At 33.6% G+C, this 54,873-nt stretch overlaps 5 protein-coding genes and 1 pseudogene across 5 annotated transcripts; 4 read left to right on the plus strand and 2 right to left on the minus strand.

The window, feature by feature from the left end:
• Window positions 1-2,675: 2,675 nt before the first annotated feature.
• Window positions 2,676-18,728, plus strand: LOC111896229 (uncharacterized). The gene is made up of 9 exons (XM_052769395.1): window positions 2,676-3,226; window positions 9,370-9,464; window positions 16,048-16,123; window positions 16,301-16,396; window positions 16,639-16,715; window positions 16,890-16,969; window positions 17,088-17,137; window positions 17,386-17,453; window positions 17,621-18,728. The coding sequence occupies exons 3-8, from the start codon at window positions 16,048-16,050 to the stop codon at window positions 17,415-17,417; spliced, it is 411 nt and encodes a 136-aa protein (XP_052625355.1). The 5' UTR covers window positions 2,676-3,226; window positions 9,370-9,464; the 3' UTR covers window positions 17,418-17,453; window positions 17,621-18,728.
• LOC111896238 (uncharacterized) lies at window positions 4,142-7,318 on the minus strand. The gene is made up of 4 exons (XM_023892248.3): window positions 6,862-7,318; window positions 6,736-6,770; window positions 4,748-6,629; window positions 4,142-4,667 (listed from the first exon to the last, which is right to left on the minus strand). The coding sequence occupies exons 3-4, from the start codon at window positions 6,348-6,350 to the stop codon at window positions 4,414-4,416; spliced, it is 1,857 nt and encodes a 618-aa protein (XP_023748016.2). The 5' UTR covers window positions 6,351-6,629; window positions 6,736-6,770; window positions 6,862-7,318; the 3' UTR covers window positions 4,142-4,413.
• Window positions 18,729-27,627: 8,899 nt separating the features above from the next.
• LOC111896240 (uncharacterized) lies at window positions 27,628-30,105 on the plus strand. Its single transcript, XM_023892249.1, has 7 exons — window positions 27,628-27,694; window positions 27,766-27,938; window positions 28,044-28,284; window positions 28,389-28,510; window positions 28,595-29,055; window positions 29,166-29,493; window positions 29,578-30,105. Exons 1-7 carry the CDS (start codon window positions 27,628-27,630, stop codon window positions 30,103-30,105), a joined length of 1,920 nt encoding a protein of 639 aa, XP_023748017.1.
• A 63-nt stretch (window positions 30,106-30,168) lies between these two features.
• On the plus strand, window positions 30,169-30,804 carry LOC111896241 (uncharacterized). The gene has a single exon (XM_023892250.1). The coding sequence runs from the start codon at window positions 30,169-30,171 to the stop codon at window positions 30,802-30,804; it is 636 nt and encodes a 211-aa protein (XP_023748018.1).
• Window positions 30,805-30,852: 48 nt separating this feature from the next.
• On the plus strand, window positions 30,853-31,528 carry LOC111896242 (uncharacterized). Its single transcript, XM_042900664.1, has 2 exons — window positions 30,853-31,410; window positions 31,502-31,528. The coding sequence occupies exons 1-2, from the start codon at window positions 30,853-30,855 to the stop codon at window positions 31,526-31,528; spliced, it is 585 nt and encodes a 194-aa protein (XP_042756598.1).
• A 2,595-nt stretch (window positions 31,529-34,123) lies between these two features.
• On the minus strand, window positions 34,124-34,218 carry LOC111896252 (U6 spliceosomal RNA; annotated as a pseudogene).
• Window positions 34,219-54,873: the final 20,655 nt, after the last annotated feature.

Here is a 54,873-nt window from a genome sequence, read left to right on the forward strand (position 1 = left end):
ATAATTAGAAAAATATATAGATCATATTATTATCGATCATTTTAAGTTATGGATCATAGTCATCATCCAAAAAAACATTCATATTATATTTTCAGTTCATATAAATCGTGTCATATATTTTTTAGATCAAAGACCTTTTGAATGATAAATGTTCTTTATCCATCCATTATAATGGACAAAACTTACATAAAATATCATTATACTTCCAGTATTTTGATGCGAATGATCAACTATAATCTAAGCATGTAAAAACTATGTATTGTACTTTTCTCTAGTTATGCATTGTAAAATTTATACACATTTTATTCCATTTTACTCGGTCTTCAAATATAATTGTTATGAACCAAAACTTGTTATGATCCAGAAGTTGTTATGATTCAAAATTTGTTATGATCCAATCATGTTATGAACCGATACTAATGTGAAAAAACTGACATGATTTAAAGTTATATGATTCAAATTTAATATCGTTTTAATTGGTACGATTCAAAATAATATGATTCAAAGAAAGTAATCATTTTATGTGTATTCAAGTTTATTTCATAACATACAAAAAAGGAGGATACAAAAAAAAGTATGTAACAAATTAATAAGTGATTATCCAAAACCTGTCAGAAAAACCAAAACTTGTTTATGAACAATGACTTATGTGAGAATTTTAACTTGATTAAAAAGGATATTCTTCAAAACGTATGATCCAAATCGGATGATTCAAAATTGATATGACTAAAAATGATAGCTACGATCTAAGATTATATGATACAAAATGATATGTCTTTAATAATATAAATAAAGTTATAAAAAGTTGTTTTCAAAAGTCTGTTGTATGATTCAAAATAATATGATCCTAAATGTTATGATCTAAAGTGTTATGATACAACATGCTATGATTAAAAACCTTACGATCCAAATTATATGAATAAAAATGTTAAGATATAAAATACTATGATTTCAATTTTTCATTCAAGTTATAAACAGTTGTTTCTAAAAGTCTGTTATATGACTAAAAAATGTTATGATCCAAATTATTATGATACAAAAAAGTTATGACATAAAATTACATCACAATCCAACTTTGTATCGACAATCTGAACCACTCTTGTTTTGATTAATATTACAACTAGATTTTGTCCATAATATTACAACATAAAACAGTTGGAGAAGTACATATATGAAAAGAAAAGGTAACAAAAAATAAAAATAGATAAATATCACAAAACTATCAAGATTACACAATATCACTAGCTAGACATGTAAAGGTCGGTAGAAGCTTGAGCGAGGTGAAGCATATTTGAGAGTAATGGAAGAAACCAATGAGTTGTAAAGTCAACCACAAAGATTAATCATAAATGAAGTTACAGAAAAAAAAACTTTTAAAAGGAATCCACTATAAGAAACCACAGTTGATTTGTAATTTTTTCTTGAAATTTATGTGACGGAAATCCTAAAGCTACATCTATATATCGCACTAAGAATCAAATCAACTACAACACCCCATCTACAATACCCATTTTTAATAAAGATCCAACAACACCAATACTCAAAACTCTTACATGATAAAAACACCAAAAGCTTGAGGGGTTAGTCAAAGCCTCCACACAAGTTGAGTCAATAAAACAGTAAAACAAAGTCAACATCCTCCATAAAATAGGTCTTTATTCAGCAAATCTAAGAAAAAATAATTACAAAATAATGTTTCTTTAGATTCAACTTAATGTCACTACCTGGTGGCTGAGAAATAAATAAAATCCAATTGATTTCTAGTGTAAATTTTAAAAATTTAACATGGATATCGATATACCATATACATATTTGGAATATTAAAAGTAGTAGCCAAAGGGAGTGAAAAGAAAAAGAGTGTAGAGAGACGATTGATCAAACCTCTTGAAAAGGAGTGTCTTCACCTTTGATATGACTTTGTTTCAAAATTTATGCTTTTGTCTTCACATTTCTTGGCACAAAACAAATCAACATTTGTTCAAATTGTTGCACATAACTACTTTAATTCTCTCATAATAATCCCCAACTTTCATTTGTTTACATGAGATGATGAACTCTCTTAGGCATTTCATCGAGCACCTGTTAGGCATCAATAAACATTGGTTAACAACCAATTTTATAATTTAATTCTTTCCCACTAAATCTTCTCACACACACATATGGCTTCAAATATTAACGAATCTAACTTTAAATCATCTTTTTCAACAAAAAATTGAGAAACCATCTTTCAATTTCATAAACGAATTCATTATGATCGAAGCTGATTTTGTGTAAATTTGAAACGGAGGGTGATGATTAATTGTAAAATGTCTTTATAGTGGTCGAATCTAACCTGATTTTGCACGATTTGAATCAAACTTTGAAGATTCCAATAGAAACGATCACAATTAAATGTCTTCAAGATTTTCTTTGTGTTTGATTGATGAATGAAGAAGACAATGATGCATAGTTAAGCTATCTTTGTTAGCTTAGTATGTTATGTAACCTGGTTTAGCCAAGCCCAGCCCATTCATTTTTTTTAACCCAATACATTTTTTATTTGACGATTGTATGAGAATTGTCCCTCGCAGCACTCAACGTTTTTTGAGTCTTAATCGGATTCAGACCCTTTATATTGAAAATTATCACCTTAATATTAATTAAAACAAAGGGAACATCATATTATGTATAAAAAATGCTCCACTTTTCTTACAGTTGACTCTTTCAATAATTTCATTGAATGCTATTCTCTGTTTTTCATTCAAGTTTTCTATTGCTCTCAAATCAGCCTCAGATACAATTATACTTTTTCTGCTCTAATATCTCTTGTTTCATCCTGTAAATCATTGTACGAAAAATCATGGGGTAGCACATCAAATTCATGAAGCTGCCTTCCAATTGATTGAAGGAAGAAATCAACCTGTTGTAGCGCATGCTTTCTCGCCTCTCTATGTGTGTATTTGTTGGAATTTACAAGATCTTCCAACATCATGTCTTCAAAAGATGACCACAGTTGGTGGGGATTATTTGGACACGTGTAAACAAGGATGGTTGCAAATAGTCTTCGTAACTCATATGGCATATGGAAAATGGATGCCTCCTGCAAACACAACTGTTGACTATTGTCATCAATCAAATATCCACAGAGCAACGCCGATTCACGAAACGTGGCAACTTTGAGTCCATTAAAAAATTTCAAATCATCATATGATTTAGGACAACGGATTTTTGACAACAGAATCCTAAGGTAATATCTTTCACCTTCGCTCGGATGTGCAATAACTATTCGGCCTATTGACCTCTCTGATTGTCTGGGTGACCACATTTTCTTGGCACCTTTCCATGTAAAATGATCTGGATACTGCACATATGTCAAATTCAGTTTTTGTGCATATCTATCTGTAGCATTGTTAAAAAAAAACTCAGTAAGCATTGTTTTTTTGCGATCAGGATTTTTTGTTATATCACTCAATCGTTGTCTTTTATTGAAAGTTATCGGTTGATAATTTTCCAAATGAAGAGCCAAATGGATAACCGCTGGTTTAATATCACCTAAAAGAAATCTGTATATTCTCCATGCTCCTTCGGGAGCAGAAATCCACCTACCTGATTGAAATTGTTGGATTTCATCGATACACTCAGAATTGTAATTAGAAGTAACAGCAAAACTTATTTTATCACATCCCTTACATATATATTTATATATATATTTTACAGCTTTTATTGTAGAGCATATTTCTATATTAACATGACAATCAAATTTACACAACAAATAAGCATTGTAAGGAACAACCCATCTATTATCAAGTTTAGCACCCCTAACTATGACACTAACTCCATTATTACGTCTACGATATGTAGGATATGCATCATTAGTCTGAGTTGTCTCATGACAAAATTCTTTTGGATATGAGTTCTTGCAAGTTCCATTTTTCATACAAACATTTTTTAGATTTAGGTCACCACATGGACCATGAAGCATGTGTTTCACAACCATCTTATGTAGATGAGGATTGGAATGTTCATCTGGTAATTCAGCACAAACAATCTCATCATACTCCTTAGGTTCGTACATCTTAAAATCATGTTCAAGTATGAGCAAAAAGTGTGCATGTGGCAAACCTCTCTTCTGGAATTCTATGACATAAGTATAGGCAGCTACTTTTCCAAAGATATTTTTCTTTAAAATTTCATTCTTGAACAACTCGAGTTTTGCGTGGAAAACCCTGACAACCAAATCAGCTCTGTTATGTGTCTCTTCATGAGTCATCATGTGTTGTCTAATCTCGGGCCAATTAGGATTACATGTTAAGGTCAAAAAAAGGTCCGGTTTACCAAATTTCTGGACTAACGCCATAGCATCTATATATTTCCGTCTCATATTTCTTGGTCCACCAATAAACGTTGCTGGTAGAACGACACGTCTACCAATAGCTAAGCTTCACTTTCACCACTTGCCATAGCGTCTACAATTCCTTGTAAAAACTCTTGTCGTATATCAGCTTGTTGTGTCCTAAAAAAAGCTAATCTTTGCGTCTCTAATTTAACATAGCTATCAACTATGTATTGTTGTAACAGCCGACCAAATTGCAGCAAGTAGGACTTATCATGCCTACGAATTTGAAGTTTGTAAGCATAATATTCCTTAACCGAAACGTACTTTGAACTTTCAGAATTCTTGGCCAAAACTGTGAAAAAAAATAATAAATAAAAAAACATAATGATGATAGATAGAAGCAACAAGAAAAAAGTGAAAATGAATATTTACCATTTTCTTCCATATCCAAAAGGTATTCAGCACTGGTAGCAGTTACAGGTGAGATAAGCTTTTCTACTGTGGAAACAACATTCCTTCCATTTCCCCTTTCAACGTCTTTCTTTTTGGGAATATGTTGATGCCAACCAAGCTCTCCAAATGGGAACATCAAAGGATATTGCAAAGGATCGTAACAACCATAGTAATATTGAACACTCCTGGAGCATTCACTGTGTAACTTAACTTCAATGCTTCTCCGACCGTGTTCTCCGTTCTCTTGACCTTCAATCCAAATAGCAGCTACTTGAGAAACTTCTGGTTTGTTAAAAACCCTTTGATCCTGTCCCGGAATAGTCTTAAGAATAATCTTACATTCATCTAAGTTTGGAACATCCCTTAAATTTCTAAAAAAACGAGCATACGGATTATCTTTCAGATATTCAACACATTTCGCAATCAAGTCTATACATAAGCGCGGAGAATCCGACAAACGATTTTCCAACTCATTATCAGTGTCATGAAAGTACAATTGTAAATTTTTGGAATCATTTTCCTTAGGCGACAAGTCGTTTATAAAATGATAAACCTGACCTTGAACTCTAAAAGTGTAAATTCCTTTATTTCTTTTACTGAGTTCATTATCTGCTGTAACCCCAAAAGAAGTAAAAGCAAAGTGGTTGTTGTATGTTCTAATATATGTCCTAAATGAGATAGCTTCTTTTGATGTTGAAGTCAATAGATCTTGCATCAAAAGTGGGAGCTCATTATTTGACAAAACAACACGACCATCTAGACAACAAAAATTAGCTGTTTCTGAATAAAATTTGACAGCATCACAATAACGACAACGGCGGACGTCAGGAAGGACATCAGAAGCAAAGGGGACTTGTTGTAACAAATGTTTGCCTATCCTATTATTAAGCTGTCTTCTCATATAACCCGTCTTACCTACATTAATTGATTTTTTTAATGCTTTATCATTAGCCAAACAACTCGGTGGCAAAAAAACTCTTTTTTTAGTTGTCTTTTTCTTCCATCTGTCAATGGCTGCTCTCCTGTACTGCTTCTTGTCCATTAAAACATTCGGAAGTAGATCCAAAGGTGGACCCGAAATAGCTGACGTCTCAGCTGAAGCAGTTGTATTTCGTTTTGCTTTCTCATAAGCCAAACAACTCGGTGTACGTTTACTTTTCTTTTTCTTCCATCGTTCAATAGCTTCTTTCTTGTATTGGTTCTTGTCAATTAAAACATCAGAAAATACTTTTGAGGTCTCACCCGAAATAGAAATGGCAAACTTTGATGCACTTGTATGATTATTTCTGTTTAACTTCCATCTTATAATAGTTTCTCTCCTATACTGCCTCTTGTCAAGAAAATGAGAACATATTATAGGACATTTACCTCTCTTTTCCCTCCATCTTATAATGGTTTCTCTTCTATACTGCTTCCGGTGGTATACATCTCCTATGACAATATTTTTATTTTCAGTTTTATCATTCATTACTTCTTTTTTTGAGTTGAGCATAATTATGGCTTTATGCTTCTTATCTCCATATCTATCAGTTGAACCTAGAGGGCCTCGTTTTCTACCCGAAATAACAGAACGATCCCCCATATTAATTTTAAAAGCTGGAAAAAAGCTAAAACCGAAGAGCTAATTGGGGTAAGAAGATGCAGCAACACAAAAATTGAAACAGGAAGTATATTTTTTTTCTGTTTTCCTTTTATGAAATGCAATAAAATAAAAATCTAATTTTTGGAACAATTAACAATATTTTTTAGAGACAGAAAACACAAAAAGTATATCAGAAAACAAACCAAGAGGATCTTTGTTGATGATGAATATACGGGGGAGTCCTTATTACAGAGAGGTTTCAGATTATAGATTTCTTTCCTGAATAAAAAAAAGCAATAGAAACGCTTATAGTCAGATGATTTCTCATTAAAAACGAAAATTTGGAATGACGGAATAGTTTATTAGGACGAATAAATGAAATCACCAGTTGAAATTTCAAAACCCTTATGACTTCAGGACCTGAGAATCAGAAACAGAAAATAAACCACCATTAAAATAAAGATTTATCCACGAAGTCACCTGGCTGAATGAAAAACAAATCAAACAATACCCTTTAAAGCTGCTTGTAAAACCAATGATAGAGGCAGATGGATTATCAGTTATCGAAACGTAAATTAGAATGTGGGGTGCAAACAATATTGGGTTGTTGGGTAGAGAGAGGTGACGAACGTAGTAGTGTAGTGAGAAAGTAAGGAAGCGTCTTGGAGGTGAATGGAAGCGTGTAGGTGAAGAGACGACTTTTCAAACGGTGGCACATTAATTCACGTTCCTCGTTTTGCTTAATTTTTAAAGCATGGGTTTTATTTGAGGGGAATTCCTTCGGGAAGAAGCTTTGGGAGTTGGAACAAGAGGGTCTAAATGAGGGATAACATACCTTTAAATTAAATAAAATAAAAAATAAAATAAATTAAATAAATAAAAAGGACCTGGTTTATTTGTGGAGGAGTTTTTCATCAAAAAGAGATGATAGAGATAAGGGGATTCCAAAAAAAAAATAATAATAAAAAAAAAAAGATTCCTTCCGGAAGAAGCGTCGGAAGAATTGAGTCTAGATCCAAAAACTAAGAATCCATAATGCCTTTTTGTTGAGTGGGAAAATGTAAAATCACAAAATTCATTGAAAAATCCTCAAAATTCAAAGATAATTCCTAAGCTTCCCAGCAAAGTCACTTACCTCAAATTCTAGGTAATGGGGTTTACTTTTATATATATATATATATATATATATATATATATATATATATATATATATATATATATATATATATATATATATATATATATATATATATATATATATATATATATATATATAAGGGGGGGTGATAATTCCACGGTTCTTTTCTAGAGATCGATAGAAAAACAAGGATATGGGTTCGCGTGAGTAGGCAACAAAAACTATTTATTCTAGTTCTATTGTTAGCTGTGGGGTTGGATATAAGAGAAACTCTAGAGAATGTTTGTTATCCTGAATTATTTTTTGTCTTTTCTGAATGATAAAAAAACAAATAGGGTCAAAAGAAAATGTTATTTTGGAGTTTTATCAACAATTTGCTTGTGTAGAGGGAGATCGGGTATTTTCTGAATCCTTCTCTAAGGATTTACAAAAAAAATTCTTTCAACAAAGATGTGAATTGGGAGGGATTGGTCGACGAAATATGAATCAGAGACCGAACCTTGATATACCCCAAAACAATACATTTTTGTTACTGCGCCCCTCACCAACGCCGTCTCTCCCTATCGGTCGAACTTTTCCATCCGGGAAACTGCTTCCCGCCCAAAAGAACAACTCACTAGCTACCCAGACTAGTGGGGGGACTATCTGGAGACATACTGAAAACCATGCCTTTTGAACCAAACGCAACGACAGTCTTCCAAATCAATCTATCAGTGAAGGCTGAATTTAGGATTTGACAATTATTGATGGAATTTCTTCTTTCTTTCTTGAAGTGACAGAATTCTTTATTTATTTCAGGAATTTCTTTCGGATATGACATAATTGATATCGCCCTAATTGATGGCATTCCTCTCTGCGACTGGCACTCAAGGAACCACGAGGCACTCCATTCATCCACGGATTTTATAAACAAATTGACAATGATGCCCTTCTTTATATTTAGAGCGTAATTATGGTCTATATTGATACACTATATCTATTTTAATTCTTTTGCAATAAATCAAGTATTTAATCAGTTAACCCTTTATCCCACCAGATCCGCCCCCACCATTTGATACCCTTTCCTTCACATTTCATCTTTACCCACGCCGGAGACCTGCAACCCAAGTGCATCTTCTTACTCCTTGCCTCCTTCGTCTTTTGTGGTCCTCAAAAAACCTCCCCTTTTTGCCCAATAAAAAAATACAAGTATCGTCGGAACTTCTACAGAAACACCCATCTCTGGTTGATTCCATTCGGGGATGAAGCTCTCTCCAAAAGGCCCTCCCACCACCGCCCATCCGCTGGTTTCAAGAAACCCTCCCATCTGGCCGACGGAAAGCACTAGATCTGAAGCCTTACTCGGCCGATAGAAAGCACTAGATCGGAACTCTTTTGCAAATCGAATCTTGAAACCTTTAAACCCCATGGACCAACAAATCGTATTTCGAAAGGTGGTTGTCGATTTTGCAGGTGGCGGCAGAGGGAGCGGTTTCCGGCGAGGGTTTGGGTGTGAGTTTAAGGTCTCTAACTTGGGCGTACGAAAGATGAAGGAGAAGGTATCCGGTGAGGGGGAAGAGTAGCAAAGATTAAAAAAGTGGGTCAATTTACTATTTTATTTATTACAAAAGGATTAAACATGATATTAAATACTAATATCTACCATAATTACACTTAAATACTAATAAAGGGCACATTCGTCTATTCTTTATATAATTCGTGGACGAATCAAAATTGGCAGTGGATATATCACTTCCCTATATACAAAGCTTTATCATATTTATGGATTATTTTTTTTTTTAAACCACAACCCTTATTTGGTAAGACATGTAAAAGATACGGTGGATAACCTATTAACTCATGTTCAAATCTTGACACTACTCAACCCTTATGGCCATGAAGGTTCATCTGCAGTGACTCCAAGGCATGAGACATAGTCTCATGTTCGCAGCGGAGGATTAGTCGGTGCGCGAAAGCTAGTCAGGAAACTCCTGCCGGTAAGTTCCCTTTAAAAAAACTTTTTAAAAAAAATAATATATCAATTACAAGTATTATGCTTCTTATTTATTAAATTTTCGAAGACATATATTTGCATCAAATTCATTTTGTAAAGTGTGAACAAGATAATGTACGTTTAGTTTTTTTTTTTTTTTTTTTGTAAAATAATATTATTTGTCAACTTTTAATAAAAAAGTATTATATGTTAATATGTAAGTAATTTCGTTATCTAAAATAAAAATTAGTTTATATGTAGCTTAACCTATCAATAATTTGAAAATCGTAGCGACCGTTTTATCGGTTCGATGTTTAATTAGTAAAATTAGTCCATAATAATTAGAAGATGTTGTAATTAAATCATTAACTAAATATAAAATTATATAATATAAACAATCTCCAAAAATAAAATACAAATACAAATATGAAAAATTAAAAATCTAAGAAACAAAAAGGTATGTATAACATTTTCGAACACGAACTTATATATGTACTTAATTAGTTACAGAAAAATAATTAATAAAATTAAAAAGAAAAAAATAGTTATGACTTATAAAACGTTATTGCGATTTAACGTTATAAGATCATATGGCTTGTTCAGGCCAATTCAGGCTAAATATTTCTACCATAGTAAGATTTTTTACATGTTGAATTAATTGGTTTTGAACCGTTTCGATTAAATATTACTTATAGTTTATTACGGTTTTTCAGCATTCCCGTTTTAACTGATCGGTTGGTCTGTTTTGGTTTTTAAAATCTTGTATACTATAGAATCGTAAATAATAACTTGATGTTATATAATGATACTATATAACAACCAATTATTAATCTTATTATTAACATTTAGTGTTATTTAAGTAAATGGAAATTAGTTTGATGAATATTGAATAATACATAAAAACGAATAGTATATATATATATATATATATATATATATATATATATATATATATATATATATATATATATATATATATATATATATATATATATATATATATATATATATATATATATATATATATATATATAACCTTACTATTTCTAAAAATAGATTTAAGACGTCCAAACCTTTCAGCTCAATGTACAAACATTTATCAACAAATTACAAAATACAATGCATTAAGTACAAATGTAAAATTAATATTGAAACATTCAAACATACATCCTTATCTTACCCAATATAGATGATTTAAATTTTAAAAAAAATCATATTCTTTGACTAGAATGAGTCAACATGGTACAATCCTTAAAACATAATATACAACAAGTTTATGCAATCAGATCTTATCCGTGAATCAGTCAACAAATGTTAAACCAACCTTTTCTCAATTTCAGCTTTTAAATTGATCAAAATCAAATGAATCGGTTAGATCAAATCTGACTTCTTGAATGAGTTGAATTGGGCATTATTGTTTCAAATGAATCTTATCGCCCTTGTTATTAAGGTGTTATTGTTTTGACCTGGCTCATTCCTTATCTCGTTGTTTCCCCATATCTCGGCAGATTATCTTCATAGGTCATATAAAATTGAAGACACATCCAAATCAGTGCCTCTCCATCTTTGATTATCACCTAAACCTCTACCTTCGAGCAATAAGAAGTCATTTTTGCGTTTGGTTCATCAGGTCTATTTATTTACCGATTTAGTATTTTTTTTGTTTAGGGGAAACTAATTTCTGAAAGAAAGTTAATCGCACCCGTCGCTTGGCGCAGGTAAACGGCTAGTATATATATATATATATATATATATATATATATATATATATATATATATATATATATATATATATATATAGTCAAGATCAAATAAGAAGGAAATTTTTGGTAGGAAGGTAAGAAGTTTTTTTTCTACATATTTTTTTCGCGAACAAACAAAATGAATTATTAGATGATTCATTTGTAAGATGATTCACAAAAAAAAATTCTCAAAAAAACATCTCGATGATTCATTTATACAATGATTTTGTTGTTATTTACTAAAATTGTCACAAAAGTGAATTTTTTCTTAATTTACTTAAAAATGAATCATAAAGATGTTTTTTTGGGAATTTTTTCTTGTGAATCATCTAGTGATTCATTTCTTTTGTTTGTCAAAAAAATATGTAGAAAAAAAACTTCTTACCTTCCTACCAAAAAAAATTTCTTACCGGATCTATATCCTCTATATATATATATATATATATATATATATATATATATATATATATATATATATATATATATATATATATATATATTAACTATATTATTAAACACATTGCCCATGTTTTGAAAATTAAGAGGTATATATTTTATAACACCATGTACAATATATTAAGCTTACAATGCACGTATCATTATAACGTACGGTCGTAGCTTCTCGTGGAAAACCCTAATACCCTCCGGACACTAACAGCCATCGTTTCTTCCAAAAGCTTCTTCCAAATCTATTCCGTCTACCTCCTCACTTTCTTCAACCTCCGATAGGCTTCCATTACCACCACCCTCCTATAGTCGCGCTATCGCCACCCTGCTGACGTTGTCGTTACCTTCAGTCGTCATCTGCAGCCCCGCTTCTACCTAGAAACCCTAACTCTATCTCGCTGCCACCATTGGACACTATTAACTGCAGGCCCTAACCCTAGAGTGTCCTCTCCATCGCCATCGCCACCAGACATCGCACACCATAAACAAGAAAAAGCCCAAAATCATACCTCAGGAAATGCTTACCAAGGCAGTCTTTCTATTTCTGTTTCTGTTCCATTTCATGCATCCTCTTCTTTCATAGTTACTGCCATATCTAATGAAACTTGTTTTTTTTTTTGTTTGTTGCTTTTACACGAATATTATGTTTGAGTCTCAAGTTGGTGAGGATGACACAGTCCGAGATTGGGATAATCTTTTGGGTAAATCCCATGCATTGATATATTGATTAAATCAAATGATGGTCAACCTAGCTTGGGGGATAGACTGTTTGAATTCTATAATATGAATAAAGGGACAGAATCAAAGAATTTGGAGAAGGATGGGATTTCTGTTGGTTATTTTCATAACCAAAACATAAAACACGGAAGCATAATTTTGGATCTTTAATCTCGAATCTAATTAAAAGAAAACTTAAACATGAAAGAATGATTACATACCTTTTCCATTGAGATTTTCGGATCTAGAGACTAGGAAGAGCTTTCTAGTTGATCTCAAGAACTCTCTCTAAAATCCCTCAGCAATGAACCATACGAATTTCTTAGTGTATTTTCGTGTTTTTTTTTTAATTTGTTCCTCATCACATATATTTATAGATGGAGATAAACTCTAATGAGAGAGATGGAAGGGATCTTGAGGATCTTGAGTCAAACCGGGAACTCAACCCACAAGGTAAGTAAATATTCTATAAATCGGTCCATCAACAATTTATACTTTTACCATAATAACTGGATTTAATAATATATCGTACATATTTATGAAGTGGTCCCATAATTATCCAACAATCTCCCACTGGACCACGAATATATAAATGTACGTATAACTGTATAAGCACTTTAATGAATGTTATTATAACATTGGTACCCTTAAACAATCTTGTCCACTAATCATAATAGTATAGGATCAAAGCGGCCTTCGTTACAATTTACGTAACTAAACCTATCAATGGTCACATATACATATATAACTAACGACATAGATTAAACATGATGTGTGGTTTTAAAATCTAAATAGATTTACAACGAGTTCCTCTTGATATTGAAGTGAGATCAAACTTCAAATAAGTGCAACTAATAATGGAGTTGACCAAATTCTTAATTCTGTACAGAAAAACATAATTAATCTTAAACAAAACATAAAGCACCATAAAACTCCCACTAAAACCAAATATCACACCAACGTGTGTAGTATGCTCATGAAAGACCTAGGGAGGTAATCCCTTTATGAGCGGATCCGCTTTCATGGAATTTGTTCATATGTGCTATATATATTTCCATTTGCATTATTGTGTTAACAGAATGAAACTTGATGTCAATATGCTTTGACTTAATATAACTTCTGTTATTGGAATATAACCTGGCTGACTTATTATCACAACTTTAGTGTTCTTTTAATACCAATAATGTGTAGCATCATGACAAATTTCCGCAACCATGTTCCATGCTACAAATTATGCTGCCATTATGGAAGAAACTACCTAAGTCTATTCCATGAAATGGCTCATCATGCTAAAATGTAAAAGTATCCTGATATGGATCAGTAACCATTTTGGCATCTAATAAATCATATTCTTAATAAAAATGATCTCCAAAACATCTGAATTTCCTATAGTTGAGCATATGGCCTTTTGTTATATATAGATATATCAAAATCTATTTGGTTGCTTTCTTATGATCCAAACTTGAGTTGCGTAGATATCTGCCCAAGACCAGAAAGATAAATTTACTCCCACTTAATTTGTGATACACAAAATCATCTACTGTATTTACCCCAAAACCAAAAGAGATAATAAATTGATGAAAAATGTGGTACCACGCATAGGATATCCAAAGTTGAGGTTGTTGAGTTTGTGTATTCAAAATAGGAGATTGAAAAACATTGTCGATCACTGATTCATAATTTGCATACTATCAAAAGCAATAATAGGAATCAAGATTGATTCATCCTTAAGGACAATGTTTTAACCTTGTTTCTCCCCCAAACTCAACATCCTCAAAGAATGTTGCTCTATCCAAAATGAATGGTCAATATCCACGCAATTGAGAACTAACATAATGTCCTCATTGCATTCCTTAAAGTTAATCTCATTGAGTAAGAATCATAATTGTGATCAATGTTAACAGGTATAATACCATAATTCAAATTTCTGTTTTGAGAATATAGGTAAATCTACTTTTATGCTCATTAATCCATAAACCGTAATCAATAATTTCAATTTATGACATTTTTACAAGGTATCAACACAACATTAATATCAAGTCTTTGGACAGTAATACTAACTTGCAAGAGATATCTTTATTTTAGAGATAAACATTGATAATAAATCATGTCAATTAACAAGCCCCTCTTTGGATTGACTTATTAATCATATGAAACCAAAAAATCGTCACATGTTTATCACCACATATGTGTTTATTTGACCAAATATTAGTCTACCTTTGGGTCGACTAATACCCGCATTAATAAACACATAAACTATAAAATTTTGATAATAAGAATTGACAATATATCATGCCAATTAACAAGTCCCTCTTTGGATTGACTAATTAATGACATGTAACCTAAAAGTTGTCACATATTTATCATCAAACATGTGTTTATCCGGCCAAATATTAACCTATCTTTGGATCGATTAATATCCGCATTAACAAACACATAAACAAAATATATTTAAATTTATCGTAAATTAATTTTCACAAAAGTGATCACTTTGGTGATATATTGTGTTAGTTAATTTACTATGAAAATAATATCATAATTGAATTTATAGACAACCAAAATTCTTCAAATCTTTTCTCGATAATAGTTTAAAAAAATAGTATATACTTGTTTAAAAATAAACAAGATAACACAACATAAATAAATTTAAGAATCCTCAGATAAGAATTTTATAAAGACCAAATTTGCTAATCCCATTATACAAGCCGATTAATATGAAAATTGAAAATTTGACAATTTTCTTGAAAATAAATACTTGATTCTTTAATATTAAATATTAAATCAATATCAACCCTTCCAAATAATTGTTAATTTGGATTAAAATTAATCAAAAACAATTATTTGTAGAAACGATAATAATTGCTAATCCCATTGATAATAAGCTATGATGTGTGATATTTTAACAGCTTTGGATACCTCAATATTATAATAACACCCAAAATTAAAGGTGAGTATAAAAAAAAGGTTCATAATCACCGTATGTACATGCATTAGTTTTAAAGAATCATAACATAAATGGGTGTTTATTAAATTAAGAAGTCGTCTAAATCCGAAAGGCACATTTTAAGTTCATAATGCATTTATGGACATTGTCAAAACAATTACTTCACAAACATTAACCGGTCCTTGTGTTAAAACTAAATAGAAAAACATTAACCGGACCTTGTGTTAAAAGTAAATGGAAAATACGAAGGATAGTTCTTGATCACTTATTGCCGTGATTTTTCAGTACATATAACAGAAAAATGGCTATATAATACACACCAATCACAATCTCATATCACCGAGTCAAGCAAGAAATGCTGATAAAAGAAAGAAGAGTAAACATATACATCCAAATATGTTTTAGTTGAATGATCAAAAGAACTAAAACCGTCCCAAAATTTCTGATAACAGATTCGAGTAGGCTTTGATACCAATTGTTGGTTATTTTCATAACCAAAACATAAAACACGGAAGCATAATTTTGGATCTTTAATCTCGAATCTAATTAAAAGAAAACTTAAACATGAAAGAGTGATTACATACCTTTTCCATTGAGATTTTCGGATCTAGAGACTAGGAAGAATTTTCTAGTTGATCTCAAGAACTCTCTCTAAAATCCCTCAGCAATGAACCATACGAATTTCTTAGTGTATTTTCGTGTTTTTTTTATTTGTTCCTCATCACATATATTTATAGATGAAGATAAACTCTAATGTGAGAGATGGAAGGGATCTTGAGGATCTTGAGTCAAACCGGGAACTCAACCCACAAGGTAAGTAAATATTCTATAAATCGGTCCATCAACAATTTATACTTTTACGATAATAACTGGATTTAATAATATATCGTACATATTTATGAAGTGGTCCCATAATTATCCAACAATTTCTTCCTTCGACCTCTTCTAGCTGCGACTGAGGACTTCAAATGTTGCATGTTTCTTTGTTAGAAATGTTTGTTCCTGATGTTGACTTAAAGCTACTAGAGGAGCTTGAATCAATGGGTTTCTCAAAGGAAAGATCAACTCGGGCACTTCATTTCTCTGGTGAGTGGGCTGAAGTCTTTGATTCAAGGTTTCTTTCCAGACTATTTCTATCCATGCTTCTGTACTATTTAACTAAAGTTGCTATACGTAATGGAATTGGAATTTTGCTATATAGCAGCTGTCTAAACTTAAGTGGTTTTCAGTTCTTTGTATTTTATAAGAATTCATTCAGCTTAGTATTGTCTGATTAGTTTTTAGCCTAGCTTTTACATATTGCTTTTATCTAACACATTTGTATTTAGGTAACTCAAGTCTTGAGGCTGCAGCAAATTGGATTGTTGAACATGAAGAAGATGCAGACATAGATCAAATGCCTTTGGTACTCTTACTCTCTTTCTCTCATACTCATTTAACATTTCTTATTCCAAGAAATCTGTTTATTAATACTTAACATGTATCTGTTTAAAATTCTTTTGCCTTTATAGTATCAAATGGGAAAATAATTTATCAAGCTTACTTTTTTTTACTAAGTTTTATGTTACTCTTTGCTAAGGTGTCTGCGAAGAGTAAATCAGAACCTTCCAAGCCTTCTCTTACACCAGAAGAAAGAAAAGCAAAAGCACAAGAACCGAAGTATAATTTTTTTATTCTTCTTTCTTTATCCGTTTATTAAAAATTTTGAAAATGTTTTTTATTTTTTTTATTTTACTTCTTTAGTTAACTCATATTTTGGTCTTTGCTTATGTTTAAGGGAGCGAGCACGCAAAAAGAAAGATGAGAATGGAAAGAGAACGAGAGAAGGTAATTATTTCTTTTTCTTGAAAGATAAATAATCTCAAAACTTAATTTCAGTTTTGTAGAATTGTGTTAAATTATACCATTTGTACTCTTGGTTCTTAAAGTGGCCTTCAGTTTGTGAAACTCTTAACATAATTTCATCCAATATTCCAAGTAGAATGTGTAATATGTTCTTCTCTTTTAAGTTTTAATAAAGTAGAAGGGTATTTACGTCATTTTGTATCATGTACTTAACATAAAATTATCTTTAGGAGCGGATACGAATTGGGAAGGAACTACTTGAAGCAAAACGCATGGAGGAAGAAAATGAAAGAAAACGGTAACTTTATTTATTTATTTATTTATTTTGTATTTTGTACCTTCTGCACCTGTAGTTGAGGAAAAGAATGTATTATTTTTATATATTATAAATTTTAACATTTAATAAAAATTAATATTTTTCCTTCACAATTTGAATATTGTTTTTTTTTTTTTTATTTATTATAGAGTTCACTGCCCATTAGGCCTGCTACAAAATCTGAGCAAATGAGAGAGTGTTTAAGATCTCTTAAGCAAAGCAATAAGGTAAAGAAATTGTTGAAAATGTGCATTTATTTTGTTACAATCTCATATTTATTTTAAAGAAAATTGTGAAGGGTATATTATGTAAATGTTGTGTTCTGGAAGGATGAAAGTTGTATGCAGGTTATAAAGTTTAAAACACGCGGGTTGAATATGGGTCGTATATAGATCGGATTATATTTGTGGATACAATCCGAGATATAAATAGAGGAGTGAAGGTTCTGGAGATTAATTCACAGAAGTTGTTAGGTCTAGATATTTTCTCTCAGTCTTATCTCTCAAGGGTTCTTCGTTGTTAGTTTGATATATATCTGATTCATTGTATTTTGAGTGAGAGAGGAGGTTGTGTAATCAGTTCTGTTTTTCTCTCATCTTTTGATCATTAGAAATAGTTTAGATTGAGTGACAATCTGAGTGTTTTTTGTAGTGAGTTTTGAGTTGTAAGTATATTGAAAACCACCTGTTTCTTGATCTTAATATGATATGAGAAATGGTGATGTTGGGAAGTTTGTTTTGTGAGTTTTTTAACATGGTATCAGAGCGTAAGGCTCGTCTTCGTTGATCCTGACGGTCGCTTCTTGTTCTTGCTCGTCTTTTCGTGTTTCTACTTTGGACGATCTGTGAAAGGTATACTTTCTTTTTTTGTTTTTTTTTTGCGATTAAATAAGTTCAGTCTAGGGTTTTTGTTTTATTCCCCTAAATCTAGAGTCTATTTGTTGAGATCTTGGTACTGCGAGTTGTTTGTTTAATCTTTCAGGGATACTGCGATTCGAGATCTGACTAAGCGTTCCTGTGAAGTTGACTAAAACTCTCCAACGTTGTCGATCAATCCCTATTAATCTGAAATAATCCTCTTGGGTTCAGATTTCATCACTGATAAACCCTTGTAGGAAACGGATTTAGGGAGTCGACGTTGTCCATCCTCCTTTTTGCCTAGTGCACTGTGAGGGTTTCTCGTTCCCTTCTCTCTATTTTCTAGCTGTAGATCTGGAATTCTTTGATGTTTTGAGTACATCTGTTATTTGTTCTTTACTTCTCGAAGCTGATTTGTTTTTTTTTTTCACACTGTGTTGATTGTCTTGGGCCCCGACATACTGTGGTGACCATCTGGACTTTAAGTCAACACTAGTGTTGTTTTTTTTGTGATCTGTTTTGCTATTTGGGTTCTTGATTGTTACTTGTGATGGCTGGTGAAACGTCTGATGGGAGTGGTGTTCCTAAGGAAACTCCTGTAGATTTTGATGATCCTTTATATGTCCATCCTTCTGATAATAATGTAACGTCTATTATAACTGTTAAGCTGACTGGTAATGAGAATTATCGATTGTGGCTTAGTGCTATGTCTAGAGGTCTTAAAGCTAGAAATAAATTGGGCTTTGTGGATGGTACTATTACTCTTGAAAGTACTGATAAATCTAAAGCCACTAAATGGGAACGTGTAAATGCTGTTGTCTGTAATTGGATTCTAGGGTCAATCTCTGAAACTATATATACTAGTCATGTGTATTCAGATAATGCTAAAGATATCTGGGATGAATTGTTTGAAACCTACAATAAATTTGATGGATCGGTAATCTTTAATATTCATCAGCAGATCAACACATTAAAGCAAAATGGTTCTTCTCTTTCTGACTATTTTAGTAAATTAGATTCTTTGTGGAAGGAGTTTGATGGGTTAACTAGTTTAATTGAATGTGTATGTGAGGCAGCTACAAAACTTAATGATCATTCAAAATTGATGAAATTAATGCAATTCCTTAGTGGACTTGATGATGTTTATAATCAAGTCAAGAGTCACATTCTTTTGATGGAACCTTTACCTAATGTTAAATCTGCCTTCTCTATTCTTTCTAGAGAAGAGTCTCTTCAAAAGAATGGGTCTCTTGGGTCTACTATTTCTTCAAAACCTCAAGTTTCTGTGTTTAATAGCAAAGTTAATGATTTTAAAAGAGGACATAATCAAGTTAGGTTTAAGAACCAAGGATTACAATGCAAGCATTGCAATCTTAAAGGTCACACTATAGAAAGATGTTATAAACTAATTGGCTATCCAAAGGATTTCAAATTTAAAAATGAAAGTAATAATCAAAACAAGTCTGGTGTTGTCAATTCTTCTTCTGTTAGTGCTAATAATAGCAAGTCTGTTTCTTCTAAGTCTGGTCTTGGGAGTGATGCTCATTTTCTTACTAGTGAGCAATATTCTAAGTTTTTGCGTCTCATTAGTGAGAAACCTGCTTGTGATGATGTGCCTGCTACTGCAAATATGGCAGGTATGTCTATGTTTAAATGTTGTAATTCTTTTGCTAGTTCAAATGATTTTCAAAGCTGGATTGTTGATTCAGGAGCTAATCAACATATGATAGCTTCTGAGTCACAACTTAAAGATGCTATAGATGTGTCTAAACTGAATTTGTCTGTTAAACATCCTAATGGTTCTTCAGCTTCTATTAATAAAATAGGGAATCTTCAATTATCCTCACATCTTACCTTATTTGATGTCTTTGCTGTTCCTGATTTCAATGTTAATCTTTTATCTGTCCATAAACTTTGTAAAGACAGTGGCTGTGAGGTTGTTTTTTCTGAACATACTTGTAAAATCCAGGATTCACTATCAAAGAAGATGGTGGAGAATGGTAGAGAGTCTGGGGGATTATACTATCTTGATTGTGTTCCCTCAGGTATTTCAACAAATAGTGTGTCTAAATGTTATGTTTCTAAACTAACTTGGCATAGTAGACTTGGTCATCCAGCAGACCAAGCTTTAATATCTTTAAAGGGTATTTTAAAACTTGGAAATGAATCTCTTCCTCCTTGTGATGTTTGTCATAAATCTAAACAAACTAGAGAACCTTTTTCACAAAGTCAACATACATCAACCAAGTTAGGTGAATTGGTTCACTTAGATGTCTGGGGTCCTTATAAGCTTGCTTCTGTTGAAGGGTTTAAGTATTTTCTGACTATTGTGGATGATTTTACTAGGGCCACTTGGGTATTTCTTTTAAAATCTAAAATTGAGGTTTTTGATTGTTTTAAATCCTTTGTTAATATTCTTTTAAATCAATTTAATGTTAATGTTAAAATAGTACGTTCAGACAATGGTACTGAGTTTGTTAATAATCAAATGAAGTTCTTTTGTTTTGAAAAGGGCATAATTCATCAAACATCATGTGCTTATACTCCACAACAAAATGGAGTTGTGGAGAGAAAGCATAGGCATATCCTTAATGTTGCTCGATCTCTTTTTTTTCAATCAGGAGTTCCTGTCAAGTATTGGGGAGATGCTGTTTTGACTTCTGTTTTTTTAATAAATAGAATGCCTACTTCTGTTTTAAATGGTCAATCACCTTATGAATTGGTTTTTCAGAGAACTCCTAATTTTGAATATTTAAGGGTTTTTGGTTGTTTATGTTTTGCTGTTAAACCAAATGTTTCTGATAAATTGTCTGAACGTGCTGAAAAATGTATTCTTTTAGGTTATTGTTCTGATAAAAAGGCATATAAACTCCTTAGTTTGGATACTAATTCTTCTTTTGTATCCAGGGATGTGAAGTTTTATGAGTCTGTTTTTCCATACAAGTTGAAATCAACTTCTGTTGATAAAGTTTCGAATATTTTTGGCCCTAGTGATCTCTTTTCCTGTGATGAATTTGAGAATAATAAATATATAAATGATTATATTAATCTTGATGAGCTGAGAGTAGAGTCTCAGTTGGATGGTGCTGATGCAGCCATTGGTATGGATGATGTTGATTCTAGTAATTTTGTCAACCCTGGTGGCGAGGCAGTTGTGCCTCCTACTGATTCATCTGTTCCTTCTTCTTCGAGTGTATCTGAGGAAAGTAGTCAATCAGTCTTAATCCCTTCTTTGGATCAGTCTATAGGTGTCTCTAGATCTAGGCGTGAGTCTCATATGCCTGTTAAGTTCTCTGATTATATTGTAGAAGGTAAGTATAAATATGGTGTTGAAAGAACTATTAACTATTCTTTTCTTGATTCTGAAACTAAGTGTTTTATTTCTAATCTTGATAAAACTGTTGAACCAAAAAGTTATAATGAAGCTTTTTCTGATCCTAATTGGATTAAAGCTATGAATGATGAAATGGAAGCACTTCATCGAAATAATACATGGGAAATAACTGATTTACCTAAAAATAGGAAACCAATTGGATGTAAATGGGTTTATAAGATTAAATACAAGTCAAATGGTGAAATAGATAGATATAAAGCACGTTTAGTTGCTAAAGGTTATAATCAAAGAGAGGGTATTGATTTTGAGGAGACTTTTTCTCCTGTTGCAAAAATTGTAACAGTTCGTATTGTTATTTCTCTCTCTGTTCACTATTCTTGGCCTTTGTATCAGTTGGATATTAATAATGCCTTTTTATATGGAGATCTTACTGAAGATGTTTATATGTCACTTCCACCTGGTTATTACTCTAGTAATGATACTAGAGTATGTAAGCTTACTAAGTCTTTATATGGACTAAAGCAGGCTCCTAGGAAATGGAATGAAAAGCTTTGTGCATCATTGTTTATGTTTGGTTTTAAACAGAGTATAAGTGATTATTCGTTGTTTATTAAGAAAATTGAAGGTTCAATAACTGTTTTGCTAGTATATGTTGATGATATTATTTTAACTGGAAATAGTGAAGTAGAGTTAAAGAAGGTAAAGAATTTTATGAGTAGTCAGTTTTTAATTAAAGATCTTGGAACACTTAAATATTTTTTAGGAATTGAAGTAGTTAAGTTTGATAGTGGTTTATGTTTAAATCAAAGAAAATATTGTCTTGAGTTGTTGCATGAATATGGTATGCTTGGCTGTAAACCTGTGACCACACCTTTGGAAACAAATTTTGTTATAAATTCTGATAATCATGATGGGAAAAATGAATTGTTGGAAAATAAAACTGAATTTCAGAAACTAATAGGTAAACTTATCTATCTTACAGTTACTAGACCTGATATTTCTTATGCAGTCCAGGTCCTTAGTCAGTATATGCATAGTCCTAGAAAGTTACATTTGAATATTGCTTTTAGATTGTTAAGGTATTTGAAAAATAGTCCTGGAAAGGGAATTGCTTTAACCAAATCAAGTGTGTTGGAATTGAAAGGTTTTGTGGATGCAGATTGGGCTAAATGTTTAGCCACAAGAAGATCTGTATCTGGGTATATGGTATATCTTAATAATTGTCTTATTTCTTGGAAAAGTAAAAAACAATCTACTGTTTCAAGATCCTCTACTGAGTCGGAATATAGGGCTCTTGGCTCTATCACATGTGAGATAATTTGGATTTTAAAAGTTCTGTTTGAACTAGAGGTTAAAAATTTTATTCCTGCTTCTGTTTTTTGTGATAATAGTTCCACAATTAAATTAGCTCTTAATCCTGTGTTTCATGAAAGAACAAAACATTTTGAAATAGATCTACATTTTGTTAGAGAAAAAATTTCTAGTGGTGTTTTAAAACTTGTGAAAATTGGTTCAGATGAACAAAATGCTGATATATTAACAAAATCTTTAAGTGTAAAACAACATGAATTTTTTTTAATAAAATGGGTCTTATTGATATTTTCAGAAAATAAATATTTCGATTGAGGGGGGATGTTGAAAATGTGCATTTATTTTGTTACAATCTCATATTTATTTTAAAGAAATTTGTGAAGGGTATATTATGTAAATGTTGTGTTCTGGAAGGATGAAAGTTGTATGCAGGTTATAAAGTTTAAAACACGCGGGTTGAATATGGGTCGGATATAGATCGGATTATATTTGTGGATACAATCCGAGATATAAATAAAGGAGTGAAGGTTCTAGAGATTAATTCACAGAAGTTGTTAGGTCTAGATATTTTCTCCCAGTCTTATCTCTCAAGGGTTCTTCGTTGTTAGTTTGATATATATCTGATTCATTGTATTTTGAGTGAGAGAGGAGGTTGTGTAATCAGTTCTGTTTTTCTCTCATCTTTTGATCATTAGAAATAGTTTAGATTGAGTGACAATCTGAGTGTTTTTTGTAGTGAGTTTTGAGTTGTAAGTATATTGAAAACCACCTGTTTCTTGATCTTAATATGATATGAGAAATGGTGATGTTGGGAAGTTTGTTTTGTGAGTTTTTTAACAGAGATAATGAAAATATATAAAATTGGGTTTTGAGGTTATGCTAATTTTATATTTAATTTAACTGTTTGATGTATACTAGGATGCGAGGCAAAAGTGAAGACAACATTCAACACTCTGTTGACTTACATCAAGAATGCTGCAACTAAGCCAGATGAAGAGAAATTCCGCAAGATCAGACTTACCAATGCTGCCTTTCAGGTCTCACAACTTTTATATAAAAAAAATCCACTTTTAAAAACATTATAATAAAGAAATTGGTATTTTATTTTACATTTAACAGGATAGAGTGGGGAAATTGGAAGGTGGGATTAAGTTTCTTGAGCTGTGTGCAGTTCTTCGGCACCGAGCCTTATGCTTGTGAACGATCAGAATTACCAAAATACCCTCCAAGCAAAGAAATAGATGTCAAATTGAGGGATGAGGAAGCTAGAAGGTTGTTATGTTGTATTTTCTTTAAACTTTTTTTTTCATATTCTATTTGATGAGGCAATATTGACCTATTAACTTATAAATTAGTCGATTTGGGTTAATATCCAACAGGTAATATTTAGTTAAATCCATACAAACGCCCAAATCGCTTTATCAGATATCTTTACTATTGAAAATTAAAATGATAAAAATAACTATTCAAAATCCAAAAGTACAAGAATCTTATTAGTTTTTGTTAATTAATTTATTCAATATAATATGTTGTTATTTGTAATTGTTACATTGGGTTTTTTTTTCATATTAGGACATTATACTTTGAATCTTCAAAGTAAAATACGGTAATTAATTTTGGTATGATTTTTGACAGTTAGTATTTATGATATGATTTAAAATATTTTTGGTATGACTTTTGACAGTTAGTAATATCCGAAAATACATCATATGATACATTATTCCGTCTATAAATCTTATATATTATGTTCTTAAGTTTTACTTTCACAGCACAATTCACCAACAAGGAAACGGAACTAGAAGATTACTCCATTGCATTGCATTACATTTCGTTACACGAATTCAGGTTTCTTTACTTCTTCTATCTGTTTGAAATGATAAAATTCTTATGTCTCAAATACATTTCTTCATTTTCTACTTTACTAGATCGAATTTGGTGTAACCATGTAAAGATTGTTTTTTTAAAAACTGCATCCAGGATGAGGTTTAGATTTTGTTGTTTGCATCATGTTTGTTTGTTTGATTATCAATTCAATATATTGTTATGGTAGTTAAAAATTAGACTGTTATAATTTAAGTTGTTTGAAAATTTAAAGTTTAATTATTGATAAATGATACAGTATTCACAAGATTCATTACGATTCATGAAATTACATATATTGTTTTATGAAGAAACAAAATTAGGTAATTGAAGAGAGTATATTAAATTATTTAAACAACAGATATGAAGAGATTATCTTAAATTCTTAACCATTCAACATTAAATCATAGGATTTAATTCAAAAAGATGTTAAAACAATGAATATCCAAATTATTTAATATTAAATCCAATTAGTTATCTAAAAATAATTGGTGAGATGACATAATGATATGACATTGATTAATTAAAATATATATATATATATATATATATATATATATATATATATATATATATATATATATATATATAATAGTATTTTTTTTATCAAATTATCTTATCATCTTGTTAAATTATGTTTTAGCGATGTTTTTAATTAATTCAATATTATATGCTATATATTTATTTAGATTTTAGAGCGATAGAGCAAAAAACATGATATCGGTCTCGACTCTGAAAACATATTGGGTCTTATTAAAAATAAGTGGATGTTACTATGAATTGGACTTTATTTTAATGTCTTCAGAATTCATATAACATTCTCATGGCCCAAAAGTATAAACAATATTGGGCCTTATTAAAAATTAGCGGTCCTTTTTCTCTCGGTTTATTTGCGAACAGAATTCAGAGTTTCAGAGTTCAGACTCCTATCTTTTTTAGTATTTAAAGCAGTTTTATCCAACAGTCTTCAAAATTTGTTTTTGACTTTTTGTAACATCCATTATTTACTTAAATATTTGTTATCAAATAAATCTTATTAATATTTGTTATTAATATATGCTTTAGGTTTTCTGTAATATTTAATAAATAAATCATATAATAAAACTCTTATTGCTTGGATATTTCAAATTTATGATACATATGTTATTATACTTTGGGCATCTCAAATCGACATAGTTTTTAATATAAATAATGATGTAAATCAATTCTACATCAATCACATCTGACTTTCGTTTTGTAGAATCATGAATGGTCAAATTTACGTTGATGCATTTTCATTGCTACTAAACTACCATTTGTGGTATGTTTTGACACTCGTTCGTGTTGATATCATTTGAAGGGACTCAAGAGCAAACAAACTCTTCATGGTTCTCATTGATCAAAATGTATGTTTAAAAAACTATTTATATTTTATTTTCATTTTCATAATTTATCATAAGTATTTTGTTTATAAAAATATTACATTTTCTATTAGAGAGAGAAATTATTAGCAGTTGTTCAACAACAAATGATGCGTTTTATTTATGGGGGGAATCTATTGGGTGGTGTGTTTTCTTTAAACCATTTCCAAATCAAACCAACCTATGCTGAGTATCCAAGGTATCAAGAATACAGTTTATTACATGGCGATTTGATGATTAAGATCAGCAATAACACACGGTTTAATCGTTTGGCCGATGCTATCATATCATGGTTTCTGGTTTTTCCATTGGTTCCCTCAATAAAAGTTTAGTAGAGGATTGGACAGAGAGAAAAATGATGATCGGTAAATTTAATAACTTATATATATATATATATATATATATATATATATATATATATATATATATATATATATATAGCATTCTAAAGTTTTTAAAATAATAACAAGTTGTCCTTTTAATTATCGCTATTTTTAGATATTGTTGGAAAAATCCTCAAAGGGAAGCAAAACTATTCCCGTTACTATGGTGTACTGACGTTAACTTCGTTCACTTTATATCTCCAAGATGGACCGTAAGTGTTTATTATTATTATTATTATTATTATTATTATTATTATTATTATTATTATTACACTAAAACAAAATTAGGTGACTTTGGAAATATTTGATTATAAATAGGGGGAGTATAATTAAGATGAAACTATATATAACCGACCGAACACACCATCAGATTGTGAAGACTGTCTATGCGATAAAGAGAGTATATAATATTTGTTTCTCGGGTGAAATTGGTTCATTTGGATTCAAGTAAGTTTTTTCTAGAAAATTATAATATTTGTAGTGATATTAAAATAACTAAATCAATACATTTTAATAGTTTTTATCTTATTTTCAGTGAACATTTTGATATCAACCAAACTAAGCAACGTGGAGTTCCAACCGAGGATGCCAGAAGCATTTAACATCATAAATATGTCTAGAAGAATTTTTAATTCCGTGTGAGACATTTGGTGGTGTTTTTTTTCAAGTTTTGACAACTTTTATGAGTGCGTTGCTTTTATAGTTGATCTACATTAATGTTAGACATATTATGGTGAATTTTTTCATGTGTGGTTTATTTTTCTTGTGTTGACTTATGAATTGATAAATAATAATTTTTGGATATCTATGGAAATTTTCATGTGTGGTTTATTTTTCTATTGTGAATTTGGATTACAATTTTTTAGTATAGTTGGTTATTTATTAAGGGTTGTGTTGCTTTCTGAAACACACACATACATGACTACTAAATCACTTGGTCTACATTACAAAATGCTACATTCTTGATGATATAATATGTGCTTATTCTTAACATTTCCATTATAGTGTTCAATGAGGACCGTAGATAAGGGAAACGAAAACTGTGATGATTCCCAAAACCCGATAGATATAGAAAAAGGTATGTCATTTATATAAGTATATATTTGCATTTATAATATATGACTATTTATCCAAATAATATATTTGTAGAAAATCGAAAAAGATACAATAGAAACTATTATGCACGTATTCTAGCTTCGAATCCGTACGTTATAACATTTAAACGGCTTTCTGATCTAGGACCGCTTGATAATTATAGAGTGACTTTGAATGCATCGGTGGAACTTGACCGAAGGGTGTACAATAAGTCGACCACATCTGAGGTATGAATATTAACATTTATCTTTATTCATTTTAAAATTAAAGGTGTCATATTTATTAATATACATATCATATTAATCACCATATTGAACTACACCTTTGCATAGGTTGCTGGTATTTGGGTTGAAGGAAATGACAACATCATTGCATATAAAAGAAGTATTATTGTCTATGGGAGGTCTAACTATAGTACCGAAATTCAACCTCACTTTGGTTGTTATGATCCTTTGTCGTATCCTTTATTCTTTCCCAATGGTGAGTCTCGATGGCATCCTAAAATACCAAGATATGGGGTTGCCATGGATGAGATTCATAGTGACAATGAAGACAATGATGAAGGTTCAGAAGGTACGCCTTTAACATTCTTTTACATATTTAAAACATGTAACAGATATTGCCTTAAATATTTGGATATTAAATTTATATTTTTCACATAAATTATGATATCACAGGATCTACTTCAAAAAAAGACAGAAATACTATAAGTATGCGGGAGTACTATTATTACAAGTTCCATATATGGTCGAATGATAATGTGATTTTGATGGGAGGGAGATTGTTCCAGCAGTTTGCAGTAGATACCTATATAAAGATTGAGACTACACGTTTTGTTTTTGTTGAAAAGAACCAAACCAAAATTTGATCCGATTTATACCAGGGCGTTGTTGATTGCTTCAATGCTGGTGAGGTTCAACCAAGTAGGGTTGGACAGAGAGTTGTGTTACCTGCAAGTTTCATTGGAGGTCCATGTGACATGCGTCGAAGATTTCTGGATGCCATGACTTTAGTTCAAGATGATGGGAGGCCTGATATATTTCTTACCATGACGTACAACCCAAAATGGAAAGAAATCGATGATGAGTTATTGCCTGGACAGTCAGCTCAAGATCGACCGGACCTTGTTGCAAGAGTTTTTCATGCTAAGTTAGAGGATCTCAAGGTACAGTTATTCCAGAGACATATAATTGGTGTGGTGGGGTCATATGTGTATGTGATAGAGTTTCAAAAGTGTGGATTGCCACATGCACATTTCCTCTTAATAATGACACATGGATATAAGATGAATAATCCAGGCGATTATGACAAACTTGTGTGTGCGGAAATTCCCGACCCAATAAGGTTTCCTGAAATGCATGATCTTGTCAAAATTCACATGATGCACGGTCCTTGTGGTAGCTTACAAGAAAAAGTCCATGTATGCAGGGTGTGCCAAAAATATGTCGTTTCAGATATTCTAGGCAATTCAATGAAAAGACATCACAAGGAGAGGACTCATATCCATTATATAGAAGGAGAAATAATGGAATTGAGGTGACTATAAGAAATACAACATTGGATAACAAATGGGTGGCTCCATACAACCCAAAGTTGTTAATGATGTTTAATTGTCATATCAACGTTGAGGTTTGTTCGAGTATAAAGTCTGTGAAGTACCTCTTCAAATATGTTTATAAGGGCCATGACAAACAAGTTATCCATATTGATAAAGACCAAGAAAATGTTGTTATTAATGAGATACGAAAGTTTCAAGACGCACATTATGTGTCCCCTCCTGAGGTATTATGGTGAGTTTTTAGCTTTCATCTTTCAAAAATTCACCCTTGTGTGTTGGCCTTGCAAATACATCTCCCGAATCAACAGTTGGTTAGGTTCAAAGACGGTGACAGAATGGAAGACATTGTTGATAGGGAGAAAGAAAAAAATTCAATGTTGACGGCATTTTTCAAGAAGAATAAAGAAGATTCCAATGCGAGAAAATATTTGTATAAGGATTTTCCCAAACATTTTACATGGAATCGGAGCAACCATTGTTGGAGGACCAGGGAACATAAATCAATGATTGGTCGACTTGTTTATGCTAATCTAGCTGAAGGAGAGAGATACTACCTACGCTTGCTTTTATGTCATATTACTGGGCCTACCCGCTTTGAAGATTTGTATACAGCCAATGGTGTATTACATCCTACATTTCGAAAAGCAGCTCTTGAAAGAGGTTTAATAGAGACCGATGATAATTTATCACAGTGTCTTGTAGAGGCTTCCTTATTTCAATTTCCCAGCGCACTTAGAAGGTTATTTACGACGATGCTGATTTTTTGTGAACCAAGAAATGTTTGCAAGTTATGGGACGACCACTATGATTCTCTTTCTGAAGATTATAGGAAATAATATGGATGTGCCGAACGAGTGAAAAATATGGTCCTCATCGACATTAGAGTCTTCCTAGAATCTATGAGTAAAAAGCTTAGTGATTATGACCTTCCAAATGTCAGTGCACACATCGATTTACAATCAAGAGGCCATCGTGAGGTGCAAGAAGAATACTCTATAAATGTGGAATATGAAGACTTACATGCGCGAGACTCTCTCAATCCAGACCAGAAGTTTGCATATGATGAGATAATGAGGCATGTGGATCAAAATATTTCGGGTGTGTTCTTCATAGATGGTCCCGGTGGAACTGGAAAGACATTTTTGTACAAAGCTTTGTTGGCCAATATTCGTGCCCGTGGTCTTATTGCACTTGCAACTGCCACGTCAGGTGTTACGGCTAACAACATGCCAGGAGGGAGAACAGATCATTCACGATTTGGAATTCCCCTCAATCTTGATAATAACTCGATGTGCAAGATCACTAAACAAAGCGGGAAGGCTCAGATACTTCGCAAGGCAAAGGTAATCATATGGGACGAAGTAGCAATGGCTAAGAGGCAGGCAGTAGAAGCAGTTGATCGGACAATGCAAGACATCACATATGAGAAGCTCCCTTTCAGTGGAAAGATAATGGTTATGGGAGGTGACTTTAGACAAGTGTTTCCGGTCGTGAGACGCGGCACTCGAGCACAAATTGTTGACTCTAGCTTATGAATCTCACCTCTATGGGCTTCAGTTAAAAGACTTCGATTAAATATCAACATGAGAGCGATAAATGACCCACGGTTTTTTGATTTTCTATTACGAGTTGGTGATGGAAAGGAGGAAACATTGGACGAGTCCTATATTCGTATACCAGATAACATGTCCATTCCATACACTGATAAAACTAAATCAGTGGACGCTCTGATTGATGCAATATTTCCTTCTTTGCAATTCAACGGCGCCGATTCAAAATTTATCATTTCAAGGGCGATATTGTCAACTAAAAATGAAAGTGTTGATGAGATTAATAATAAGTTGATCGAACGATTTTCTGGCGAGCAAAAAGTTTACTATAGTTTTGATGAAGCAGAAGATGACAAAAATAACTTATATCCGATGGAATATTTGAACTCGCTAAATGTTAGTGGTGTACCCCCTCATTATCTTCGGTTAAAAACTGGGTGCCCTGTAATACTTTTGCGAAATATCGATCCTTCAAATGGGTTATGTAATGGCACCAGATTGATATGTCGAACTTTCCAACGAAATGTCATTGATGCAGAGATAGTTGTTGGCCAACATGCTGGAAAAAGAGTGTTTTTACCAAGAATTCCTGTATGTCCGTCTGACGATGAGATTTTCCCATTCAAACTTAAGAGAAATCAGTTTCCAATTCAGCTTAGTTTCTCTATGACAATCAACAAAGCTCAAGGACAACCAATTCCAAATGTAGGTGTTTATCTACCAGAATCGGTATTCTCACATGGCCAGCTTTATGTGGCGTTGTCCAGAGGAAGATCACGTGTCAATACCAAGGTATTAGTAAAGCCGGAAAAAACGTTTGATAATGATGGAATCTACACATCAAACGTTGTGTACAAAGAAGTGTTATGTGATTAACAAGGTACAATCAACAACTTATTATTTTACAATTTCTTCAAATATGTATCTTAGATGCTTATTTGATGTTTAATGCAGGGCTAGCAGATGAAGCAACATGATTGCAGATTGGTGTAGTTTATATATTGGACATGTTATAAATGTACAAAACTACATGGTTGTAGATTGTTGTTATTTATATATTGTAAAATCAAGTATGAACTATTAGATGAATTATTTGAGATGTAGACTCAACTTTTGTCGTATTGTATGACTATGCACCTAGCAAGAAACCATCTGTTGAAATGAACTATTCGACACAAAATAGTCTACCAAATGGCCGCAATGAATAGCTCACGTCTAAAGGAAACTAATCATCACATTAAAAGTCCCAATATATATATATATATATATATATATATATATATATATATATATACACACACACACACACACTAAAAGTCCCAATATTTTCATCAATTTGACAATAAAATTCTAAACTTTATTTTTTTGACAGTAAAGTCCAAATTACCGGCAATTTTTGACACATTTACCCTTTTTTTTCGGTTAGCCGGTAATTAGGACTTTTTTGTCAAAAAAAATAAAGTTTAGGACTTTCTTGTCAAATCGATGAAAAATATTAGGACTTTAGTGTGTATATATATATATATATATATATATATATATATATATATATATATATATATATATATATATATATATATATATATATATATATATATATATAAACTATTTAAAAACAATTAATTACTTTTTACATATTACTTTAAAAGACAAAGAGTCACATCATTGCATTTTACAATCAAAATCACCTACGCTTCCATGGTATATGTCGTATGCATCCTGTAGAATGTATCTTTTAGCCATATTTTTTCCTAGTTTGGCTTAATATGTTATATGTCCCTCATCCCATGTATTTAAGACAAAATTCGACACTTTTTTGCATTGTTCTAATTATTCATGAGTCGATATAAAGGGTTCTACAAAAGTAATATCACAGATTTAAAACTTTTTTTTTAAATACAAGTTGATTGAAAGTGGAATGCCTAAGTTAAAAACATAAAGGGCAAATATGTATGTACATGAATTCAGGGGGATCTAGTAGGTGTCCCAGATGCACTACTCAATTTCGTCTCCCAAATATAAATATTTTTCAAAAAAATTGTATTATTATGATTTTTGCAACTACCAAAATAATTGAGCAACTAGTATGGTTGTGAGTTATGCTCCATAAACAATACAATTTTAAAAAATGCCCAATCTTTATTTTGTGTGGAAGAGAGGACAAGGTCACAAGGGCACAACTGCACCAGGAAGAAGAGAAAAAAACAGAAGTGGAAAAGCTTGATCGAATGGGTGGAGTTCAGAAAAGCAAGCAATTGCCATTTGGGTGAAAATGTAGATTCCGAGTATCAATGCCTTTAAAGGAGGATACAAGCCTTGAAAGAGGGGATGATCAATGCTTTTGACTACCCAACATTGCCTATTACACAAAATATATACTGAATCATTTCATATATAAATTCCATTCTAATACTCAGATTATCTCAACAAGTGTTTATTAAAATATTAGAACAAAAAGTGAGGGATATTCATATGAAAGTGATTTATGTTATTTATTTAACCGGTAAAAGGACTATTTCTAAACGGTAATAACAACCATATTGGTTTAATATGCACAAAAAAAATCTTAGTGACTTAATACGGACAAGCTGGAAACCTTATTACCCTCCTAAGTCATTATCCCTAATTATTTAGAAAATATGCTTACTAATCAATGTGACTGATTTGTTTGACTGAAAATAGTTGCTTCCATTTAAAGTTATCTCACAACCCTTCCAGAACTTCTAAGTCCAAAAACTCATATGATTGATGATCTTCATTATATAAATATGCAACATTTTATCAATAACTTCTTTTTTGTCATTTAAATGTTTACATGAACACATCCATATGTACAAAAACAAAATCTCACTTTGATACCTCCCATCAATGTCTACATTTGATAACGAATGAAAATGTAAAACCAACAGGGACTTGTAGAGGATGTCTATTATCAATTATTTTATAAAAAGCAAAACCACAACATGAACTAAGAAACTGAAGTTGCAAAATGAATAAAAAAAATCAGCACATAAACAAATACATACATACTATATACAACACATAAACGGAAGTTTATAAAGCATGAAACTTAATGACAGGAAAAGTAAAAAACTTAAGGGATACTTTATAGAAAGAAAGATCACCCTTACTTGCCACAAATGGTTGAAGACATCAACAAGAAGATCAATCTGACCATAGAATCCACATGTTGTCTGAGCATGACTTCAGTAGATGAACTACTGAAACGTAAGAATCGCAATTGAACTCTATTAGCATTTGGAAAGGGAATTAGGGTTCCAGAGAAGACGACGAAGGGTTAAAAAAATTTTTGGACCATTTCTCGATTTGTGTGTGTCATCCTGGCCACGCTAATCTTCTCTATATCGTTCCAATTTTATCGGATGTCCCCAAAGGGACGACTATAGGTGAAGAGCTTCGCCATATAGAGGAGTAGCATGTTATATGAGATGACGCGAGTTCTAAACGAAGTAGTTTACTGTTGATGGTCATATATTCTCAATGTCTTTAAAATTAGGGTTAATGACTTAGGAGGGTAATAAGGTTTCCAGTTTGTCCGTATTATGTCACTAAGGTTTTTTTTGTGCGTATTAGACCAATATGGTTGTTATTACTGTTTAGAAATAGTCCTTTTTACCCGTTAAAACCGGTAAAAGGACTATTTCTAAGCAGTAATAACAACCATATTGGTCTAATACACACAAAAAAACCTTAGTGACCTAATACGGATAAACTGAAAACCTTATTACCCTCCTAAGTCATTATCCATTTATTTATTCATTTAAAAAGAATAAAGAATCATGATAAGTGTCTAAAGTCGAAACAATTTTTTTTCAATGAATAAATAAAAGACAAATGGAAATATTACCTCCGAATTTATATTCCTACAATGCATGTATTATACAATTATAGAAATATGCATACGTGTAGATGTCAAATTTAAATAAGTCGAGAGCTACTAGTTTGTTGTTTTTAATGCACGCACACCTTTAAAAAGATTTACATTATTATATTTGATCGATTTTTTTTTTGTCTCATTATTGTTGTAAATTTATGTGCCTGTCATTGCATCAATTGCCATATTTTTCAAGATAATCTTTAAAACATAACATATAATGTACCATATGCATTAACTATTGTACATTGTTTTCGTATGTAGACACTCTTAATCAAGTTATTCGGGTTAACCAAAATATGAATAAAAGCAAAGAATTTTACCTGAAACCTTCTAGGTTTGTCGGATTAACCCGAATAACCTAAATTTTCTTTTAGACCCTATGAAACCCGACCCAATTTATCTAATTCGGGTTTGGGTTTTTCTAGCACCCCTATTTCCATAATTTCAGAATAACCTCCCTTATCGATACTCTTGAGCAATCACTTTTAGTTGTAAAGTAATCTTGTATGCCTTCTATTAAGTTTGACTCACTTTTCATGTTCTCTTTTATATTTAAGTATATATAACCCAAATATGCTATCCACTAGCTTGAAACAAGGCAACACTAAAAACAATCATTACTGTTTCCTTCATTGATCGTCTCTCAAATCTCAATGTAGTAACATCACTAGAATACTATTTGTTCGTTAATTTAAAATAATCCCAAAAAATATTAGACAAGTCCACCATAAGAAAGTAGATTAAGAATGTCATATTGTTTTCAACATTTAAAACGTCTTTTAAAATATTTTCATATTACTTTATTTCGTCTAGATCCACATTTGAAATATTATAATTTTTCACTTCTTAAAAAAAAGTCTACCCTAAGAATCTCCAATTAAATCACCTTAATCGGTAAAGAAGTCATACTTAAAGTCTACTCCTACTAACTATCATACTATGATCAAAAGACTTTCAAAATTAAGTTATCATAGACTAAAAAAATATTATAAAACATGATTAGTATATACCATGTAATATCATAAAGCACATAATTATATATAACTACAAACAGACTCGAGATCATTTTAATCCGTAAATAATTATACGCACCTTAATTAGACGTTCGCAAAGCTCTTAACTTATTAATTAATTAATTTAAATTTCCACTTAATTAATTATCTTAGATAATGAGTATAACTGTCAACAACATGAAATGTCAATTTGATGGCATGTTCATCAATCATGCATGCGTCCAAATCCTCAAGTTTATTTTTTCTTTCACTCTGCCACTATATGTATTTATATGCATAATATACATTTTGATAACTAAAGCGGCACACCTATCTACATCTCTACACATAAAAGAATGTATATGTACGTGAAATTCAACAAACCCACTCACAAAATCTCTGGCTAGTTGCTAACACTCACTCGAATATTGTTGACATCGATACATCATAGGTTTCTGTTTAGTGTAAAACATATAGGGTTATTAATTTTGTTGGCCTCGACAACCACCACACGTCACCACTCGAATTTATAGTGTAATTTTTTGTTTCCTATTCAGGTACACCCATTAAAAAAATATGTGCAACTACAGCCATAATTCCTACATCCACCTTTACTTCACGCTTTGGAGTATCCTGTAACATAACCAAAAGCTTAAGAGTTTGGTTGATATCTATAAACAAGATGATAAAAAATAGAATAAGATGATATCTATAAACAAGATGATATCTATAACCAAAAGCTTCGGAGTATCCTGTAACATAACCAAAAGCTTAAGAGTTTGGTTGATATCTATAAACAAGATGATAAAAAATAGAATAAGATGATATCTATAACCAAAAGCTTCGGAGTATCCTGTAACATAACCAAAAGCTTAAGAGTTTGGTTGATATCTATAAACAAGATGATAAAAAATAGAATAAGATGATATCTATAAACAAGATGATATATATAACCAAAAGCTTCGGAGTATCCTGTAACATAACCAAAAGCTTAAGAGTTTGGTTGATATCTATAAACAAGATGATAAAAAATAGAATAAGATGATATCTATAACCAAAAGCTTCGGAGTATCCTGTAACATAACCAAAAGCTTAAGAGTTTGGTTGATATCTATAAACAAGATAAATAGAATATGATATCTATAAACAAGATGATATCTATAACCAAAAGCTTCCGAGTATCCTGTAACATAACCAAAAGCTTAAGAGTTTGGTTGATATCTATAAACAAGATGATAAAAAATAGAATAAGATGATATCTATAACCAAAAGCTTCGGAGTATCCTGTAACATAACCAAAAGCTTAAGAGTTTGGTTGATATCTATAAACAAGATGATAAAAAATAGAATAAGATGATATCTATAAACAAGATGATATATATAACCAAAAGCTTCGGAGTATCCTGTAACATAACCAAAAGCTTAAGAGTTTGGTTGATATCTATAAACAAGATGATAAAAAATAGAATAAGATGATATCTATAACCAAAAGCTTCGGAGTATCCTGTAACATAACCAAAAGCTTAAGAGTTTGGTTGATATCTATAAACAAGATAAATAGAATATGATATCTATAAACAAGATGATATCTATAACCAAAAGCTTCCGAGTATCCTGTAATATAACCAAAAGCTTAAGAGTTTGGTTGATATCTATAAACAAGATGATAAAAAATAGAATAAGATGATATCTATAACCAAAAGCTTCGGAGTATCCTGTAACATAACCAAAAGCTTAAGAGTTTGGTTGATATCTATAAACAAGATGATAAAAAATAGAATAAGATGATATCTATAAACAAGATGATATCTATAACTAAAAGCTTCGGAGTATCCTGTAACATAACCAAAAGCTTAAGAGTTTGGTTGATATCTATAAACAAGATGATAAAAAATAGAATAAGATGATATCTATAACCAAAAGCTTCGGAATATCCTGTAACATAACCAAAAGCTTAAGAGTTTGGTTGATATCTATAAACAAGATGATAAAAAATAGAATAAGATGATATCTATAAACAAGATGATATCTATAACCAAAAGCTTCGGAGTATCCTGTAACATAACCAAAAGCTTAAGAGTTTGGTTGATATCTATAAACAAGATGATAAAAAATAGAATAAGATGATATCTATAACCAAAAGCTTCGGAGTATCCTGTAACATAACCAAAAGCTTAAGAGTTTGGTTGATATCTATAAACAAGATAAATAGAATATGATATCTATAAACAAGATGATATCTATAACCAAAAGCTTCCGAGTATCCTGTAACATAACCAAAAGCTTAAGAGTTTGGTTGATATCTATAAACAAGATGATAAAAAATAGAATAAGATGATATCTATAACCAAAAGCTTCGGAGTATCCTGTAACATAACCAAAAGCTTAAGAGTTTGGTTGATATCTATAAACAAGATGATAAAAAATAGAATAAGATGATATCTATAACCAAAAGCTTCGGAGTATCCTGTAACATAACCAAAAGCTTAAGAGTTTGGTTGATATCTATAAACAAGATAAATAGAATATGATATCTATAAACAAGATGATATCTATAACCAAAAGCTTCGGAGTATCCTGTAACATAACCAAAAGCTTAAGAGTTTGGTTGATATCTATAAACAAGATGATAAAAAATAGAATAAGATGATATCTATAACCAAAAGCTTCGGAGTATCCTGTAACATAACCAAAAGCTTAAGAGTTTGGTTGATATCTATAAACAAGATGATAAAAAATAGAATAAGATGATATCTATAAACAAGATGATATCTATAACCAAAAGCTTCGGAGTATCCTGTAACATAACCAAAAGCTTAAGAGTTTGGTTGATATCTATAAACAAGATGATAAAAAATAGAATAAGATGATATCTATAACCAAAAGCTTCGGAGTATCCTGTAACATAACCAAAAGCTTAAGAGTTTGGTTGATATCTATAAACAAGATAAATAGAATATGATATCTATAAACAAGATGATATCTATAACCAAAAGCTTCCGAGTATCCTGTAACATAACCAAAAACTTAAGAGTTTGGTTGATATCTATAAACAAGATGATAAAAAATAGAATAAGATGATATCTATAACCAAAAGCTTCGGAGTATCCTGTAACATAACCAAAAGCTTAAGAGTTTGGTTGATATCTATAAACAAGATGATAAAAAATAGAATAAGATGATATCTATAAACAAGATGATATCTATAACCAAAAGCTTCGGAGTATCCTGTAACATAACCAAAAGCTTAAGAGTTCATTTGATATCTATAAACAAGATGATAAAAAATAGAATAAGTGTCGAGTAGAAATACCAAAGTCGGCGCCACCCATTCCTCGTATATGACGATACGCATTCTATATAGATAAGGGACCATGCCCGGTTTTCTCCTTCAAAAAGAAGTCACTTCCAACTTCCAAGTTCCAAGTTAATTTGGCCATCTTCACTTAGGCCATTCTTGTGCCTTTCGTAAGGTTCCTCTTTTAGGAATTACCCTCCCTAAAATTTGGATCAAAATGACCGCGGTTCAAATATGTTTGTACGCTGGAATCAGGTACTTGTTTTTAAAAAATAATATTTTTGTTTTTTAAACAAGAACATTTCAACCTTTTAAATTTTTTATGTACATATATAAGAAGAAAAATCTAATTCATCTTTTACATATCCAACAATATTATGTGCTAACAGAAATATTTAGCACGTGATGTTCACACCGTTTATCCAATTGATATTATTAGGTTTATGTACTCAAGTTTTATAAGATGTTAAGGGATTTTTTTAAATCTTCTGTTCTCTTCTTGTTCACGTAACATATTAGTGGGAAAAATAGTTAATCTCGCTCTAAAATTTAAATTGCAGAAGACTATCTAAGTTGAGAGATTGCTTTAATACCAAAAATACAATCACAGGGGCTGCTTTGTGTTTACACCTTGTGCATGAAGTAATCACTATAGACGAAAAAATGATTACGAGGGAATAGGTAGTAAAAACAACAATATAATATGATATTACTTTGTGTACTGATGCAGATATGAACCCACTAACCAAAACGGGAACATAAATAAAACGTGAAAACAGTTGAATAAAAGTACAATGGTATTTAGTGACACTATGGTTGATGATCTGACTCTATATGTTGGATAATAATACTTGCATCAAGCACTAAATTTTCACATTCGTGTTCGCATCTAGTACCGGCAACACAATAAACATATAATCATGTTAAAAGTTATGAAAAAGAAGGGTATAATGGTAATTCCATCAAAAGAACCATCAACTATTTTCACATAGGATTGGCAATGGTTAAAATCTTAGAATAAATAGTCACATATAAAAATATTAGAATAAAAAGTAACATATACAATTATAAATGCAAAAAATATAGTAGGAGGGAATTCAATAGTATATGTTACTGTTTATTCTAAGATTTTAACCATTGCCAATCATATGTGAAAATAGTTGATGGTTCATATGATGGAATGACTATTCTACCTGTCTTTTCATAGCTTTTAAAATGATTATATGCTTATTGTGTTGTTAGTACTAGAACAAGAATTTGAAAATTTGGTGCTTGATGCAAGTAGCATTATCCAACATATGGAGTCTAATCATCAACCATATTGTCATTAAATACCATTAAAGAACCAAAATCTTGTTGAGTGTGGAGTATGGAGAATAATTTATGGCCATGGCTTGACAGGCTTTTAAAGATGATGCTTAACCGTTTCATTAAGAAGTAATATATTTCCTTTTTTCCCATTTTTGTATGTATAAGTTCATGGCTTTGCTTGCATAACTTGTTAAAGATGTTTACATGATTACAAGTTTTAAAATCTTGCAGTAAGGAAAGAGACATGCTAATTCACACTTAACCTTGAATGTAACTATATAAGGGGTTAAATGTTAGAATTTCGAGGTATTTAAAGATTGTTTGGATTCACTAAAAGTCGGGATTGCACTATCAAATTGAAGTATTTTCATGGTACTCTCGAAATCTCAATAGGATAAAATTCATTGATTTTCAAGAATAGAGATTGTGTAATTTATGATCTTGATGTACCCAGATTAAAGACCAAAACGGTATATCCCTTGTCTGAAAACTGACAGAAGAAACTGCCATAAGGCAGTTTCAAAACTGCCACAAAAATGGTTCCAACCCATGAGTGTCAACATCAGAGCTAAAATTGACAATGTCAAAACCTGGTCAAAATTCTTAAATTTGGATTTTTATGCATTTTCTATAAAGTAAAATTGTCAACATCGACCTTAGCTAGGGGCTCTACCTTTTGGACCCCACTACCATGGGTTGCCATCCCCGTACCCCCGCAGTTCAGGGGTTTTATCCCTACATAATAGTGTACTTTAAATCATGAATAAACTCAAACAAGTGTGCCTTCCGCAGCACCCTTACTCTTTTAAGATTCATCAAGATTGCATTGGTTAACAAATTATTCCAATTACACTTAAATAATATTAGTGATACGAATTACCAACACTAAATCTCATATTTCCTTTTAGATGTTCCATAACTGTAAAGTCTAATTGTGTTGTGATATGTCGAAGCTTAGGTAGTTGTCTTAGTAGCGACTTTGTTGTAAACATCGAAAGTCTACATGACTTCGATGGGTATGTATTTTACTAGGAACTTTTATACATTCTCTTTAAATGTTGAAGTCCTAGTATATTTTTTTGTATCCATGAGTATCCTATAAATAGGGTAGGTACTTTAGTGAGTTGTAACTATTGCATCCTTATGCATAGAGATTACTTTCTCTCTGCAACTTCACTTATACTCATTCCGGATTTGTGTTGAATCAAAGATGTTATTTACATTTGGTGTTCATACTTACACTGATTTACATTACGACTGATTCAAACTTAAGTCAAACAACCTTTCAATTGGTATCAGAGCAGAAATCTACATATCGATTGGAGAATTTCGTTCATGTCTTCACTATATTGAATCATTTGCTTCGATTCAATAATTCCACAAGTGATAGAATAATTCTTCGTTCGATCACTATGATTTAGCAATCCTGCGATCGTTTGATCAATCGTTTTGAATCCGATTTCTTTCTCATCAAGTTTTTCTTCTTTACGATTTGATTCAATGGCAAATCTGAATGTGAACACAATGATGAACTACACAAATCTATTAGGATCCTCAACAAAGATTCCAATGTTGCTTTCAGAATTCTATGATCAATGGGCGGATCCTATGGAAGACTACCTCAACAGAATTGATGAAGATCTATGGAGATTGATCCAGAAAGGTCCTTATCGAGGAGATCAGCTTCAAGCAGTTAGTATAGCTGATAATGCTGAAGAAGTAATTGCTCAAGGCAATAAGCATAAAGCAAATGATAAGATACCTCCGTGAATTGTGAGGTACCTTACCACCTACAGTTTACAACTACATTCGTGGATGCAAGACTGCTCAGGAGAGCTGGAACACTTTGATGGAAAAATTCCAAGGGAATGAACGTACGAAGAAGAACTCGGTTACTCAATTCTTATCAGAGCTTGTTGAGTTTAGGAAAAAAAAGAGAATGAGTCTGTTGAAGCTCACTATGATAGATTCAATGAGCTAATGCACAAGTATACTAGGCACAATGTTGTTTGCACCACTCTCGAGTTCAACATTACTTTCATTCTAGGGCTTAAGAAGGAATGTAAGAATATATGTTTAGTGATAAAGACTCAAGAGAACTTGGACACCTACTCATTGTTGAATCTCTACCACATTCTGAAAGCTCATGAGTCTGAGGTGAAGGAGATGGCTGAGGAAAATAGAAAAATGAAGTTTAGTGGTCCTTTGGCTCTTGTTTTGAAGGTCTCTAGGAAGGAAGCTAGTTCAAATGTTGAAGGAGATGAGAACGAAGAAGGACTTCTGATGAACTCAGATGACGAAGTTGTAGCATATTATTCTAATATTAATGTCAAGAAGTTCTATAAAAAGCCAATCAGTGGAAACTTTAAAGGAAACTTTGTTAAGAAGTCTGGTTCGAGATCCGGTGGAATGTAGAAGAGTGTGGAGAAGGTGGTTGAGAAGAAAGACGAAAAAAAAAGGATGAGAAGAAGCTGAAAGGAGATAATGGTTACAATTGTAATTATTGTAGTAGACAAAATCATGTGGAAAGGGATTGCATGCTTCGAAAGCAAGAGGATAAGAAGGAGAAGGTAAAAGACGAAGGCTACAATGCATTGAAGATTAAGGAGCTTCGTGCAAAGTCCAAGAATCTCTCCTTGGTTGTGAAGGATTAAAATAATGATGATGGAACTTATCAAATTTGGTCTTCAGGCTCCGATGATGAAGAGATGTGTCATCCTACTCATGGTGTCATGTATGTGAAGCATGTTGTTGATCACTTGAGTGATAAGAGCACGTTTGGGGAATTAGTGGAAGATAGTGATTTGGAAGATTTTGAGAAGAGAATGTAGATGAGAGTAAAGGGGAGGAAGAGATGATTACTGGAAGATGTTTTGTAACAACTGCTTCAAAGTCTCCCATGACTGAGAAGGTATGTGAACTTCTTATGTCTCTTAATGTGCCTTTAAATTTTTACAATTTCATTTTATCTTATTTTGATTATAGATGTTCTTACTTAAATGATATGTTGATTTATATGAGTAGCGAAGTGGAGAAAAATAAAGCTCTAGTTTATGAAGCAAGAAATAAGTTGAAGGAGATGAAAACTAGGGTAGAGAACCTAGATTTGAAACTTACGAATGTCAAGATAGATAGAGACTCATTGAAAATGGATAACAGTTCGCTTGTGAAACAAAGGATCATATATTGTAACACTGCGAAAAGATTGTATGATAAACTAGCTCATCTCTATAATTCATCGAGATTTGTAAGGAAAAACATTGGAAATTACTCCCTTTCATTAACTTTGAGCGTGAATTAGTTGATGAAATCACTTATGACAGCGAGAGTAATGTAACGAAATATGATCAAGTTCCTAATGATTTATATGCTTATGGTATTGTTAATATTGATAATTGTTTGGATGTTGATGATTTATGTAACGACCCAATTTTTATCAAGAATTTTTTTTTTCATTTTTAATTACTCAAACAATTCCCATAATCCATAAAGTTCCAAACCATTTGTTTCCAAATTCACAGTTATTACAATTTCATTGTACTTTTGAAAACATCAGAGAGTCCCAACACACAAAAAGAGAGGTAGAGTGCATGCCACGTCATCACGCCTTGCCTTTGCCCTTCGGCTCGGAAGTACCTGAAACAATCAACAACCTGTAAGCGAAATGCTTAGTGAATTTCCCAGAGCATACCACACATACACAAGCCACATATCATATATCCTGTTAGCTATAGAAGCTACACATATATCATGTAAGCCATGCATACATGAAACCTGTGAGATTGCCATGGGCTACCCCACATGGTCTTTACAAAGGACTGCCATGGGCTCCCCCACATGGCCTTACATCCAATGCCATGGGCTACCCCACATGGTCTTCACCTAGGACTGCCATGGGCTACCCCACATGGTCTTACATCCAATGCCACGGGCTTCCCTCGAGGTCTTCATACAAAACACACAATCACATAACAAGACACAGAACGTCTAACACATATATCATAATCACATAATGGGCCGGCCTTGGTGCCTTAGACCCATAGGTATGGTGAGAAACTCACCTGTCACGAATGCTGAACTGACACTCTGCGACCAAATATAGCCCACCGGCTGCTCCACGCAACGGCCTAAAAAGTGTCATACAATATCCAGTCATTTCCCAAAAGTCCATCCTGGTCAACTACAGCTAGGGTCAAGTGAACGGTCCATGTTGACCCTAACTCATTGAGTACAACTAGTGACTCGCCGAGTTTTCCGGAATAACATCTACTCACCGAGTCATCGAGGTGACTCGTCGAGTTCATACGGTCTTGATTGATAATCTAAGGTCATTCGTCGAGTTCCCTTGCTTGACACTCGACACGTCTACGAACATCCAACCATTGGGAAATCTTACTCAAATCGCCGAGTTGTTCCTTCAACTCGCCGAGTTCTAGGTAATCTTCATCCGACTCGCCGATTTGTCCATCCAACTCGTCAAGTTCATGGCAATATTCATCAGGCTCTCCGAGTTGTTCGTCCAACTCGTCGAGTCCATGCCTGCCTTCAAATGACTCGCCGAGTCATCCCCTGTGAATCGCCGAGTCCTATTAGATCTCAAGCCATACAGACCCTTTTTGAGCCATGCAATGCTTCTAAACTACAAATCTAGGCTCCTGAGGCATGATTTCCACGTAAAGTTGCAAACATTACGTGCATGCAAAGCTTTAAGGCCCTAAAATAGCAAATCTAAGCTTGGAATGGGGTCATACACTTGAGGGAAGGTACATGCTAAGCTCAACTGATACTTTATGCATCTTAAGGCCAAAAGGAGTTCAGATCTGAAGTTACAACTTCAGATCTTGGATTAAACACAAAAGCCCTTTCTTAGAATCCATGCACAAAAGGGTTTTGGGTGGAAATGAGCTAAGAGACAGCTTAATACCTTCAGAAAGTGCTCCACAGAAGTAGATCTAGAATCCCCACGAGCCCTTGCTTCTTCTAGCTTGATTCCTCAAGTGATTCCTTCACCAAATCCCTCCTTCAAGATTTAAAATCACCAAGAACACACTCACACTCGAATCAGGGTTTTAGGGAGGTATAGAGTTGTAAAGGGGAGGCCAAGGGAGGCTAATGACCCTTTAAATAGGGTGCAAGGCCCTGGAATCTAGGGTTTCATCTGCCAGCATCTACTCGTCGAGTACCATAATGGACTCGACGAGTAGATCATTAAACCTCGTGCCCTAACCCGCTACTACTCGACGAGTAGAGAGGCCAACTTGCCGAGTAGGTTTTCAAAAATCCCAAACCGAAATTTTAATATTAATACCTTAGGATCAGGGTGTTACAACTCTCCCCCACTTGAATTAGGCTTCGTCCTCGAAGCCTGCTGGTCCATACAACTCCAGATAGAAACCTCGCATCTCATCTTCCGGTTCCCAGGTCCATTCGGAACCCTTCCGGTGTTGCCATTGCACCTTTACCAACTTCACTTCTTTATTATGGAGCTTCTTCGTCTTCCTGTCTATGATCGCAACTGGTTCCTCGACATAATTTAGACTTCCATCCAACTGATTGTTGTCCAAGGATATGACTGAAGATTCGTCGGCAACACACTTCCGGAGCTGAGACACATGGAAGGTGTTGTGAATCCGACTAAGCTCCTCTGGGAGCTCTAAACGATATGCCACCTTGCCCACCCGGGCTATGATCCTGAACGGACCTATGAACTGAGGTCCCAATTTGCCCCTCTTGCGGAACCGGATAATCCCCTTCCAAGGTGATACCCTCAGTAAGACAAAGTCTCCTTCCTGAAATTCGAGGTCTGCCCGCCGTCGGTCCGCATAACTCTTCTGGCGACTCTGTGCGACTCGCAATTGGTCACGCACCTGCTGAATCAGCCCGGTGGTCTCAAGTACCACTTTCGTGCTCCCCAATACTCGATGTCCAACCTCATCCTAGCACACTGGGGTCCTACACCTCTGTCCATATAACATCTCAAATGGTGCTTGGTCGATACTCGCATGATAACTGTTATTGTACGAAAAATCTACCAGTGGGAGGTACGTATCCCAACTCCCTCCGAAATCCAGTACACATGCCTGCAGCATATCCTCCAGTGTCTGGATTGTTCTCTCACTTTGGACGTCGATCTGGGGGTGATATGTCGTACTAAAATGCAGCTGAGTACCCAGTTCCTCGTGGAACTTCTTCCAAAACCTGGATGTAAACCGAACATCCCTATCTAAAACCACTGATACTGGCACTCCGTGCCTAGCCACCACCTCCCAAACATAAATGTCCGCCAACTTCTATGCAGATATACTCTCGGAGATCGGAATGAAGTGAGCACTCTTCGTTAATCTATCCACGATCACCCATATGGCCTCGACTCCCCTCGCTGTCCGCGGTAGCTTCGTGATGAAGTCCATAGTGATCTCTTCCCACTTCCATATGGGAATGGGTAGTGGCTGAACCTTACCATGAGGTCGCTGGTGCTCGGCCTTGACCTTCCTACAGGTCAAGCATCGCTCCACATACCCGACGATCTCCCGCTTCATGCAGGGCCACCAATAGCTCATCCTCAAATCCCTATACATATTTGTCGCACCTGGGTGTATAGAAAATTTGGACTTGTGCGCCTCCTCTAACAATCTCTGCCTCACTTCCCCCGAGTCCTATCAGATCTCAAGCCTTATAGACCCTTTTGGATCCATGCAATGCTTCCAAACTACAGATCTAGGCTCCTGAGGCATGCTTTCCACATAAAGTTGCAAACTTTACGTGCATGCAAAGCTTTAAGGCCCTAAAATAGCAAATCTAAGCTTGGAATGGGGTCATACACTTGAGGGAAGGTACATGCTAAGCTCAACGGATACTTTATGCATGTTAACGTCAAAAGGAGTTCAGATCTGAAGTTACAACTTCAGATCTTGGCTTAAACACAAAAGCCCTTTCTTAGAATCCATGCTTAAAAGGGTTTTGGGTGGAAATGGGCTAAGAGACAGCTTAATACCTTCAGAAAGTGCTCCACAGAAGTAGATATAGAATCCCCACGAGCCCTTGCTTCTTCTAGCTTGATTCCTCAAGTGATTCCTTCACCAAATCCCTCCTTCAAGCTTTAAAATCACCAAGAACACACTCACACTCGAATCAGGGTTTTAGGGAGGTATAGAGCTGTAAAGGGGAGGCCAAGGGAGGCTAATGACCCTTTAAATAGGGTGCAAGGCCCTAGAATCTAGGGTTTCATCTGCCAGCATCTACTCGTCGAGTACCATAATGGACTCGGCAAGTAGATCATTAAACCTCGCGCCCTAACCCGCTACTACTCGACGAGTAGAGAGGCCAACTCGCCGAGTAGGTTTTCAAAAATCCCAAACTGAAATGTTAACATTAATACCTGAGGATCAGTGTGTTACACCTTAGTTGATATTGTGAATGATACTCTATCTAAAAACGAACAAATGAAAATTTTGAACAAAATTGAAAAATCCACACAAAGTACTCAACAATAATTTTGATGATATCGAAGATGATTCGGACGATACCAGTGAAAATGAGGAAGATGAATGTGTTAATTACTCAAAATTGTCTGTCATTAATATCACTTCATTAGCCAAAAGTGATGAAAATGATGATTCAAAATCAAAGCTAAAAAATGATTCATCTTCGACGACCAAAACTGAATTTTCTCAAGTGTCTATTATTGTTGAAGACATAACAAAGAATGAAAGTGACAGAGAGGATGATTCTTGTGAAAAAGAAATTCCACGAGTTGTTCAAGCTCAAGTGTATGAGGATTCAGAGAAAGACACAAAATTTTTGAATGAAAAAGGAAAACATTTTCTTGAATGAAACTCAGTGCTTTATCCTTAATTTCGTTGTCACAAAAGGAAATGGAGATACAGTTGATCCTAAATTGAATGAGTTGTTGAAGAGGATAATTTGAAAGTGACTGATAAAGGTTTTTATTCAAAACAAACTATTGTCGAAAATGGTTTGAATCAAAGGTCAAAAAAATTTCAACGTTAAAAGAGTAAAAAATCTTTTCCAAAAGACAATAAAAACAACAAAAATGGTGTTTGGTTATGAAAACTAGCAAGTCTGATGTTAAAGACAATTTAGAGAAGAGTTGTGATAAGTCTTTACCTGGTGATTTTCTTCAAGTAGTTTGTAATTGTTGGATTAGTGTCTAAGGCTGTAACTATATTTGGTAAGTACTTGACCCGATTGTGCGTGGTCCTTTTGGGTTGCCTTCACCATAGCAACTTGACAGGATGATTTGTTAAGAGAGAAGAAATATTATTGTTAATATATTATGAGAATAATATATTAAAGGAATAATAATATTATTTGATTAATATAAGTCATAAATTAATTAGGAATTAATTTGGTGACTTAAAGAGATTAATTGAAGAAAGGGGTATAAACTGTCAAATGTGTGATAGTTGTATTTTGAGCTAAGAATCCTTATGGATATGGGTTGGACGATTTTAGGGATGTGGATCACCTAGAAATCGTCCAAGGCTTATCTAGGAGGGATATTGGATTGCTTTGAGGCTAAGTTATCCAATTAGGGTTTTAGGGTGAAACATTAGGAGCTCATAGTATACATAGATCCTTGGGGTTGTGGAAATCGAACCCTTGTTAATGGAGTAACCCTAGAGTCGATTTCCCTCTTCCTTACCTCTCTCAAATCATCTTCTTGCTAGTTGGTGTTTGTAAGCCATTAGAGGAGTGACAATTGTGACTCTAAGCTCTAAGGAGAAGAAGGTTTCAAGCAAGTAACTCAAGGTACAATTCTAGATCTGTTTTCATATGTTTTGATTGTTAGTTTACATTAGATCTAGCCATGAAAGTCTTGGATATATTGCATGTTCAATTAGAGAAACCTAGATCCAAGCAATTAGGGTTTGCATGTGCACATAGGAAAGTTCTTATGGCTCAAACCCATCAGTGGTATCAGAGCTTTGATTAATTTCTATTGAATTGATGCATTGGTTAATTGCTAGTTACTTGAAAATTTCGATTTTCAGTCTTCTGCTTGATGAACTCGGCGAGTAGCTTCAACTCGGCGAGTCCCAGCGTCAGACAGAGGATAATTCGGGATTTTATTGCTGTTTTTTCTTGGATTGATACCTAAATCGTTTTATTAAGTATAAATCTGAATTTTAACCTAATTTAATGATTATCCTTGACATAAGAATAGATAATTTCAAATCTTGTGAATATTAATTATTTATATGATAAATATGGACTATTTAAGATTATTTGGTAATTATCTAATGACTAAAATTGGATTAGGTCAAATATAGATAATTATGAAATTAATTATTTAATTTGAATTATTTGTTATTTGACCCCTATTGTTTTGAAAAGTTCAATATTTATCCCGATAGTTTTGAAATTTGAATTTGGTGATTAATAGTTTAATTTAGAAGAATTTAAATTTCAACCCCTAGAATTTTACAAGTTTAAAATTCAACACTATACTATTATATTATTAAGAGCTTAATAAATATATAAGTAAAAGTAAAATGCTAGTCTTACTGTTAGTTGGCCTCATTCACGAAGCTGGTCTATAAGGTGGGTATAAGGTTGCTGCCTATAAAATGGCGCTTAATGGGTGTACACTCACACCCACGGCTTGCTTGACTGGTGGAGGGTGGTTAGCCGAACGGGTAGGATAGGGCAACTCTCTCTCCTCATTAATAAGTATAATGAATCTATATTGTAACTAAACTATTTTATAAAATTCCCAATCTTAGCTACTTTAGGAAAAGTGAATTGATGCAATCCCATGAAATTGCACTTTGCACCCTTGCTAAGAAGTTAGTGGAGAGTGTGTGGTTTAACGGCACACTAATTGGTTCTAAGCAAAGGTGGCAAAGGGTGATTCATTGTTTATCATAGTTCGATGGAGCGTGTGTGGTTTACCGGCACATCGAATGGGTGATTGTAACAATGAAGGCACCGTGTAGATTTGCATGGTTATTCACACCCACTTTGTGATCCTCGGCATCCCAGTCACAAACTAGAGGGGCATATCGAGATTTAAACATGCCGTTAAAAATTTCAATGAATCTCAAAATCTAGGAATTCTCAATAAAACTTAAAGTTATGTTTTCAAGGTGAAGAATTAGTGAATCGTCATTCACTTACCTCCAAATTATTTGTGTGTTGGATTACGGCATCCCTTTCTAATATGTAAATAATGTTGTTGGGTCCTAGCCCTAATTTTTCATTTTGGGTGTTTAATTAGGGATCCAATTCTAATCAAACTTTGTCCTTTCTAATTGTAGATGTCGAACGCAAACAACGCTGCTGCTAACTCATTCACGTTAATGAGTCTTTGCCAAAAGGTGACCTTCGATGGTACGAACTTTAGCGAATGGATAAGATACATTCGCACCATTGCTTGCTACGAGGACAAAGAGTATGTCCTCGACGAAAATCTCGAGAAGGTCAACTTGGAAATCACTACTCTCGAAGAGATGGCTGTCTTTGAGACACACGAACGTGATGCAACGAAAGTCTATTGCATCATGATAGCCATTATGAACCAAGAATTCCAAAAGTCCTATGAGGACATGTATCCCTATGAAATGCATCAAGACTTGATGGAGAGGTACCACCAAAGCGCGAGGCAAGAGCGCTACAAGATCATCACCAACATGATCACCGCCAAGATGGGAAGTGGAGAATCGTTAACCGTGCACTTGCGAAAGATGCAAAGATATGTTGATCGTCTTTGCAAGTTAAATGTTAACTTTGGGGAGGATTTGGCCATTGACATTGTTCTTCACTTCTTGCCTTCATACTACAACCAATTTAGGATGACCTACCACATGAACAAGGAAGAGGTCACCCTAAGCAAACTCCAAGGACTGTTGAGAGCAACCTAAAGGACAAGTCTGTTGCACCAACTCCCGCACCAACCGCTGCTCCTGTTTTGGCTATAGGGCAGGGAAGGGGCAAGAAGAAGAAGGCTCTGTCAAAGAGCCACCGCAAGGGAAAGTCCCAAGATAGTTCCTCTTCTAGTGGGACCAAGGTTGATCCTGCTAAGCCCAACCCTAACCCAAAGGAGGCAGAGTGCCATCATTGCCAAAAAATAGGGCATTGGAAGAGAAGCTGCCCGGAATATCTGCAAGTCATCAAGGATGGAAAGATCAAGCCATCTTTTGCAGGTATATACACGATTAAATCTAATGATTCATCTCATACTATTTCTTGGGTTCTTGATACAAGATGTGGTTACCACATTTGTTCTGATTTGTAGGGACTAAGAAGAGATAGAGATGTGGAGCAAGGAAGAATAAATCTAATCATAGGAAACAGAAGATCGTCACCTGCCACCAAGATTGGAGTGTATTCTTTAGTGCTTAGTAATGGATTAGGTTTAGATTTAAATAATTGTTTCTACTCGCCAGATATGGCAAGAAACATCATTTCATTTCATGATTTTTTTAGACAAGGATTTAGATATTCGTTTAATAATATGAATGGTTCTATTTATGCTTATCTAAATGGTGTTTTATACTTTGAAGCAATGCCTTGTAATGGGATTTATGAAACTGTTATGGTTGTAGATAACCTAGGAAATGATGTGTTGTGTATGGATTCTTCCAATAGTGTGGATAAAGCATCTTTGTGGCATTGTCGTCTTGGACATGTAAACAAGAAACACTTAGCCCAACTCCAAAAGGATGGAGTGTTGGAGTCATTCGACCTTAGGGAAGATGACACGTGCGAATCTTGTTTACTTGGAAAGATGACCAAGTCACCCTTCACTGACACTTGTGAGAGGGGTGAGGGTTTATTGGATCTCATACATACCGATGTATGTGGGCCCTTTAGATCCACTACAAAGGATGAAAACAGCTTCTACGTGACATTCACCGATGATTATAGCAGATATGAGTATATTTACTTAATCAAGCACAATTCTGAAACGTTTGAAAACTTCAAAGAGTGCAAAAATGAAATGGAGAATCAATTGGGCAGGAAGATCAAGATTCTTCGATCCGATTGAGGAGGAGAGTACATAAGTCTTGAATTCCACGACTATCCCAAGGAATGCGGAATAGTTTCGCAATTGACGCAGCCTAGGACACCGCAGTTAAATGGTGTGGCAGAAAGGCGCAATCGATCCTTGTTGGACATGGTTCGTTCTATGATAAGTCGTGCTTCACTACCTATCTCATTTTAGGGGTATGCCTTAGAGACTGCCACCCATATCCTTAACCGAGTCCCTACAAAGAAGGTTGCCAAAACACCTCACGAGATGTGGACGGGGAAAGCTCCCTCGTTAGCACACATCAAGGTTTGGGGTTGTGAAGTTTTCGTAAGACGAGAGACTCACGACAAGCTCGAACCTCGTAGTGAGCGATGTATTTTCATCGGCTACCCGTAGAAATCCTTTGGATATCTCTTCTATAGACCGAGTGACAATGTTGTCTTTGTTACGAGGAGAGGAGTTTCCCGAGAGCGAGAACTCATAAGCCAAGGAGATAATGGGAGGCAAGTCGATCTTGAAGAGATTCAAGAGTCAAGCGATGAAAGAACCTCTAACGCTGGCGCTCAACCCGAGGAGGAAACTCTGGTTGAACCCATTGACCAATCCTTACCTCTTAGACGTTCCGAAAGAGTTAGATTTCAACCCCAGTTATATGGATTTCATATTACTACCGAAGGGGACACGTATATTAGTGACAGTACACTAGTAAATCTAGATGAACCTAATTGCTATAAGGAAGCCATGGCAGGCCTGGAGTCTGCAAAATGGAAAGAGGCGATGGACAGCGAGATTCAGTCCATGTATGACAACCAAGTTTGGAATTTGGTTGACAATTTGCCTGGACGTAAGACAGTTGGGTGCAAATGGATCTTCAAGAAGAAGACCGACGTGGATGGGAATGTGCACACGTACAAGGCACGACTGGTGGCGAAGGGCTTTACTCAAACTCCCGGAGTTGACTATGATGAGACCTTCTCACCAGTTGCTATGATAAAATCTATTAGGGTGATGCTAGCCATTGCCGCATTTCATGATTATGAGATATGGCAAATGGATGTCAAAAATGCTTTCCTTAATGGGAAGTTGGCTGAGGATGTTTACATGGCTCAGCCAGAAGGTTTTGCCGATCAGAAGCATCCCAATAGAGTGTGCAAGCTTGAGAAGTCCATTTATGGACTTAAGCAAGCATCTCGCAGATGGAATCTTTGCTTTGATGAGAAAGTCAAAGAGTTTGGATTTGTATGAAGCGAAGATGAATCATGTGTATATGTCAAAGCCAGTGGGAGCATAGTTAGCTTTCTCGTTTTGTATGTCGATGACATACTGCTCATAGGAAACGACATCCCGACTCTGCAGGAGGTAAAGTCCTGGCTCGGGAAGTGCTTCGCTATGAAGGACCTCGGAGAGGCTTCCTATATATTGGGAATAAGGATAGTGAGAGAAAGAAGTAAGAGACTAATAGGACTTAGTCAGAATACTTACTTAGATAAGGTACTAAAACGTTTTAGTATGGAAAACTCGAAGAAGGGAGAACTACCGATACAAAGTAATACAAAGTTGAGTAAGACTCAGAGTCCGAGTACCAAAGCCGAAATAGCTGATATGAGGCGAGTACCTTACGCTTCCGCAGTTGGCTCAATCATGTATGCTATGACTTGTACTCGTCCTGATGTGGCCTTTGCTTTGAGCATGGTCATTAGATATCAAGGGAATCCAGGAAGAGCGCATTGGATTGCGGTCAAGAACATCCTTAAGTACCTTCGGAGGACCAAGGAATGGTTTCAAGTCCTCGGATGGAGTGATGACTTAAAGGTGCGAGGGTATAGTGATGCCAGTTTCTAGACCGATAGAGACAACTACCTTTCGCAGTCAGGATGGGTATTTACCCTTAATGGAGGAGCGATAACTTGGAAAAGTTCCAAACATGAAACTGTAGCTGATTCAACGTGTGAATCAGAGTGCATTGTAGCAAGCGAAGCGTCAAAATAGGCAATATGGTTGAAGAACTTCATTGGAGATCTTGGAGTTGTGCCTGCTATAAAGGAGCCCATGGAAATTTTCTGTGATAATGAAGGAGCGGTTTCCTTGACCAAGGAACCAAGGGATCATGGTAGATCTCGGCATATCGACAGAAAATATCACTTTATTAGACATCGAGTAGAAGAAGGACACCTCGTGGTTAAGAGGATATCATCAGAAGATAACCTAGCAGATCCGCTTACAAAGGGACTGAGCAGGGTTAAGCAATTGCAGCATGCTAGGAGTATTGGGCTGAAGGATGATATTAGTTTAGATTAGATAGTTTTAGAAACATGTAATAGATAAATGTAATTGCCATTTGATGATTAAATAAAAGAGTATTGTTTATAAGTAAAGTTACTATCTCATGTTAATTGTTTAGCTATTGTTTCACTTTGCATGTTTTGACTTCCTGAATAATTAAGTTATTAAGAATAATCGAATTATTCGAATGGTCCACAATCGTTCATATGTTGGAAGTAGGTATGAATGAAGATTGTCATGAATTGGTGTGTAGATTGTCTAAATGGTGTTAGACATA

This window comes from Lactuca sativa, chromosome 3 (genome assembly GCF_002870075.4).
Source record: "Lactuca sativa cultivar Salinas chromosome 3, Lsat_Salinas_v11, whole genome shotgun sequence".
In the NCBI taxonomy this organism is placed as follows: Eukaryota; Viridiplantae; Streptophyta; class Magnoliopsida; order Asterales; family Asteraceae; genus Lactuca; species Lactuca sativa.

Excerpts from the sequence above, each read along its gene's own strand:
- LOC111896238 (XM_023892248.3), bottom strand. The coding sequence starts at position 6,350 with ATGGGGGATCGTTCTGTTATTTCGGGTAGAAAACGAGGCCCTCTAGGT. Across the intron at positions 4,668-4,747 it reads TTTGGATATGGAAGAAAATG|TTTTGGCCAAGAATTCTGAA; the intron begins GTAAATATTCAT and ends TTTTTTTCACAG.
- LOC111896229 (XM_052769395.1), top strand. The coding sequence starts at position 16,048 with ATGAAGATAAACTCTAATGTGAGAGATGGAAGGGATCTTGAGGATCTT. Across the intron at positions 16,397-16,638 it reads TCGGGCACTTCATTTCTCTG|GTAACTCAAGTCTTGAGGCT; the intron begins GTGAGTGGGCTG and ends ATTTGTATTTAG. Across the intron at positions 16,970-17,087 it reads GCAAAAGCACAAGAACCGAA|GGAGCGAGCACGCAAAAAGA; the intron begins GTATAATTTTTT and ends CTTATGTTTAAG.
- LOC111896240 (XM_023892249.1), top strand. The coding sequence starts at position 27,628 with ATGAGGACCGTAGATAAGGGAAACGAAAACTGTGATGATTCCCAAAAC. Across the intron at positions 27,939-28,043 it reads ATAAGTCGACCACATCTGAG|GTTGCTGGTATTTGGGTTGA; the intron begins GTATGAATATTA and ends ACCTTTGCATAG. Across the intron at positions 29,056-29,165 it reads GAAATTCCCGACCCAATAAG|ATATTCTAGGCAATTCAATG; the intron begins GTTTCCTGAAAT and ends ATGTCGTTTCAG.
- LOC111896241 (XM_023892250.1), top strand. The coding sequence starts at position 30,169 with ATGAGTAAAAAGCTTAGTGATTATGACCTTCCAAATGTCAGTGCACAC.
- LOC111896242 (XM_042900664.1), top strand. The coding sequence starts at position 30,853 with ATGAGAGCGATAAATGACCCACGGTTTTTTGATTTTCTATTACGAGTT. Across the intron at positions 31,411-31,501 it reads TGTTTTTACCAAGAATTCCT|CTCAAGGACAACCAATTCCA; the intron begins GTATGTCCGTCT and ends CAATCAACAAAG.